Here is a 72,089-nt window from a genome sequence, read left to right on the forward strand (position 1 = left end):
TGTGTTGTTATATTTAGTTTGCACATATTTTCTTGAGAATATTTGTATGAATATTTATCAGAGATATTGGCCTGCAAGTTCTTTTTTGGGTGGCTCTCTTTGGTTTTGGCATTAGGGTAATAGTGGCCTCAGAGAATTAGTTTGGAAGTATTCCCTCCTCCGTTTTGGGGAATAGTTTGAGTAGAATTGTTAATAGTTTTTCTTTAAATGTTTGGTAAAATTCAGCAGTGAAGCCATCAGGTTACAGTCTTTTCTTTGCTGGGACACTTTGTATTATAGCTCTGATGTCATTACTTGTTATTGGTCTGTTCAGGGTTTGCATTGCTTCATGGTTCAGTTTTGGTTGTATTCTAGGAATTTATTTCTTCTAGGTTTTCCAATTTATTTGCATACAGTTGCTCATACTAGTTTCCATTTTTTGTTTGTTTCATATGATTCTTTGATTTTTTGTGGTATCAATTATAGTGTTTCCATTTTCATCTCTGATTTCAAGTCACCTGTTTTTCTTAGCTTTGGAAAAGGTTTGTCAACTTTGCTTATCTTTTCAAAAACCTGGCAAGCGTGGTGGCTTATGCTTGTAATCTCAGCACTTTGGGAGGTCAAGGTGGGTATATCGCTTGAGTCCAGGAGTTCAAGACCAGTCTTGGCAACATAGCAAAACCCTGTCTCTACTAAAAATATAAAAAATTAGCTGGGCATGTTGGTGCACACCCATAGTCCCAGCTACTCACAGGCTGAGGTGTAAGAATCATCTGAGCTGGGAATACTGAGGCTGCAGTGAGCCAAGATTGTGCCACTGCATGGCAGCCTGGGCAACTGAACTGAGACCCTGTCTTGAAAACAAAAAACAAAACCCCCAAAACACCTTTTTGTTATTTCCTTGATCTTTTATGTATATATTTTTGTTGTTTCAATTTTATTTCTCTTCTACTGATTTTGGGTTTGGTCTGCTCTTGCTTTTCTAGTTCTTTAACATGCATATTGTTTATTTTAAATTTTTCTGTGTTTTGATGTAGGGACTTATTGCTATGAACTTTCCTCTTAGTACTGAGTTTGCTGTATCCCAGAGGTTTTGGTATGTTACATTTTCATTTTCATTTGTTTGAAGAAGTTTTTTTTTAATTTCCTTCTTAATTTCTTCATTGACCCATTGGTCATTCATAAGCATATTGTTTAATTCTTATGTGTTTGTATCATTTCCAAAGTTCCTGTTATTAATTTCCAGGTTTTTTTATTATACTTTAAGTTCTAGGGTATATGTGCACAACGTGTAGGTTTGTTACATATTTGTACAGTGCCATGTTGGTGTGCTGCACCCATTAACTCATCATTTACATTAGGTATATCTCCTAATGCTATCCCTCCCCCATCCCCCCACCCTGTGACAGGTCCTGGTGTGTGATGTTCCCTGCCCTGTGTCCAAGTGTTCTCATTGTTCAGTTCCCACCTGTGAGTGAGAACATGTGGTGTTTGGTTTTTTGTCCTTGTGATAGTTTGCTCAGAATGATGGTTTCCAGCTTCATCCGTGTCCTCACAAAGGACATGAACTCATCCTTTTTTATAGCTGCATAGTATTCCGTGGTGTATGTGTGCCACATTTTCTTAATCCAGTCTATCATTGATGGACATTCAGGTTGGTTCCAAGTCTTTGCTCTTGTGAATAGTGCCACAATAAACATACATGTGCATGTGTCTTTATAGAAGCATGATTTATAATCCTTTGGGCACATACCCAGTAATGGGATGACTGGGTCAAATGGTATTTCTAGTTCTAGATCCTTGAGGAATCGCCACACTGTCTTCCACAATGGTTGAACTAGTTTATGGTCCCACCAGCAGTGTAAAAGTGTTCCTATTTCTCCACATCCTCTCCAGAACCTGTTGTTTTCTGACGTTTTAATGATTGCCATTCTAATTGGTGTGAGATGGTATCTCATTGTGGTTCTGATTTGTATTTCTCTGATGGCCAGTGATGACGAGCATTTTTTTTCATGTGTCTGTTGGCTTCATAAATGTGTTCTTTTGAGAAGAGTCTGTTCATATCCTTTGCCCGCTTTTTGATGGGGTTGTCTACAAATAACTCAAATTAATTTCCAGTTTTATTCCATCATGCTCAAAGAAGATACTTGATGTCAATTTATTATTTTTAAAGACTTATTTTGTGGTCTAACATATGGTCTGTCCTTCAGAATGATCCCTGTGCTGAGGAGAGTCATATGTATTCTACAGCCATTGGATTAAATATTCTGTAAATATTTATGAGGTCCATTTGGTCCACAGTGCATATTAGGTATAACATTTCTCTGTTGATTTTCTGTCTGGATGGTTTATCCAGTGCTGAAAGTGAGGTGTTAAATTCTCCAACTATTATTTTATGAGGACTTAGCTCTCCATTTAGCTCTAATAATATCTGTTTCATATACCTGAGTGCTACAGTATTGGGTGGATATACACATATTTACAATCGTTACATCCTTTTGCTAAATTGAACCCTTGTCATTATATAATGACTGTCATTGTCTCTTTTTATAGTTTTTATCTTGAAATCTATTGTATCTGATGTAAGTTTAACTACTCATGCTCTTTTATAGTTTCCATTTTCACAAAATATCTACTTTCATCCCTTTATTTTCAGTCTATGTATATCTTTATAGGTAAAGTATGTTTTGTGTAGGCAACAGATCATTAGGTCTTGTTTTTTAATCCATTCAGCTAATCAATGTCTTTTGACTGGAGAGTTTAGTTTATTTCCAGTCAATGTTATTATTGATAGGTAAGAACTTATTACTGCCATTTTAAAATTTGTTTTGTTGTTTTGTGGATTTCTCTTTTTTTACTGCCTTTCTTCCTCTTTTCTTTTTGTGAAAGTGATTTCCTTTGTATAGTTTAATTTCTTGCTCTGTATTTTTTTGTATGTCTCTTGTAGGCTTTGATTTGAGGTTACCATGAGGCTTGCAAATAACATAATTCATTATTTTAAACTGATGACAACTTAACTCTGCAAAAACAATCTAACAAATAAGAAAAGCAAAAACTAATAAAAACTCTACACTTTAACTTTATATCCCCATTCTTAAACTTTAACTTTATATCCCCACTTTTAAACATTTTGCTGTTTCTATTTGTATCTTATACTGTCTATGTCTTAAAAAGCTGATATAGCTATCATTTTTGATGAATTCACCTTTTAGTCCTCCTACTCAAGATGTGAGTAGTTTATACACCACAATTACTGTATTATAATATTCCTTGTCTGTGTACTTACTCTTACTAGTGAATTTTGTACCTACAGATTATTTTTTACAACGGATTAACATCCTTTTCAGACTGAATAATTCCCTTTAGCATTTCTCGTAGGACAGGTCTGGTGTTGACAAAATCCTTCAGCTCTTGTTTGTCTGGGAACGTCTATGTTTCTCCTTCACTTTTGAAGGATATTTCCACTGGATATAATATTCAAGGATAAAAGTATTGCATTTTTTTTTCTTCATCACTTTAGATGTATCATACCACTCTCCCCTAGCCTGTAACGTTTCCACTGAGAAATCTGCTTCCAGAAACATTGGAGGTTCTTATATGTTATTTTTTTCTCTTCTTGCTTTTAGGAACCATTCTTTATCCTTGATCTTTAGCAGTTTGATTTTAAAAAGTCTTGAGGTGGTCTTATTTGGATTAAATGTGCTTAGTGTTCTATAATCTTATTGTACTTGAATATTGACATCTTCCTCTACATTTGAGAAGTTCTCTGTTATTACATATTTGAGTAAACTTTCTACCCCTATCGTTTTCTCTACTTCCTCTTTAAGGCCCATAACTCTTAGATTTGGCCTCCTGAGACTAGTTTCTAGATTCTGATGGCATGCTTTATTATTTTTCCTTTTGACTCCTCTGTGTATTTTCAGATAGGCTGTCTTTGAGCTCACTAATTCTTTCTTCTGCTTGATCAATTCTGCTATTGAGAGAGTCTTATGCATTCTTCAGATTGTCAGTTGAATTTTTCAGCTCTAGAATTTCTGCTTGATTCTTTTTACTCATTATAATCTGTTAAATTTATTTGATAGGATTCTGAATTCCTTCTCTGTGTTATGTTGGATTCTATTGGGCTGTTTCCCCAAAACAGCAATTTTGAAATATCTGTCTGAAAGCTCACATATCTCTATTACTACACAATTGATCACTGTTGCCTTTTTTATTTCACTGATGAGGTCATGTTTTCCTGGATAGTCTTGATGCTTCTGGATGTTCACCAATGTCTAGGCATTGAGAAGTTAGATATTTCTTCTAGTCTTTTCAGTCTGGGCTTGTTTATACCTGTCCTTCTTAAGAAAACTTTCCATACTGCATTGTGACCTAAGTCTTTGGTCACTACAGCCGTATGTGCATTAGGAGGCACCTCAATTGCAGTAATGCTATGACTCTTGCAGACTCATAGAGGTACCACCTTAATGGCTTTGGGTAAGATCTGGGAGAACTCCCTGGATTATCAAGCAGAGTCCCTTGTTCTCTTTCCTTACTTCTTCCCAAGCAAATGGAGTCACACCCTCCATGCTGAGCTGCCTGGAATTGCGGGGAGGGGGATGCAATTGCTTCCATGGCTGCCACTGCTGGGATTGCACTGGGTCAAACCTAAGGCCTGTGGAGACTATTTCCTGGCTACTGCTGATGTTTATTCAAGGTCCAATCACTCTTTAATAAACAGGTGATGAATCCTGGCAGTACTGAGTCTTTCTCTTCAGTTCCACAGGTTCCTTTCTGCCCCTGGATGGTAGAAGTGCTGTCCAGGGGCTAGGACCTTGATTAGAGGCTCTAGGAATCTGTTTGGTGCTTTATTATACTGGGGCTGAGCTGGAACCCAGGTTGCAAGACAAAGTCCTCTTTCTCTCCTTTCCATAAGGAAAAAGAGACTCTCCCCATGGCCACCACCCCAGGCTGGTGGTGGCTACTGCCTGGTTATCTCTGATGCTTATTCAGGGCCCAAGGGCTCTTTAGTTAGTAGGTGGTGAATTCTGCCAGGACTGAGTTCTTCCCTTCAGGGCAGTAGGTTCCCTTTTGGCCCAGGGTGGGTCTAGCAGTGTCATCCAGGAGCTAGGGCCTAGTATAGGGACTTCAGGACTCTAATGCTTTATTTTACTATGGCTGAGCTGATACACAAGATGCAACACAAAGTCCTCTTTACTCTCCTTTCTCCTCCTGGAGCTGTGAGCTGCACTGCTTCCTGTTGCAGGGACGGAGGGTGATGTGAGCACTCCCTAGGCTGCCCCAGCTGGTGTCTTACTGTGTCACACGCACTCCAAATCCACTGGCTGCAAGCGCAGCATAGCACCCAAACTTGTCCAGGGATTGCAGTCACTGTGGCGTGGAATGCCTTTTGTTTATTTAGGACCCTAGGGTACTTTAGCCGACAGTAGTGGAGCTAGCTGGAACTCAGGCTCCGCTTGCTGGGATCAATAATTCCCTCATGGCTAGGGCTAGTCTAAATGCCCCCTCCATGGATACTTGCCAAATCCTGCTGTGTTGCTTTCCACTGTGATAGGGCAGCACTGCATTCTAATGCAAAGTCCCACAATCACTTTGCTATCCCTCCCCGAAGCACACAGATTCTGTCTTCATGCCATGCTGCCCCTGCTGGGGGATGGAAGAGTGGTGGTGTCAGCAATTCACAACTGTCTTAACTGTAGTTTTCAGTGTCTCTTTCCTTGATGTGATTTTAAAATCAGGTCCTATGATCATTCATCTGATTTTTGGTTCTTATGAAGTTTCTTTCTTGTGTGATGGTTGTTCAATTTGGTGTTCCTGCAGGGCGGATGATGATCACAGGAGAGTTACATTTGTCCATTCATCTTGCTCTGATTCCTCTCCATTTATCATTCCTATTCAAATTCAAAAAGAGTTAAGTTTGCTAATAGTAATATTTTTACAAAGGGCTGTTAAGATTTAAAAAATGATTTTAAAAAAAGCCCTATATAAGAAGAGATCATTTCACTTACCTTTTTGTCAATGTATTCAGCCTCCATCCTATTTCTCTTATCTTGGATGTTAATATGAATGCTACAAGTGGATATCTTTACCTTATTTTCCCTAATTTTTTTATCTCAAGAACTGGCATCCCATTGTACTTTATTCCTGTTCACGTCTATTTTCCTCTCTACTTACTCCCTTTCAAAAACTTTAGGTCTCCATTCTTCCATGAGTGTGTGGATTATATGTCATTACTCTCCGAAGATACTGCATCTCTTAAATTTTCTACCACTCGAAGTCACTGAAACTCATGAAGTCAGAAAGAGTTTAATATTCTTAAGGTGGAACCTAAGGTCTTATCTTTACAGAACTTCATGCACTCTACTTATGGCAACTTCCTTTGTTCTGAAATCACTGACCTACCTGCCAGAGAACGATTCAATTCTTCTTCCTCACTGATTTCAACACCTACTTCACAGTTTATTTCTTTTTTCTCCTGTAGTTTGGCTTTGTATTTCAGATTGCCAATTTTATTCCAATTATTTAGAATCCCAATCTACAGTCTTCATTTCTTCTTTTTAATAAAGAATTCCATTAGTTTTATTAGCAAGAGACTATGTATCTCAACCTTCCTTGCAACTATTCCTTTTTTTCATTTTATTCACATGTGCCATGTGACTAAATTCTAGCCAGTGGGCTATGAACATAAGAGCTGCACTACTGTTTGCTTCCTGATCAGCTACTTGCTGTAAACTTCCTCTTCGCTGCTTCTTGCAGACACATTCGTGGACATGGTGATGAAATGAGAGTTTGGACCATTTGGAGGGGAAGATCACCCCAGGGATAGTGGAGAGACAAGATACAGACAACCTGAGTTTCTGGGTTACTTTGTGGAGCTCAGTTGCTACCAACACCTGTATGCATTTTGACTGTAAAATTAGAGAGCAGTATACTTGTTTTAATGAGTGTAAATCATGGTCTGCTTGTAAAAGCAGCTTTACCTGTCAGTTTTGCCAGCCTTACAAATAATCTTGATGACACTTCTCAAATCTCTGAGAACATACTTCCTTCATCCAAAGATAACTTTTTTTTTTTAATCTTAGCCCCCTATATACTATAGTAATTTCTGCAATTCAGTAAGTCAAATATCAAAATCCCTCCCTGGTTATAATCTTCTGTGCATGTTAATCACTACATACATCTTAAACTGTCTCCTAAGCACTGTAATTCTAGACTGACTTGCCTCTCTAACTGACTGACTTCCAATTTAGAAGGGATATTAAGAGATAGTCATGGAGGAAAAAGTAAGCAAATCCCCTAAAATAAGGAAGGAGTATTTACCAGTGACACATGCTACTGAAAAGTTAAAAAGATGAGAGTGAATATGTTAAGAAGACTGTAGATGGATGTAGAAATTCAGTGGTGTGGTATGTATAGTACTTGGATGACTATAAGTAAATATAAATCGTGACTAATTCTAGAGAGTTATGAATGTAGGGGAAGAAAAAAGATAATAAATCTTATTCTATTTCACATTTCAGTCAAAGAATTATTTCACTCCTTTAACTCCCTAACTTCACTTTCATTTCCTCTGCCTTTCTCCGACACATAATTTTATCTTATGCTCTTACCTGACTCAGAAAATTTGAATGTCCTGATTGATCAGATCACTGCTCATTTTTTTTCCTTCTTCACGTCCACATTTTTATATATATATGTGTAAGCACACTCTTTATTTCCTTTTGTTTTGAAGAAGCATCTCTCTCTGGTTAACATTACAATCCACATCTGAAACCATGATTTGTCATTGTCTACATTCTTAGACTTTGAACAACTATCCTCTGTTCATCCACACACTAGCTGTCCTTCTGTACTGACCATTTTCCTTTGTCTATAATAGTAAATTCATGTCTCTTCCATTTAAATAAAATTTCTTACCCGAATCTTGATTACTTTCAAGCTACTTTCCTCTATCACCTTTCTTCAGTCATCTAATGTTTTGTAGGAAGAGCTGTGAGTTTCTTCTTCTTTTTCTCTATTTTATAGTACCATGTGATCTGGCACCTTTCTCAACATTCTCAGTAACTCACAAGTGATTTCCTAATCACCACACATTACAATCTGTATAGTTTCCATCTGCCTTACTCTTCTTTTTGCATTTTTGTTCAATTTTTAAATGTCTAAGCTTAATTTATAAGTAGAAGTAATATTAACTGTAAAATTTTGGGGTGTACATAAAGAGATTAGAGTGACTCGTAACCTCAGATGTAACCACTGATGAGGTTAGGGTTAGTTGGGAAGGTTTTCTTTCCATTGTCTCAAATGAGCCATTAAAAAATGTTTCCATGGTTATACAAAAATTACCATGGTTTTAGTGTCAAAACACATAAATTTAATCCTGTCAAGTATGTATTAAAATACTCTATTTAATATAAAATAAATAATAACATACATTAAGTTGCCCAATGTTATGGAGCATTTGTCAGTTGCCCTCGAATTACTACACGTATCACTGTAAGCATTCTGATGCTGTTTTAATGAGGGAATAATATTTTTTTTCTATTTCCTTCAATGAAGATGCCTTTCTTTTATAAAATGCTGCTTTGTACATTTATACACTGCCTATTCCTAATGTTGCTACTCTTGATGCTTTAAAATCCTATTTGCCTGTGTAAATTTGTCCATTATTTTAATTCTAACATTTTTGATAGTCACTATTTCCTATTATTTATTCATTCATTCCCACAAGCAATATGAATGTCTCCCGATTCCTACTTTATTTACTATCCTTAGTGTAAGAATATGTCAACCTTGATGTTATTGCACAAATTATAGGCTATGATGCATATAGCATTCTTGTCTGTTCTGGAGGATTGCCTTTAATTGTCTTGTACAGGGCACTTACACATTTTCCCTATGGTATATAAGCCCTAGTTTTGGGTTAGCAGGTAAAAGATCTACCTGTCTCACAACCATCCAAGAACATGCTTCTGCCTGTAAGTTCCACCAATAAAACACCTTTTACCAACAAACTAGATTTGTCTGCCTCTTTCTTGGGCATTTATGGCTACTTTGCATATATGGCCTTTTCACAGAATTGTATGTTATAGATGTTATAATTTTTAATTTTTGCCCTTTCTGTATTTAATATTTTGATGTTTTCTTTTATTTTTTATTCCTTCAAATATTTTTGCTTGCTTTGTGATGACTGATTTGTTTTTATATTATGAGCATATTTTGTAATTACCATCATCCTTCAGATTTCAAAAATCTTAATTCTATCTTATTTTTCACTTTGAAAGAATGAAGATTCGGTAGTGCTTTGGAGTAGAAAAAATTTAAAGTTTCTATTTAGGTCTACACCAACCCCTGCCTGGTTTCAAATGATATAGCTATCTATCAAAAATGTTAAAAATCTCTTTCAATAAAAAGTATGCACATATAATATTTTGCAAACACATTTGCCACACATTTTAAAATATATTCTCTGTATAACTCTTTTCAATGTCCATTACTAGTCTTTCCATCCACAATTTACCATCCTTGATTGTGTTTGTTTCGTCTGACAATCATTTATGAATCCTTTCAGAAAGAACTTTTTCAAAATAATGGTCAGTTTTACTAGATTGGTCCAGCTATTGCCTTCACATTTGAACAACAGCTTTGCTGAATATATAAATCATGAGTCATCATCTTTCCTCTCAACCCCTATGGATATGGTTTCCTCGTGTTCTGGCATTTGGTGTTTGAAGAGAGTTTGGGGGCATTCTACATCTTGCTTTTTCTGTGTTTGAAGTATTCTTTGTTTAAACTTTCCCACTGTCACCGAGCAATTTTTTATTCTGTGGCTTTTGTTATTAATTTGCTTGGAACATGACTGGTCTCTCAATCTCAAAATATAATATTTTAAAACTGGATAATTTTCTAGAATTATTTATTTGGTTATTATTTACATTCCATTTGCTCTACTTCCTTTTGGGGGTATCTCTTATAAGCCTGCTTTTCATTTTGCTTGACATTTTTTTTCATTTACTCTGTTAGTGTACTCTCTGCCCTTTGTCTTTGGATTTTTCTATTTCTTCCCAGTTTTGTCCTGTAAATCATTAATTAAATTTTCTGCAATGTCAAGTCTGCTAATTATTGATTCAGACTTAACTGTTTGTTTTTTTAATTCAATATGTGTTCTCTTTATCAAGAGTTGTTCCTCATCTTTGTCATCTGTTCCTATTTCATGCTGGCAATGTTTCACTGATTTTTTCTTAATTCCTTAGAATGGAGAATCTACTGAGTTAGACCCTGTTTTTCTTTTCTTGAATTAAAATTCTTCCTCATATGCTTTTTATTGTTCTTTTGGTAATTTTTTTTAAACAATCAATGTACATTTTATGTCGTTTTATAAAAACTTCTGGGTTTTGTCATAAATTGTTGCAATTCTTTATCCACATCCTTCATAAAGAAATCCATCAAGTTACCAGCGCTTCAGTGTGCCTCCTGAATATCTTAAGAGTGTTTCACTTTTCCCATAGAATTAACATGTCCAAACTAGACTACGAATCATCTTCCCCTTCTGAACTCCCACAACAGTTGTACTATCACTCTGCCAATCATCCAGCATCAGTCAGAGTATCTTTTACTCTTCCATTCTTTAATCATTTTATAAAGTTACAGTTCTCAGCTCCACAATTCATGTGATGTTTCATTTACATTTGTGCTTTTCCTTCTCATGTTACCCTTTTATTACTTTAATAACCATTCTCTTGGCATTGTCCTATTTCAAAGCAACCTATGTATTATTGTCAGGTTATTCTTAAATCTAAGTGCCAACAATGGATTTCTTCAGAAACTTTTAAGTATGTCTCTTTTATGTGTTGAATTAACTATATACTCTTCACAGCATTCATGGCTTGTCACAATAATGCAATATTTAGCCAATTCACATTTAAAGTCTTATCTTCCACTACCCAGAGCATGGTATAGATTGGCCCGCTTCTCTGCAAGCATGTCTGTGGGTGCCAACTTATAGACATGCCCTAGAAGGCACTTCCTTCCCAGTTCATTATAATACTACAAATATATATTGAGCTTATGAGCCAAGAATACCTGGTTATTTGAAATTTTAAAAAATATATATGTATCTCATTAACTTGCAGGCAACTCAGGTATATAGCCCATAATACATATATAGCATTTGTGATGGTTAATTTTGAGTGTCAACTTGGTGGGATTGAAAGATTCAAAGTATTGTTTCTGGGTGTGTCTGTGAGGGTGTTGCCAAAGGAGATTAACATTTGAGTCAGTGGACTGGGAGAGGCAGACCCACCCTCAACCTGTATGGGCACAATCTAATCAGCTGCAAGCATGACCAGAATAAAAGCAGGCAGAAGAAAGTGAAAAAAGAATAGACTGTTTTAGTCTTCGGACCTACATCTTTCTCCTGTGCTGGATGCTTCCTACCATCAAACATTGGACTCCAAGTTCTTCAGCTTTGGGACTTGCACTGGCTTCCTTGCTCCTCAGCTTGCAGATGGTCTATTTTAGGACCTCACCTTGTGGTCGTGTGAGTCAATACTCCTTAATGAACTCTGCTTTATATATACATCTATCCTATTAGTTCTGTCCCTCTAGATAACCCTAATACAGCATTCTTACCTGTTTAGTTAAAACCCATAGTATGCAGCACACCAACATGGCACAGGTACACATATGTAACAAACCTGCACGTTGTGCACATGTACTCTAGAACTTAAAGTATAATAATATAAAGAAAAAACCCATAGTAATAATATTCTGGCCAAAATCAATAAAAGCACAGATTAAAAAGTTGGGAATTCTGTCCAAAGAACTTAACGTAGGCTCCTTGGAGAAGATGGCATCAGAACAGTAATGTAAAAGATGAATTTGAGTTTCCCATCCAGAGAAGAGTAAAATGGTATTCTATAGAGTAGAGACAACATACTTTAAAAGCATAACAATTTTGTATATATTTGGGAAAACAAATACTCTGTCATATTCATCTATGCTGTACACATAGCAAATTCTAGAACATGGCCTGGAACAGAGATATTTCTACTATGATATTAGTAGATATTTCTTGGATAAATGAATTAAAGACTATCAGACTTGGAAATATTAAAGTTGCATGATGGAAAACAAAGTTGGAAAGCAAAAAGGCTATATTGTAAATGTATGATTGTTAGTTCAGGAGATTGGACTTTAATTTATGCACCATGGAGAAGCACAGAAAATTTTTACAAAGGGAATTGGATGTTAAAATGAAACTTTTGGTCAGAATTTAAGAAAATAGATATCAAAGCAGATAAGATACTGAAGTAAACAGTGAGACAGGTCATCTTATAGAACCTTACAAATAGGAATTGCCCACAGATTAGGTTTGCAGCTCTTAAACTGGTTAAAAAAAATCATCAATCTGTCTTTCTTTTCCTCTTGTGCTCAGCTGCTTTGTTCTTGAGGTCTCTTTTCTCTATACCATGGTTCTCAACCTATTTTTTTGGGAAAAATACCTTGAGCAGAATACTATGGGAAAACAGTCTTTACTCCTTTCTGTTCCAAATTCATGTTTTATCCCTTCCTGTCTGAACAAAAACGGTATGGAATCAACACCACTGAGCTCTGTGGGGAAAATAGAAAAACCTGCTCCCTTCAATCTGCTGGAAGCTGGAGGGTGCTAGGCCTCTATGTGGTAGCACAGAGAGTTACAGCTTTTTTCCTCCTTTCTCTGCATTTTGGGCTCGCAGTGCACCGTGTCTCTATGAGAATATAGACTTCAGCATTTACCAACATGTATCTGTCTACCTTGTCTTATTTTAAAAAAGAAAAAGACTTAGAGAAGGTCAGCAGAGGGTGGGTTGGAGACGTTTAGGTGAATTAAGTGGACACTTTGATAAGCTGGCTTCTCCCTTGGAATGTTTAATTGTGATGTTTAATGGACATCCTTGTAGTAATCCTTGTAGATGACACTTTAAAAATAAATTCTCTCCTAATGATGAAAATAAAAAATTATCACGAGTAGATAAAGTTCATTTGGTGAATATTGAGAGAGTGCTGAAAAGCTACGTAATCTCAGCTCCGCCTATGATAGAGTTGGAGTGCTTTTTCTTCATTTCAAGAAGGAAGGACTTAAGATCACTTAAATATTTTAATAGACACTTTCTGCAACGGGGGAGGGTTAAACAGAGAGCAGATAGTTGGCTTCCACTTTAAAAATTCTGAAAGCAGAAAAATGGCTAGATAGCTAGTCCAATAGCTAGAGCTACAAAAGAAGCTGCTTTTGTTGTGTCAAAGAATGCTTGAATGCTTGAGTGTTTTCTTTGGCCCACACGTAGATCAGGAATTAGAATAAATCTAGGAGTATTATCTTAGGACTTAGGTAAAGGGCTACCTGCAGGAGCAAACAGACCTTACTTTCTCGTATCTAGTATATGTGGGTTGAGGAAGGAGTAATTGACTGTTCATAATAGAAATTATTTTGCTTGGGATTAGGGACTAGAGGCTGAAGGATCACCAGTGATTGAGCAATCTCTTGAGAGCCCATAGAAGCATTAATGAAGGAAAGAGTATACTTTAGACAGCTGTCAGACCCACTGAATACCAACTTGGGACACCATGAGTTAAATAAGGTCTGCCCTGACCTCCATTCTCCCGGGCTCCAACTCAAGAGTGGTAAGATATTTGTGATGATGGAAAGAGAACGAAGCCCAATCATTCCTTCCCCAGCTGATTTTTTTATACTGTGAGCTCTCTCCTCCTCCTCCTCCTCCCTGTCCCTAATCTTCCACCTTCTGGTGGATTTGACGGGTGGGTGGAAATGATAAATCTTAGTATTAAATTAAGTTGAACTTAAATTTTTCTTTCAAAATTTAGGTGGTAACTTTGATTTAAAGTGACCATTTTCTGAGAATGACCAATAGAACCATGATATTGTCTGAGTTGTCAGCCCATGAAAATAAAACAACTAAATACGTTTAAAGGACAAAGGGAGACTAAAATAAATTTGCTTTATGATCACATCCCATGAGTCACACTTATCCAATGTACTGGTTACATAAAGAAATTTTTCGAACTTATCTGTGTTTGAGAAATGTCCTTCACATGCTGAAAAAGTAATCATCTGAAATGAGCTAGATGATTTAGGAAGATCATCCCTTCTTGTCAAAATTCTTATTTATCTTCCAGGCACTGCCTCATACATTAAGCCATTCCTGATTTTCTTCCACTTCCTTTATCTCCAATTGATTATTTCATAAGTAAATATTTATTGAGCACTTACTTTGTATCAGAATTTTTATGATGTTTGCAACACACCAGGAAATGAAATAGGTAAAATGCATTATCTGCATGGGGTTTAATATTCTAGTTGGCGGAGATTAACAATAAACCACACACGTGACACCTGAGTAGCATTTACAGTACACTCAAGAGATAACAATAAAATAAATAAATATAGCAGGCTAAGGGGGTCATAATAAGCCTTCTTTAAAGGGAGATTTGAGAAGAATCTGGAAGACAGTCATATGGTTAGCCATGTGAATATCTGGAGGAAAAGCCAATTCCAAAGTTTGAATGTGGAATGGTGTTCGGTGCTTTGTGAAAGTGCAAGCAATTCAATCTGGCTGAAGAGAGGGAGCTAGGGGGAATGGTCGTGGGAGACAGGGTCAAAGATGTAATAGCAGCCAAATTGTGTAGAGCCCTGAAGGTCATTGCAAAGATTTTGACATTTATATTGAGTGAGGCAGGAAGCCATTAGAAGGTTTGAGCAGAGGAATGACATAATATATTTTTGTTGAAAAACAATTTCTGTGATCTACTGTGGCTTTTCTTACTGTTCGTATATTTATCACAGCCTATTTTTTGTAATTATTTGTGTATAAGTATCCTTTTATAAATTATAGTTTCACAAAGAGTCTATGTCTTACTCAGTTTTGTATCACCTATATTGAATAACCAGCACTTTATATAAATGATAGTCAACCTACATTTGTAAGAATATAGTTTCATATTCCTTTAGGAAAATAACATTGATACTGTTTGATATTCAAAGAATTATTTTATTAATTTGAAAATCTGCTTATCTCAGGCACATTATTATTTTATGCCAAATAGTATTAAATTAATTGGACAATTACTTTTCCTATATGTTTGAGTATAGCATAGAAATTGGCTCATCCTTCTATACTCTATTCCTCTCCATAATAGAAAATTGCTTCTTTTAGACCTCTAATCAAAACTGGATCTGATTTTTTAAAATGTGTTTGCTTCCTCCTTTATAGATCCTGAACTCCCTATCTTGTTCACCTTTGAGTCCCTGGTATCCAATGTACTGTTTGACACATAGTAGTAATCCTAGACATTTGTTGAATGCATGCATACAAGAGTGAAATGTCCCCCATTATTGTAACACTTTTTACAACTATGAACTATTTGATCATCCTACTAAATGAGAATCATCCAGGCTTATCTTTGTGTCTCATGGTTAGAGTCAGGTTTCTAGTAACCATAGCCATTTCCATTACTGTGAAAGTAAGCAAGAAAGAAAAGGGAAGGAAGGAAGAAAGGAAGAGGAAAGGGTAGAAGAGAGAAAGGAGAGAAAGAAGAAAGGATAGAAGAAAGGAATTAAGAAGAAAGGAAGGAGACAGAAAGGAAAAAGAAGAGGAGGGAGAAAGGAGAGAAAAAGGAAAATTCATCATGGCTACGAAAACTACTCTTCTCTCATATCCTTCTAGAATCTCTACCTTATCCTCTCCACACAATTTGTTCCATATTCCTTTGCACCTCACCATTTTCAATGTTTAAGAAAGTGAAATCCATATTATAAAATAATACTTCCTGACATGCTTGACATTGAGTGATCAAAAAATTCATATCTCAGATTTTTATTCTGTAATAAAGAACAAAAACTTACTTGCTTGTCAAGGAACTGGTGAGATTTACCTAGCCTCTTTTACATATTGGACAGCAAGCATGTAGAACATAACAGCCGAGAACCGAGTGATTAATGCAGCAGACTGTGGACATCAACTCCAGTGAACCCACTTTATTGTAGAATGCTTCTAGACTAAAACTTAATAGGCACTTTCCGTGTTTTCTTTCAGTCAGCCTGCTGAGTACAAGAAGCGTACAGGTTTAGATAGATTCATTGTATCATTTGGAGTGTTCTAATCCAGAGTTTCAAATTTAAGATTTGAACAGTTCAGATCCATGCGACTTTATAGACAAAGATGGGAAGGCAATATTTCTGGGGAGATAATAGGCATACTTCACAAAATCTGGTATTCAAAGATCTGACTATTAAAACTTCTTATATAAAAGCAACACATTATGGCCATTATTTCCATGCAATGGAAAATGCAGGATTTCCAAAAATTAAAGAACTGAAATCTTATCCTGCTGACATCTCACACAATGTAAGGTGCCAAAAAACGTTATCTGTGGTTCTTTTCAGAATCTCGCATGATAAATATAGCATCAGCTTTGTCCAGGAGGTAAGAAAAGAATCCTGCCACAAGGCAAAAGAGAGTAGTAATATAAAAGTCAACAGACCTGATTTTCCCCAATAAAGGCGCAATCAGCCACCATCAACTAAATAATCCAGACATGGATCACTTGCGCCGTTATGTGTATATTGAAAGTAAAAAAATGAAAATAACAAAATGAACCTCTTACTGAGGCTTTCTCAACAATTCTGTTGGTGTGAATCAAGAATTACTTTACATGATATTATTGAGTTATTTTCAGAAATTGGCTTAATTATTTTGTTGGTATGTTGCACAAACTCTATTACTGGCAACAATTTACCTGACTATATTGGCTTTATTGTGACATTAGCTTCTTTTTATTGCTTGTCATTGTATCAGGCATGGAGTAGAAAAGTTCTCATCATTTAGAGCACTTTTCCTGGAATCAAGCATCCCGAGTTCCAGGACTGAGTTCAAATCCTGTCATTTACTATCATGTTCTGTTGGTTTGACTTTGATGAATCACCAATTTTCTTAACATCCACTAATTGTTCTTAGCATCCACTTTGTCATCTGTAAAATGAGAATAAGAGTAAAACTATCTTTAAGGCGTGTGGTAAATATTGAAGACAGTGAATCTGAAAGCCCTCTGTAAACTCTTAAAAAAATAAAAACCTACATATGTACAGCATGATATTACTATTACCACATGGTCAAAACTTAAGCCCAGAGGTTACCATTTTTTTTTCCTGTTTACTCCTAAGATAAAATTCTATTTGCGGTGGGTTGAATCATCGCTTATTTAATCAACAATGGTTGAATTATGTTGAATCAAAAAGATATGTACAAGTTATATTCCCTAGGACTTGCCAATGTGACTTTATTTGAAATAACACGTTTGTAGATGTAATTAAGGATCTTGAGATGAATGATTCCAGATTTAAGTTGAACACCAAATCCAAGGATTGGTGTCCTTATGAGAGTAAGGCAGGCAGAGAAAGAAGACACAGAGAAACAAAAAGCAGAGACCGGAGTTATGCATCCCTAAACCAAAGAACAGCAAGCACTGAGGCAGCCACCAGAGGTCAAAGAAAAACATAGGGTGGATTTTCCTTCGGAGTCTCACAAGGAACTAACTTTAAAAACACCTTGATTTTAAACTTCTAGTCTCCAGAACAGAGGAAGAATCAGTTTCTGTTGTTTTAAGCTACCTAGTGTGTGGTAATTTGTTATGGCAGCCCTAGGAAACTAACAGAATGGCAACTGGGATGTTGTGTGAAAAACTAGTTTACTGAATGTACTCTGCATTCAAAGTTAATAATTAAGAAAAAAATGGCTCCAAAATGCTTTCGAAGTACTTTCACTTTTTTTTTTTTTTTTTTGAGACGGAGTCTCGCTCTGTCGCCCAGGCTAGAGTGCAGTGGCCGGATCTCAGCTCACTGCAAGCTCCGCCTCCCGGGTTTACGCCATTCTCCTGCCTCAGCCTCCCGAGTAGCTGGGACTACAGGCGCCCGCCACCTCGCCCGGCTAGTTTTTTGTATTTTTTTTAGTAGAGACGAGGTTTCACCGTGTTAACCAGGATGGTCTCGATCTTCTGACCTCGTGATCCGCCCGTCTCGGCCTCCCAAAGTGCTGGGATTACAGGCTTGAGCCACCGCGCCCTGCCGTACTTTCACATTTAAATAGAAGGATGTAAACCTGTTTGGCATGATTTCACTGAGGAGAAATAATACAATTTGAATATTAAAATTTGTTCCCCTTTCAAAATATCAAGTAGGATGAGCTTCACTTCTAAAAGTTACATTTCATGTTTGAAATACTAAGTTATATTCCATTGTTGAAGTTTAGGCAAAAATGATTTAGAGAAATTTAAGTTTCTTTTCAACTCCTTCTGGGGTAAACAATATGTATGTTCATAGGTACATTTTGGTATGCATATATATCCCAAATGTTACATTTGTTTTACTTATTTGGCACTGTATTATTTACAAAAAGAATTTTGAAAGCTATATCTTTAGATTATACTATTTTAACAATATATTCATTAATATATGTTAAATATTTAAAATACTTTATACATATTTATGAGCATAAAATATGACCTACTAATGTTTCTTAATATAAAACTTAATTTTTCTGATAAAATGAATCAGAAAAATACTTCTTACATCTTCCATAGTAAGTCGTGGTCCTGATTCTGTCTTCAATCTTGAAAGAACTGACACACCAATTAGATGGCAAAAGTAAAGAGAGATCAGCTCTTTCATAGTTTACTCTTTCTTATCTTTTCTTTTTAACTTGGATTGGCAGTTCTTGCCAACCTCATCTCATTTAGTTTTACCTGCTTACTAAATTAGGGAGAGTGGGGGTAAGAGTGGTCCAGAAAGATAGTCTGCAATCATTCAGCTAAAAGCACTACAAAAGTTTTCTATTCTTCTGGATAGAGGAGGAATTGTGACCTGAACCATTATACACATAAGGAAACAAAGATACTCAAAAATTCCTGGAAATGGATTTGTTTGAAAATCTTGTCAACTCAAAGTAGTTTTCTGGAAGATATCCAGGCCTGTGATTGAGCCTCACCTCTGCTTTTGATTACCAAGAGGAATTAGGCCAGGGGTTCTTAATCTTTTTTGTTCCATGTACTTCTTTGGCAGTTTAAGGAGGTCTTTGGATCCTGTTAATGAAATATGATGGGTTTTTTTTTCTCTCTTTGCTTGTTTTTAATGTTTTATTTTGAAATAATTATAGACGTACAGAAAATTGCAAAAACAATTCATAGGGTATACCTGTCTGTCACCCAGCTTCCCTCTGTGTTGTCATTTTATGTAACTGTGGCAATTAGTATTGATACAATACTGTTAACTATAGAACTTATTCAGTTGTCATCTTTTACATGTAATTATTTGCTTGTATGTGCCTCTTTCAGTATTGGTGATATTGACTTGGAATTTTCTGTCTCCTTCTACATTTCTCATATGAGATCTATATTTATCATGTAGCTATGTCTTATGACTTATATTATCATAATATCTTCCTAACATCATCTCTGTAGTTACTTCAGATCTGTAAACACTGATAAAAATTTATTAACAAAATGATGGCAGAAAGTAAAAAAATGAAAGCACAGATCAAATATTCAGTGTATCTGTATTTTTGGAATACTTGGTAGGTACAAAGAGCTTTTTGCTAGGAAAAGGAGATTCTCTGCCAAAGAAGGAAAATGCAGTTCTCATGGCAAAATGCATTAGAAATAACTTACCCCCAAAAGAGGATAATATCATAAGTTTATTGCAAGAATCTATCATTCTTTTCATGATACTTAGAAGTTTTGAAGTAAAACAATATTGTGATTGAAGACTTGAATTTCAGTTCAAATTTTGGCTCTATGGCCTTAGGTAAATCACTTAACCTTTTGAAGTCTCAGTGCATACGACTCTAAAAGAGGAAATCAGGCATTCTTCAGGGTATTTTCAAGTATAAAATGCTATGAACACAAAATAATTTTTTCATAGTCTATGACAAGAGTCTTTCAAAACTATTAAAGAAGTAACTTTTTCTTTGGACTCTCCAGTCCTTTTGTATTGTGTCACCTTAAATTAGGTCTCACTGGATTTCTAGTTGGTTCTGCATCCATTCTTTAAATGGCCCACCATTTTATCCTATTATCTCATTTGCCTCTTTTTTTTTTTTTTTCATTTTGAGATGTAGTCTCACTTTGTCACCCAGGCTGGAGTGCAGTGGCCTGATCTCTGCTCACTGCAAGCTCCGCCATTCTCCTGGTTTACGCCATTCTCCTGCCTCAGCCTCCCGAGTAGCTAGGATTACAGGTGCCCGTCATGACGCCTAATTTTTTGTATTTTCAGTAGAGACAGAGTTTCCCCGTGTTAGCCAGGATGGTCTCGATCTCCTGACCTCATGATCCACCCGCCTCGGCCTCCCAAACTGCTGGGATTACAGGTGTGAGCCATCACGCCCAGCCTCATTTGCCTATTTTTGAACCACGATGTGCTTTTAACAAGTATTTCCCAAATATATTTGATTACAGAACCTCCCACCTACTTCTAACCAAAACCTCTAAGCAAGCCACTTTGGGGAACACTGCCCTCCGTCTTTATCCTCCAGCATCAAAACATTTTTATTTTATATCTCTATCCCACTCAGTCTCCTTTTACAGAAGATATTTGATATAGGTTTCTTTCTTTTAGTCTGATATGGGAAAGAGGTGCCAATACTTCTACTTACAGTTAACTTGATTTAAAAAATTATATGCTCCCTAAAGAAAGTATAATAGAGCAACTTGTTTTTCATTGTTGGTATTCTATGTAATGTGATCTGCAGGATTTTTTTTTTTTCAATTTTATAACTTTATTTGATGTATTTGATGATCAGCGATTAGTTCTCATCCATATTGTCTGTAGATTTTTGAAAGTGGTAACAGGTACATAGGTAACCAAAGTATAGCGCTTATTTGGTGAATCTTCATCCTCATTACGTTTTCTGGACAGCTGCACACGGATTCGGTATGGGACATTCCTTATTCCTTTGGCCCAGACAGCTTTGTTGAGCCTGGTATCAATGCGCACATCTGGAGTTCCCATCTCCTTCATGGCAAATTTCCGAATCTCTTTGAGTGCCCGAGGGGCACGCTTCTTGAAGCCCACTCCATGGACGCGCTTGTGAATGTTGATGGTGTATTCTCGGGTCACCACCTCGTTGATGGCAGAACGGCCCTTTTTCTTCTCGCCACCCTTCTTTGCGGGAGCCATTCTGCTGGGTCCAAGTTGGAAAGGAATGATCTGCAGGATTTTGATTAGGTAAGTTCCAGCTTCCTTCACATCACATAAAAGGGTCTGTTGGTAGATCATCTACATTATCCTACCATTTTTATTTTTCATATTGATATTTTTGTTATGTAGCTTTTACTTTCACTTTTGACATTTTAAAAATCTGATTCCATTACATTTTATTAAGTAACAATCTGTTCTTTTGTCTTTGTAGAACAAATTAGACATTTTTATAAAGACAATTCTCATTTGCTTTCTTTGCTTTTCCAATAACTATGTTTGTCACTTAACACTGGTGACGTGCCTGACTTGGGCTTGAGTTTCTCCTTCCACATTTTGCATAATACTTTTGAGTTTTCCATCTGGTAGATTTATCTGACATCTATCATAGTGGCCTCCTGACAGCACCTTTACAATACTATTACTGTAAAACTCGATTATATATACTTTATATCCTATTATTCTCACAACTACAACAATCTTCTAAAAATTTGACTTTCTAGCCTCAGCATAGATACTCTGGCTCCTGATGGAAAACACTATAATTGTTGTGTCAACTAGAACATACATAAGATTGTCATCAACTCTGTAGCTATAAGACAACTCATATTGATCGGACATTTTCTTTCCTCTACCATCTCCCTAGTTTCTCAAATCTTTCTGAAACCTACACACGGTGACTAGCATTATTGTTTACAACCTCTTGGAGGCATAGAAAGAGTAAGGGGCTCACGAATCACTCAGCAAACCTGGAACTCATCAATTCTCCTGTGTTCTAAACAAAAAGTCTTAACTGTACTATCTTTATACTACCACACCTCATATGAGACAAGTCATGCTTCATGTATGAGAATAAATTTCAGTTCCTAAGACACTCATACCTTCTCAAAACTATATGCCCTACAATTACAACTCCAGCAAAGCAATATCTTTAAGTCTCTGCTCAAAGTCTGCCAACGGGGCCACGTTTATTTTTCAGATTATTACTTTAACTCCTTACATCATCTTCCTACCTCTACCTTAACTTGTTTGTTGACTACTTTTACCCTCACACAATCTGTCACTCCACTGGCTTCCTTGATGTTCCTTAAACATGCCAGGCATAGTCCAACCTCAAGGCCATTGTACGGGCTGTTTTCTCTGGATCATTTGTTTTCAAGATTTTTTGTCTTAAGATATTCAAATGTCACCTTCTCAATGAAGCCAACCTTGACTATTTCCTTTAAAATCATAACTCTTCTCCCACTTCAATTCTCCATACGTTCCTTTTGTTCATAGCACATGTCATATTTAATATGCTGTTATTTGCTTATTTCTTATGCTTGTTACGCATCATCTGTTTCTTTCAACTAGAAGGTAAGCTTCTCAATTGTAGGAATTGTCTGTTTTGTTTGTTGCTATATCCACAGCACAATAAATATCAGTTGAATTAATGAATATACATTCTGCCAGTCTCTCTATAGGTTTGCAGACACCAACTATCCCTTCAAATTAGGCATTAGGATGTTGTCTGTCTTTCCTAACGGAGAAGGTTAATAATCCTGGGGCTCCCTCAAAGAAAAGGTGGCAGAACAATAGGCTCACTTTTGCAACTGGAGGGAAATCCAATTTAAAAACCCACCATATTCCAGAATAGAATATAGTTTGATTTAAAAAAAATTGAAAATAATTTAAAAGCCTCCTGGTCAGCATTACTTTGATCAGCTGATATGTCTATATAATGTAGCTCTTCTTTTCAGCTTTGAAATTGTAAAATATTCTTCCCTGGCTACAAGTCTGAGAAAAATAGTATCTAATTGCTATTTCTCTTTAGAGTGATCAAGCTACAGGGAAATTCACTTGTAGCATTCTACTTTTACATTTCTCTATAACTAGAAATGTTTTTAACTTATAGGGCTATTTTACAAATGTCTTAACATTCTATCATTAGATATATTAATATATATGTCTATTCATTTGGTATATGTGCATGCGTGTCTGTGTGTTTTTGGTGAATTTGTGATTTAAAACTCTAGTGTTTGTTTCAGTGCCTGGGAGAATGTTTTAATTGTTTTCCTCCTAAAAGGATGCAAACTGTGTTCAGAGAGGTGGTGCCTCACTTCTTGTACAAGATGCAGTGTTCAGGGTCTACCAACCATTATAGAATAAGATTTCTAATCAACCTGGAGAGTGATTACTTCACAGCAGGTGGGATATATTTTAAGGCCTCTTTGCTTCTTTTTTTTTTTTGGAGTTGAATAAGAGTGGGTAAAAAAAGATGGTCCCTTAGGTGTTATCTGAACAAGCTCAATCTAATAGAGTTCTCCCTTTTATCATTTTATTTCCTTAAAATGTTGGCTGGACACAAAGGGAACTTCATTTGGTGTAGATTGCCTAGAGAAGATGCTAATTGAAGACAGTGGTATTGTGTAACAATTCACTGGCTCTGTCAGCGGTTCAATTGTTGCTTTACTTGGAAAATTAGAAATGGGAAGGTTGGTTTTTGGATAAGCACTGGAACTTTTCAGGATTTGTGTTGAGCACTGAAAATGAAAGCAAGGAAGTCAAAGAATAAGAAGAGGACGAAAGACACAGACATATCTCAGGAAAACAATCTGGTTACAAGAAGTGACTTGCTAATTTTCTGAGTACTACCTTTGTGTTCTTCCTGAAGTCTATTATCAAGTAAACAAAATGGGAACTGACTCATTCTGGTGTTTCATAAAGCTTAAAAACAAATCTCTCTCTTCCCTTCTCTCTCTCTTCCTCCTGTTACAGACCACAGGCTCTTGGTCACACTCCTTCTCTTTTTCTTTTGTAAGCTAACAAGAAAATTGACTTTATTTCAAGATGTAGAGTCAAGTGGAGTAACAGCACTCTCTGAGATAAGCATTAGGTGTTCTTTCAAGCTCTTTCACAGTACATCTCATTTTCTTGAAAAGTCAGGTTAAATTAGCTAAATAACAATAAGAGGAATGCCCTCAGTTTGAAAGTCAATTGTAGTGATTCTGAAGCATTTTTACAATGGTAGTGAATTAGGAGAGATGTTGGATTTACTCCCTAAAACATGACACTGTTTTTACAAAGTAAACTTTGTAAAAGTCTCGTGTGCTGGGCTAACAAATACGCCTTCTTGTGAGTTTCTACATGAGCAATGTGAGATGACCATACTCAGGGGTTAGGTGGAGGGAGGGCATTAGAAAGGCTTGAGAGAGGGCAATCTTTTCCCTATGGTGCCTGAAAACAAACACGATTCTTTGTTTTTGAGTAAGGACTGACAGAGCTGTTTTGTAGAGTTTCAGATAGTAGACATTTTAGGCTTTACTGGTCTTATTACTAGAGGTGGTGAATATCTGAGTTACTAGCAGCGAATCTGTAAGGGTCTGCAGCAACCTCAATTCTTGCCTCCTCAGAAGAAAGAATTTGACTGTGGGGTATAAGGCAGAAAAAGAGATGGAGACAAGTTTTAGAGTCGAAGTGAAAGTTTATTAAAAAGCTTTAGAGCAGGAATGAAAAGAAACTAGAGTACACTTGGAAGAGGGCCAAGCAGGCATCTCAGAGTACAAGTGTGGGGTTTGACCTTTGACTTGGGGTTTGATATGCTGGCATACTTCCAGAGTCTTGCATCCCATTTCCCTTGATTATTCCCTTAGCGTGAACTGCTCGCATGTGTGGTGGTGGGCTAGCCCTTGGGAGGTGAGCATGCACAGTGTGTTTAATGGAGTCGTATGCATGCTCACCTGAGCCATTCTCCTCTTTTCCAGTGGAATGCCCCTAGAAGCTCATATACCAGTTAAACTTTGCCATTTTGCTGCTTAATGGCATGCTCGAGCCCACTTGCCCAATTCCTGAGATCTTACTGGTGAGAGAAAGGACTAGCTGGATTTCCTAGGCCAACTAAGTATCCCCAAGTCTACCTGGGAAGGTGGCTACATCCACCTTTAAATAAGGGGCTTGCAACTTAGCTCACACCCGACCAATCAGGTAGGAAGGATAGCTCGCTAAAATGCCAATTTGGCAAAAACAGGAAGTAAAGAAATAGCCAATCATCTATTGCCTGAGAACACAGCGGGAGGGACAATGATCAGGATATAAACCCAGGCATTCGAGCCAACAGCGGCAAACCCCTTTGGGTCCCCTCCCTTTGTATGGGGGCTGTGTTTTCACTCTATTAAATCTTGCAACTGTACTCTTCTGGTCGGTGTTTGTTAGGGCTCTAGCTGAGCTTTCGCTCCCCGTCCACCACTGCTGTTTGCCTCTGTGGCAGACCGTCGCTGACTTCCATCCCTCTGTATCTGGCAGGGTGTCCACTGTGCTCCTGACCCAGTAAGGCACCTGTTGCTGCTTCCGATTGGGCTAAAGGCTCGCCATTGTTCCTGCATGCCTAAGTGCCCGGGTTTGTCCTAATGAAGCTGAACACTAGTCACTGGGTTCCACAGTTCTCGTCCGTGATCCATGGCTTCTAATAGAGCTATAACACTCACTGGCATGGCCCAAGATTCCATTCCTTGGAATCCGTGAGGCCAAGAACCTTGGGTCAGAGAACAGGAGGCTTGCCACCATCTTGGAAGTGGCCTGCCGCCATCTTGGGAGCTCTGTGAGCAAAGACCCCCGTAACACTGGGAAGTTGTTGATCACCAGTTTCAGGTGTTTTGATCCATTGGGGAGACTGCCATTCCTTGATGGTGGCTGTGACCAAATTTATTTGAAATATCAATCTGAAAAAAGAAACAAAAATTAATATAGTACTTTGTTAATGTAAGTAGAGAGTTTATTTGGGCCAAGTTTGAGGACTGCAACCCATGAGACATAGATTCAAGTTGCCCTGAATATATATGCTTGATAGTGTAGTTACAAGTGACTTTTTAGGGAAAAACGTTTTAAAGTTGATGTAAGCTTTTGACTGTTGTATTGGCTTGTGAACCCAAAAGTATCTGAGACAGGTCTCAATCAATTTTGAAAGTTTATTTTGCCAATGTTAACAATGTGCCCATAACACAGTCTCAGAAGGACCTAATGTCATATGCCCAAGGTGGTCAGGGTACAGCTTGCCTTTTTTTTGTTTTTTGAGACAGAGTCTCACTCTGTCACCCAGGCTGGAGTGCAGTGGTGCAATCTCAGCTCACTGCAACCTCCGTCTCCCAGGTTCAAGCGATTCTCCTGCCTCAGCTTCCCAAGTAGCTGGGACTACAGGCACGCACCACCACACCCTTTAGTAGAGATGAGGTTTCACCATGTTGACCGGGATGGTCTCGATCTCTTGACCTTGTGATCCACCCACGTTGGCCTCCCAAAGTGCCGGGAGTAAAGGTGTGAGCTACCGCACCCAGCCAGCTTGGTTTTATACATTTTAGGGAGCCAGAATACATCAATACATGTAAGATTTACATTGGTTACATATGGAAAGGCAAGACAACTTGAAATGAAGGGGCTTCCTGTTCATAGGTAGATTTCAAAATTTTCTCATTGGCAATTGGTTGAAGTCAATAGAAAGGAACATCTGGGTTATGATGATAATGGGTTGCGGTAGTTTTATCATGCAGATGAAGCCTCCGGGTAGCAGGCTTCAGAGAGAATTGATTGTACGTATTTCTTATCAGACTTAAGATCTGTGTTGATGTTAATGCTGGTCGGCTTTTCCTGGATTCCAAAAAGAAAGACGGTATAATGAGGCAATACAGCAATAGGTTTGGATAAAAGGGATATGATTTAATGGTAATGAACGGGGATTCTTAAGAAGCCCCGTTTGTTTCGATTATTCTGTTTCCCTACATCTTCAGAGATGAGGATGCTCCTTTCCTACAGATGTAGAACAGGTACCTCTAAGGGTCTTACTATCTGTTTCAAGTGAAGGTCAGAAAATCCTTCCTAGATTTTGTGACCTGCTTCAGAGGTCCCCTTCTTCCCTTGAAGGTGAGAGTAATCTTTCTGCTTCTGCTATTTTCTCAAATGTCACAGTGCCATAGTTTGGGATAGTACATCCTGAAACTCATCACTTTCAATAGAACATTTGATGTTCACTTGATTTTTTGTTTCATGTAATTCTCATATATCATGAAATACTCATTTTTAAAAAATTATTCAAAAATGCACAAACCATTCTTAGCTTGTGGACTCTATAAAACCCAAAATTTAGACAACACACCATGGTTTGCTGACCCTTGTTTTAAAGCTACAAACTGATATATGCCAAGGCTAGTGAATTTTATCAACACACTTTTACACTCTGTCTAAAGTGGATTTTAAGTTTTAGAAACATCAAATTTATTAAAATATTTGATTTATACTATGTGTAACAGGCATTATGGCTAGACTATAAGTAAATGTGATCCTAATCCCAAAGGATTTATCAGTCTCTAGTAGGAGACATATACCTAAACAATTAAATATAATTCTAAACTGTAACAAAAGTAAGTATAAAGTATATGTAGAAACTTAGATTCAAGAGTGATTAATTTTACCTGAGAAGAATGGAGGACTTGGGAGACACTTCAGAGTTAATTGAGCAGGACCTTGTAGGACTGGAGTATGAATGAATGATTTCTGCCCACTAGACTGATTTGTTTACAGCTGTAGTTTCTAATATTCCATAGTTAAGGCAGTATTTGGAGCTTTAATATTAGTTTCAATTTATCTTCAATAATTAGATTGTTTTTCTTGGTGTAGATTTTATAGAATAAGCTATATTTTCCTGCCCAAATAGGATACAACACCAAAACCTTCCTGAAACCAGATCAAATGTTAACTCTCCTTGAGAGAAATCAATCAGAACATCAGATGGGTAATTGTTTATATTCTGAAAAACAGCATAAACTATAATGGAAAGAATACAAAAGCTATAAACGAAATTGCAGAGGCAGTTTCTTCATTCAGTCATTTATTCATTCAAATATTTACTGTGATAAATGCCTAATAGGTGCCAGTGATGATTCTGGATGATGGAGATACAGTAATGAATATAAAAATTTATTGGGTATTTTCTAGGATAAGACCAATAATATTATCAAAATACTAAGAAAGAATAAAAGGTGCTCTGAGAATTAATAAATAATAATAACCACCATGGAAACGGGATAGAGATGAGCTAGAAGCAGAACATCTTTGATAAGAGAGCCAGAGAAGCCTTTGTTGAGATGATATTTCATCTGAGACTTCAATGGATTTAACAACTCAGCTATGAGCAAACTTGGGGCCAGAGAATTGAGCCAAGATAATATTAGATTGAAGGGAAGGTGCTTGATAGTATTTTCCATAAACAGGAAGAGGACCTGATTAGAGAAATACATTTACTGAAAGATGGTTATAAACTGAAGTGGAAGATAATATTAATCTTTAATGGTATATTAGGTAGTTTTGATGTTATTCTCATTGCTTTGGGAATCTATTGAAGTGTTTCATGCAGTAAAGTGGTATCTGATTTATAATTTTAAAAATCTGCCATTGTGTAGAAAATGAAATGTAGTGGAACAAAAGCAAAAGTCTCTTGCAGGTGACAGTTACTTCCCATTACAGTGAAAATGCCTTATACCAATTGTCTGCAGTAAGAATGGTAATAATTTATATGCTTGTAAATCATTCTAAGTGTTTTCTTGAATTTTTGAATAGACAGAATTGGCCAACTTACAAAGAATAAATGTGCTTATTGGCAAATGGACCAATTTGTACATATGGGCCATTAACATTTATAAGAAGATGGGCTTACATCTATCATAACTAAAACCTCACTGCAATGTTTATTGAAGTATGTTACCAAGATTCTGGTCAGTGTCTGATTTTTAAGATATTTGTTGTATATCTTCTTTCAAAAGCAATTTTGCTAAAGAGCGATATATTCCCACCCTTAAGAGTGTGGTCTGCTTTTTTTAAAAAACCATCTTAAAGAATTAAGTTTTCACAAATTTAGTGTAATCTATCTGAATGTTCTGCTTTTGTCCATGTTGCTGGCTAATGCCCTGATTCTTTTCTTGATGAATGAAACATTTAGCTGGCCAGCTGGTCCATTTACAGTAGCATCTTTCGCTATGATGGGTGTCATTTCCATGCTCTCTCACCACAATTAAAGTTGTTTCGACAGTCCTCTTTAGCCATGTTCAGGTTTTTTCATAAGCCCTGCTCTTACAATCTCTACTAGCTTTTCAGTGCGTTGTGTGGTCAGTAAATGCTTGAATCAATGATTCCAGAAATTATCTAATAATAGCTAATATGTGTGGTATGCTTATTAAAAGTCTAACAACAACCTCTTGAGGGAATTACTCTTATTTTCCATCCTTATGGATGAGGAAACTGAGGCTCAGAAATGTAAATAACTTTCCCAAAGTCTCACAACTAGTAAACTGATGGAACAGATACCTGCCCCTGTCTACCTCTTTGGCCACACCTTCAGTTATATTCCCTTTAGACTTGAGGCTTCCTCAGAACTAGGCCATGCGAAGTTCCCTGAACACACCTCTGGTTCACACTTCTGTACCTTAGAACCAAGACACATTTTATGTGCATGCAACCTGTGCAGTTGCACAGATCTCACATATATGAGAGCCTTGTGCTTGACTGAATGCTGTGCTATAGTGATCTGGAAGTACTTAATAGTTTTATCTTTGAACATATGTTTTAATAATGAAGTTCAAAAGAACAAAGGTCATGAGCAGGGAGGATAAATATGTATGTCCAACTTTGCTTGCAACTCTATTTGTCTACAGGGCAAATAAATACTTTCCTATATTAGCTAACCACATTGGCTAAAAATTATGATGCAGAAGAAAAGGGAAATATAGGGCCCCATAATTCCTTTTTCTTTCTATCTTTTCATTTAGCCTGAATACAGTGTTGGTAGAATGTGTGTGTATCAAGAAGTAAAATAAAAACAGACGAGTTAGGTTTTTGCAACCTTTCCATTCTTCTGATAAGAGTACAGAAGGTATATGCACATATGATTTAAGAAATACAAATTTTGTAATTCAGGGACCCCCTACATGAGTTAAATGCTCTTACATGTACATTTAAAACCGGTATTGCCATAAAGGTGAGTGATATAACTCATAATTTAAAAATTTTTTTTTGCTTAGAACAACATTAAATAACAAATAAACCCCCTGGCAAGTTGAGGGAAGGACCCTGAAAGAAAAAAAAAGCTCTGTGCTTTATGTAATGTTCCTATATTGTGTTTGCCTTTCTATCTTTCCTACTAACTATAATGTGCTTATAGATAATGTGTTTCCCAGTCGTCAATTATTTATTCATTTAAAAATACAACTGAGTGTCTGCTCTGTGCCAGTCAGTAAGCTTTATTTATTTATTTTCATTCCCAGGAATAAGCAATGTGAAAAGAAACAGACGATAAATAAATATTTTGCAGGCAACCAAATGGATGAAGTAAATAGGAGTCATAAATGTAGCTGAGTGAAATCTAATCATTATCATGGCCTTGAGTGGAAAGAATACACTTAAAATACAGAAATATATTCATCCATAATGATTTTTATCAGTTTATCTGTACTTTTCAATTCACTGTCAGAGACTTCAAAGAGGTTTCTGGATGAGTTACCTCAGAGTTACCCATGAGTCATCAAGTGGCAAACTTGGAAGAGTGATGGTAGAATCTTGGATGACAATGTCTGCTAGCAGAGAGGGAAGCACTTTGTCTTTCACCTCCACTGAGCTCGATATGGGCAAAGGGCTAATGAGAGCAAAACACCCAAAAAGTTATTAATGAGTAAGAAGGGGAGCAAAATTGTTATTTTAAAATGTCCTTAAAAAATCCCGGAGCAAAACATCAGGCAGTGGAACACGGCTTGAAATGCTGTGATGGAGAACAACAGTAGATGTAGTAAGCCATATGCATGATCAGAACAGGGACATTTTGTTTTTGTTTTTCAGATCAAAGTGTCTAACAGTGGATGTAAAATAGATGTAATGTCTGTGTCCAACAGACATGATGTGGTTTTGAATTTAGGCACTGTAATTATAACCCAGATGACTCTCTAAGAGTCTTCACGGGAAAATCATCACAGGAAGAAGAGAACAAGTTGCAGCAAAAGTTATAGTGGGGTAGCTGGTGAGTCTACAGTGATGCCGATGCCTGACTGGGGAATCTCTCGTGTGTATTGCTAAAATGTTTACCTGTATCCTGATGTCAAAGGAGTTAACAAAGAGCTTTGAATGGGATAATTAAAGGATTATCTGAGCAAAATGACAGAATTATGAGGTACAGTTTTAGAACTGAAGGAATTGAGATGAGCCAAGTAGATATTTTAGGAGGAACATTTTAATCAGAGGGAACAGTAACTGCAAAGTGGACCAAGTGGTTGAAATGGGGTGAGTGAAGGTGAGATTTGTAGGCGATAAAAATCATGAAGGTAAATCCAGAGGAATCTGATCTGAGAGGGGCTCATAAATTGGGGGTGGAACTTTGATTTTTATTCTAATTGCAATGGGAAACCATTGAAGTGCTTTGAATGAATTAAAGAAGGATAGATTTGGTTGCTTGGTATAGACTTAAAAGTAGAAGCAGAGAGTTCGGTGAGATGGTGGGACGTAACCCAACAGAGATGTCATCTAGTCCATTGTACATGATTTGAATTGGAGATGAAACTATGGGCAAAAGGAGACCAATTAGAGAATTTTACAAGAAAAGAATGCACACAAACATCCAACAGAAAGATAATGTATTATGAATCTCTTAGATACAAGACTGGATTCAGTACTAAAATTATAATCTCCATCGTAATCCTACAGGGGAAGTTAAGTAGTCCCCTATTACAGAATAGGAACATTGTGATGTAGGGAGGTTAAAGACTGTAACATGGTGGATTTGTTATTCTAAAACCTTCTATCATGACACCTAATTACTGCATCAACAATCAAAGAAAGTGGCAATTATGCTCCTCCAGCTGGGAATAAATTGACAACCAAAAAGTACGAACACCTCAAAAGTTTTGGAAATTCTCATCCATTCTCATGGGAATATCGTCGGGGGTGAGGGGTATAAATCTATGCATGGGTACATGGAACAAAGATACTCCTGGATTTCCCTATAAATTTCCCCTGACTGAAGTTGGCACTTTTCAACTTCTTAATAGCTCTATGCTTTCAAGAATAGATTAATTATGGGTTTAGACAACAAACAAACAAATATAAAGGGCATAGCATGGATTATGTGGCTCCAAATTAGGTCTTTTATCTCTTTATAGAACTCTTCCCATTTTATAATTGGATATTTATTGTACTACTTGCTTAAGTTCTTTAAGGACAGGGACTTTGCTTTAACTACAGTTACAACCCTAATTTGTAGTACAGTATTTGATATATTTTCAGTACTAATGTGATATTCATTGAATGAAGTAACAGAAGACTATGACAAAATTCACTTGGGTTTCATGAGGTAGCCTGACTTTACCTTTCTTTGGTATTGTCCTTCCTTGTGAAAGAAATTCACATATGGATCCCTTCCCAATATTTTACTATTAAACTCAGACCAACGACAAGAAGAAAACTGAAAGTGCATTTTGAGGACTATGAAGGATAATCTTTCTAGAAACAAATGTAATAAGCTCTTTATGCATATTCCTTTTTATTCTTTAAGTAAATATTAAATTGGCACCATAAGCTTGAGCTCATTTCTATATTCCCCCTACATAAAAGAAGTGAAGCACCATGAGCTTGACCTCTCCATTTCTCTATCCTCTTACATGAAAGAGGGCTTGGTTCATAGCCTCACAGGATATTCTTGGTAAATATTTTGTTAAATGAATGAGTAAATCCTGTTAGGATTATGTATTGATTCAAAGCTCTGAAAAATACAAAAGTTGTAAGGTGATAATAGGTTTAAAAAATGCAGCTGCTGTCAGGGGACAAATGTTAGTTTTTATATTGTTCCTTGCCTTCTAATGACAATCGTAGCACTTAAATATTTAGGTACTACTTTGGACCTGCGTGAACTTTGATATGTGAAATTCTCCTAGTTATAAGCAAAAGTTTGAATGTAAGTTATTCAGAGAAAGAATATAGCTGCAATAGAACAGTGTGGGCCTTGCAGAATTTTTTAGTAAAGTGAAAAAAAAAAAAAAAAAAGCCTTTTCAAAGCCCAGCACTGGCTACTATGTATTTGACCCACTGTTTCAGCCCACAATTTCAGATGTTGTGCAAACTCTAATAGAATATAACACCACCAAAAGAATAGTGTTCACTTGCTGAACCTTGCCTCTTGCTGATAGCAAAAAAAAATTTAGGCTGAGACTTCAGCTTCAAAAGACAAAACATGTGGGTTGCTTCTTAGCAGGAGTGAATCATACACATTTCAATGGAAAAATGGGAAGTCAGAGGTCATAATTGCTGTGGAATACATCTTAAGGAAGAATCAATATCAAAATGATCATTAAAGGTACCATGGAGTTCACAGGGGCCAGAGCAATAACACTTCAGGATGCTGAAAAAGAGGTGAGAGAGAAAAAGTTTTCCTGTGTGCTGGGTAAATGTGCTTTTATTTTTACCTTTGAATATAAAGCACAGTATTCTAAAATGGCAAAAAGTTATTAATAAAAATTAAAAGGGGTATAAAGATACAAATGTTCTCTTATTAAGATGGTCTTAATAAGTACTCATTACATAATATTCTGTTCTGAAGAACACACTTTCATGATTGAAGTGGATTTTATATGGAGTATTGGATAGTAAATGGGAGGAACTGGATATATCAGTTGAAACTCATGCTTGGTTGGTTGGTGCTACCATTCACTGAGTTAAGGAAAGACAGGAAAATGAATTGATTCCTGTGAAAGATAAGAGGTTTTGGGGGCATGTTCTGGTTGGGGTATATTGTTTTGTTCATTACCCAATAACCAATGCCCAGCAATGACATGACATCTAGAAGTTTCTAAGTATCTATTTGTTAAATAAATGAATGAATGATGTAAACAGAGCTGTTAAAGGCATAGTTTGAGAGGTTTGGGCTGAAAATGTAGATTTGGGAATCGTTAGTACTGAGGTGATAATTCATGGGAATTTAAAAAGAACACATATAGAGAGAGATTATAAGAGCCGATGATAAACTTTTGAATTTCTCTGTTGCAGGCAACAATTTTTTTCTCTGTAGTCCCTAGAGTTGAACAGACACATTTCAAACCTCATCCAAGTTTAGGACTTTTTGAAAACGTTGGCATTGCAAGTAAGAGAATGTGCTTGGATAAAAATGTTGCCATTAAGAATGGGAGAAGGTGTTTGGAATCTTAGTCTTGTGCATTGAAGAAGGATAAGAAAGAGGAAGAAGTAGAACCATAAGGTAAATATTTTGAGTCTCTATTGATAATGTGTGATTATAGCTTTCACAGCTATCTCATTTAATTGCTGTATCAACAAAGGAAAGTAAGGCAGACATTAAGCTGGTAATCACCATCGAAGACTGTTCTAGGCCGGGCGCGGTGGCTCAAGCCTGTAATCCCAGCACTTTGGGAGGCCGAGACGGGCGGATCACGAGGTCAGGAGATCGAGACCATCCTGGCTAACACGGTGAAACCCCGTCTCTACTGAAAAATACAGCAAAAAACTGGCCGGGCGAGGTGGCGGGCGACTGTAGTCCCAGCTACTCGGGAGGCTGAGGCAGGAGAATGGCATAAACCCGGGAGGCGGAGCTTGCAGTGAGCTGAGATCCGGCCACTGCACTCCAGCCTGGGCGGCAGAACGAGACTCCGTCTCAAAAAAAAAAAAAAAAAAAAACAAAAACTGGCTTCCTTGTAGTTGCCCTCCAATAGTTATCAAATACATTTTAAACACAGAACTTTCTCACAAATTTATTTTATGTAACCAATATCTACAAAGCTGACTTTTGTTGTCTATCCCCTTTGAAGTCTAGAATTAATAAGTTTTAAATGTGTAGATAATCATGAAAGTAGTGTGTCAGCAAAATGCTGAATAGCATAGTTAAATGGGATCTGGAATTACTCTGATGGGGAATGTTCAGAGACAGAGATGACAGCTACTTAAAGGGACTCATTTAGGTAATTTAAATTGCTTGCATATTGTGTATAAAACATTCTATCTTCTTTAATAATGAGCAACAAGTTGAAAGCCTAATGGAGCAGGCAAGACTAAAGTCCCATTTCTGATGAATCTTTTGATAAATTGGCCCTAAAATTTACATTTTATGTTTCATATTCTTAAAAGTAGATAAGCAGACATTTTTTTGGAATTAGTTTTAACAAAACCATTTTGATTAAAATTTTCTTTGTTGAAACTTAATCTGTAATTAAAGATTTTTTAATAGTTAAAATCAAATAACAGAACACCAGATTTAGAGTCATTTTTCTTTGCAAGAGCTCATAGAGATACCCTTTTAAAAATATTTCACCTGAAAAATCAGCTATAATGGCAATAACAGTATCACAAACACAATTTTAATTAACATAGTATTAATTAACAGCACATAGATTAGAATCTAAGAAAATGTATGCCCATGAGTTTATTTGCAGGTATATTACTGCAAGTTTATCAATATTTTGGTAGTTTTAATTATTTCAGAGATTTAGAATCTACTCATTAGAGTCTGATGAGCACAGGGACTATTTGGAGAAAGTGTGAGTTATATCCTGAAAATATCTCTAACATCAGTTCCAGTTGTGGCCTATAAATAGTATCAACCTATCTCCCTCCCCTTCCACATGTGATTATTCTGAGGACCAATATATTTTACTAAGTAAATGATTTTATATTTTCTTTCTCCTCTTGAACTTCATCGGTTTAATCCAAGGTCTTATGTTCTCACTCTGCTATCAGAATTACTTCTTTTGCAAATATATTCTGTTTGTTTCTGACACTCAGCATTACATTTCCCATTTTTTTGGCCTTTTTAACAAGGGCACCAAATTCCCCTAGCTACAATGATTTTTTTTTCCAGTGGATATTTAGCCAGTCCTGGCCAATCAAAGTCTCCCTGCTCCCCACTCCCATCGCTCAGCGCAGCAATTTGTTCAGGGATGAGACTGTCACTGAAATTGGTGCAATCAGACTGAACCTTGGGTTGTGTAGTCTAGTTACAGAGAAGAGGCACTCCCATCCTGCACACAGTAGAACTTGGGAGGATGTGGCCCTGGAGCAGCTGGTAGCTGTCTATCCACTTGAAAGAGCTACGGAAAATGGACACTTTCCTTTTGGATTAGAACTTGAATATAGCTAGAGGTCTCGGCAGCTTTCTTGCCACCAGGTGGAGCCTGAGCTAAAACCATCATGAAGGATAGCAGAGATGTCAGATAGAACGAGTCCTGGGAACCCAGTGTGAACTCAGTAACTGTTTCATGAAGTTACCCTCATGAAACAATTTTACTTGAGATTTCTGTAGCTTGTGACCAATGGATACTAACTGATCCATCTTTAGTCAAAAGTGCAGACTCCATATCACAATGTTCAAGTTGCTTCACAATGAGCATTTGATTACTCTCTTCAGTGTCATCAGTCACTGTTGCACAGCCATAAGGGTTCACTGCCAGACAGGCTGAACGTCTCACCATTTGCCCATCCTTTCATATTTTGCCTTTGTGTACGTGGTAAATTGCCACTCATTTTTTGACCAGCTCAAATATACCTTTTCCAATAATATTTCCTCTAACTCTCCAAGGAGGAATTATCTGTTCTCTTGATTCTCTAAGGATTTTGCTCATATTTTGGTTACTCTATATAATAAGAAAAATTGTTTCTTTATTACTCACTCTCACAACTTTTCCGATACCAAATATGGGTAGGGATTCCCACACCAACCAATTCTCAGCTGACACCTGTAGTGGCCTGCAATTTAACTCACTTCTTACACTAACTACCTGGAGTTATTAGCACAGACCCCACATAAAACTACACTCATTTCTCTCACTAGTCACAAGTCCGGAGCCTCCCGTACTGACAAGCTATTAAACAGGGGTTCTCACAATCCTCTCTTTGGGTTTGATAATTTGCTAGAATGGTTCACAGAACTCAGGAAAACAGTGACTTAATGAAACTGCCATAAAAAAAGCTTAAACAACAGGGTTAAGAGAGCTCCTAAGCTGTTGAACACATAGAGGTACTGTGAGGGTGGCATGCCCAGAGAGGGTATGGAAGCTCCATGCACTCTCCCTACCACATCTTACCCTATGCATCTCTGTCATTTGCCTGTGTCCTTTATAACACAATAGGATATGCATTGTATTATATTTATGAACTGGAAACTGTGTGTGATTAAAGACACTGGAAGTTACAGGAATGCTATCAGAGTAGCAAGAAGAAAAGTCACTGAGTCTCTAATAATCTGTTGACAGTTTTAGACCTGAGAACATTTTGTGAATTAGGTTAAATGTGCTAACATTTTGAAGAAACTGGAGGATTAACTTTTAAGCTCATTAGATCTGCAAATGGCTAAGAAATAATGCCTAGCTACTAAAAATAGATCAATTTCTTTTTCCCGAAGACTTCAAATGGCATGTTTATTAAGTCTGCACTTAGATTTTTTTCCTTCAATTTTCATTTATGTTTATCTGGTTTTTGCCTTCTTTAAAACATTTCTGAAGTTGCCTGAACACAATGCAGAAATGTTGGCAAATGCACACTCACACCTGTAATTTCCTACCTTTGAAACAAATTTTAAAATGGTGTTCATGTTTGATTGAGATACCTCTGGCTGGGGCTCAGAGTATGGCTATTCTCTCCAAATTGTTTCAATTTTTCATAACTAGGAATTTGGAGAAGTTAACAGACCTAAATTTAGGTAATAAGTTGTACTGTTAGGAATGGTAGTAGATTATGTGAATGATGACTTACAAAGGTCACAAGTGAAAATTAAGGGGCCTGTGAAATGAACTTAAACTGAAAGCAGTTTCACAGGGAAATAGATACTGTACATACCACACATTTCTATTTATACTTACAGTTCTACTCATTTAAAATCAATGCCTTCTTTAAAAAAAATAATTGAAAATAGTGTTTATCTAACAAGGTTGCTGGCACAGTACTTTCTAAAGCAAGAATTATTGATTTGTATTATGTATTTAAGTAGTAGGAAAACCTTTAAACTGCAGATTAAGACAGTTTTAACCCAGAATTCTTTTCTCCTGAATTGTACTATTTAGAATAAATTTTAGCTATATTCTCTACGTGTTATGTGAAACAATACTCCACTGGACTAATTCTTTCTTTGGGGGTAGGGGATAGCAAAGGATGTTTAGGCTTGTTTTTTTGGTATCAGCCATATGGGTGCAAATACATAAATTAAAGTCAGGTGTGGTTGGCTGTGGTGACTGATGCCAGTAATCCCAGTGCTTTGGGAGGCTGAGGCAGAAGGATTGCTAGAGGCCAGAAGTTTGAGATATGCCTAGGCAACAAAACTAGACCCTCTGTCTTTACAAAAAAGAAAAAAAAAAATAGCTGGTGGCTATGGTATGTGTATGTAGTCCCAGCTACACGGGAGCTAGAGGCTGCAGTGAGTTATTAATATGATTGTGCTACTGTGCTCCAGCTTGGGTGGCAGAGCAAGACTCTGTCTCTAAAATTTATAATAATTTTTTTAAAGTCAGGAACATAATAAGCAGGTTGTTGTGACATCCCTTTTTCCCTTTGGCACAGCTTTCCCACGGACACCCTTCCCTGCTGCTTCCGTCAAAATCTTGGAGTGTGGGAGTCAGGAGTCACTTCTTGGCAGCTTCTCCCTGGGCTGCCAAATCTGCCTCTTTCTGATCAGCCGGAAATGTGGCTTGCTCCTTCTGGAAAGCTGCCAGTATTAATGAAATCGTGTTTGACTTTTATGGCTTTGTTCCTTTACTTGAGACTCAAGACAAATGTGAGGTAGTGATCTCCTCTCTTTTTTCCCCTACACATTTCCCATGCTACACCCATGCCTGTATAATCCAGTTTAGTTTGAAGAGAGAGCATATACCTTTATAATAAAATAGCATATGCATTGTTTTTCCAACAAAAAGGAAAATAAAGGACACAGGCAAATGATGTATACATGTTTATTTTCTTGTTAAATGGATAGGATTTCTAGTTAAGTAGATAAATAAATGATTGCATAAATGTATGAATGAAATAAAGGTTACACAACAATGAAAGTTATGTCAGTAAAAGAACTGCAGTACTGATAAATGGTTCTCCCCAATTGCTCTTTTGGTAAGGGAAAAATTTAACCCTAACTGACTGCAGATGTCTCCCTGGAACTCAGCCTTTGACATAGATCCTGAATGAACCACATGATGAGCTTTAAATAGTCTGCTTAAATTGATTAAGATGGTAAGTGTTTGCTGGCTTTTCCGAGAAGATTATAAATTATTTTTAGAAAAACACAGAAATTAGGTTGAGAAAGAGAGAGATGCTTCAGTTGGGCAAAGCTCTTTGGAGAAGTACATTAGAAAAATATATGTGATGAGGCCCATCTTCCCTGTGTGACTACAACAGTGGTTATATCTGGATAGCATAATTTCATATAGGTTTATTTTCTTCCTTTTTGTTTTCATATTTGAAATAAATATCTGCTGTTTGGTAAATAGTTATGAACAAAGATCTCATGGTTAAGAAATCCTTAGTTTCAACTACAGAAATGACAATAGACAGGGTTAAGAAGAAAAAAATTTGGAGTATTTGACTTGAATAAGTAACATTTACTTTTGATATAAATTAAGTATAAATTACTAAAGTAAATCATTTCCCATTTAGTTATGACTGTAGGAGATAAAGGTTTAGGGCAGAGTTTCCCAAATTATGTTCAATAGATTATTAATATTCTGAAAGTTTGCTAGTAGGCATTCCTTAAAACCAGGATTCTATAATCAAAAAACCAGGATTCTATAATCAAACAAGTTTTAGAAACTGGAACTTAATTGAACTTAAACAAAACCAAACAGGCTTATTTTACAGCTAGTTTCTGAGAGCCATTTCATGTAATAATATGCCATATGATTCTCCAGGAGGAGATATGATGTGTAAATGTTCCCTAAAGCTCTTTCACTAAGAACTTGTCTTACCCAGAATTTTCATTAACACATGGCAAAATACAAGTTGTGGAAAAAAATATAATGGAAGGTTTCTGCTGCTGCATTTAAGTAGGACCTAATCCTGTGCAATGGTTGCTTGTTTCCAATTTTGCTTTCACATGGTTTTGGTTCACTTTTTACCATTTCTTCACATACTCAAGCATAAAATTATTTTTCCTGTTTTCCATTTATATCTGGGAGGGAGAAACAAGATACTTTTTAACTTTTTTACAGATAGGGTATGTTGTTATGAATTGTACTTTCTCATAAGACGACACACCCAGATAATTTGTTTTTTTCTTTTTTTTCTGAGATGGAGTTTTGCTCTTGTTGCCCAGGCTGGAGTGCAATGGTGCAATCTCGGCTTACTCCAGCCTCTGCCTCCCGGGTTCAAGCAACCTCCTACCTTAGCTTCCTATGTAGCTGGGATTACAGGCATGCACCACCACACACGGCTAATTTTTTTGTATTTTAAGTAGACACGGGGTTGCTCCATGTTGGTCAGTCTGGTCTCAAACTTCTGACCTCAGGTGATCTGCCCACCTTGGCCTCCACAAGTACTGGGATTACAGGCATAAGCCACTGCACCTGGCCCACTTATTACCATGATAACCATAAAGAAGATTTTAATGGATACCTGTGTAAGCACCAGATCTTAGAAACAAAACATTACAGTTGAGGTGAATTCTCTAGTCCTCTCCTGATTCCCACCCATTAACTCCAAAAGTTGGCATCTGTTGAATTTGAATACTTTAAATACATATCTTTATATTTCTATAATGACATGTCTTATAAATTATAATGACTTATAAATTATTTATTATCAATATTCCATTGGTTCCTGAGAAACATCTCTTTTCCAATGTTTGAATGTTCTTCTATACATGTTTATGATATATGAATATATGCTTTTATCCTATTCATTGTTTCCACAGACCTATCAACTACTGAATGTTTTAAAATCCATGTCCATGTGCAGAAACTTTCTTCATTTTGAATTAGTGTTGTCAGCTGCTTCTTGTAATTCTTACTTTTTTGTCATTTAAAATCGATATTAAGTGTAATCTGTATGATTTAAAATTTTAAATTAGCTGTGTTTCCATTTATCTTCAGTAATTTTTTTCAAGTCTATTATGTTTGATAGTAGACTATATATAGCTATATCTGATTGTTACAGATCTTAATTTTTAATATTTCTGATTCTTTGTTTAAAACGTCTCTTACAGAGTATAGTGAAAATATTTTTAACCCAATATGAAAATACCTATTTTTAACTGATAAATTTACTTAATATTTACTGTGTTTATCAATATACTTGCATTTAATACTACTAAACCTAGCTTTCAATATATATACTGCTTTTTCTTCTTCCTTTTTAATATTAGAGTACCTTATTTGAAATGCTTGAGATATTTATATATGTGTTGTTATACTGGTTTGTAAGTTATACCTTGATTTTTAATCAATAGCCATAAATATTTAACATGCATATTTAACTGTCTAAAGTAAATTAATATTCCTAAGCTGCTTCTGAGCAATTTAGTAATTTTTTTCACCCCCAACAACTTTTTCAGTTTACATATTACTGTTTCCCAGTCTTTTCATTGTACCAGAACAATTTTGGTTTTAGCCCCCAAATTATACAGTTATCACTTGTTTAGATTCATCCACATATTTATGATTTTCTTAGGTCATCAATCTAGGTTGTCTTCTGTATTTTATTATTTCTGTTGACAGGCTACTTAAATTTATTTGTTTCTGTGATGGGTCTAGAGATTGACAGAGTAAAAACTAATTATTGGGTTTCTAAGTCATCTTACACTCAGGAAACTTCAGCTTAGTGCTCAAGCCTCCTCCTATCACAGACAAATCACTGCCATGCCATCCTCTAAAACTCTAAGAATTTAAAAGTGATTTAATCCCAAAAGTAGTGGATAATTTTGTTACTAGCTCTTCCCACCTTCACCTCCACCTCTTGCCTCCCATTCATGACTCCCCCATTCCTTCATTGACAATGTCAGATACAAAAGAAGTTCCTCTTCAAAGATTTTGCTTGTTCAGCACCCTTGTTCTTTGTTCCCTACTTCTAAGGCCAAACAAACTTCCTTATCCTTTGTGCCTGTCTTAGTTTCAGTAAACAACCTTCCCTCTGGTTCTTATCTACAGAGATGACATCTGCTACCCACTGTATAAATTACTCCTACTGTTGCAACAGCTCTTCCCACCAAAAATGCCTTTCCCGCCAGTGTAACCACCTTCCTGCACCTTTCAAGTTAGCCAATGGAGTTCAGCTTAGATTGTGCAGTTCAACTCCAGCCAGTGGAGGCAGGACAGAGGGACAAGCTGCATTAGGGATAAAAATCCCTTCCCTCCTTTGTTCGGTGTGCTCTCATCATGACCAGACTTGTGAGCAGCACTCTTCTGCAGCAGTAAATTTTGCCTTGCTAAGAAATCCTTTAACTGCTCGTTCTTTCTGTGACTCCAAGCTTTACTTCCAACAATTCTAGGGGTTTGTCTGGTCACCCCTTGGGAGATGACACATCACACTGCCTCACTGCTTTGGCCTCAGGGGCTGAAGATCAAGACCTACTCATTGTGATGAATAAATCTGGGCTCTCAGCAATGCAGCGAGAAAAAGGTTTGCCTATCAACACTGTGGCAACCAGGTAATTCTGTGCACAGGCCAAGGTAAGAAACTTTGCAGGGGCAAAAAAGTATCTCCTTGGTGGTTGGGGTATCTTGGAGGTTGAAAGTGCGTGAATGGTAACAAGCACTACTGCTGTGCAAAGTGAGTGAGTCCAATCTGCAGTTCCATGGTCACCTTATACGGCTTAGTGTAGCCCTTCAGGGGTCCTGTCAGGGGTTTATACTGGCCTGCTAATGCTAAGAGGAGCCTGAAATATTCCCTCTGGGGAAGTGACCAGAGAGGATGAAGCAAAAGAAGAATGCAAGGAACCTGCAGCAGGTGGGGTTAAACCTCTAGAGAAGGGAAGGCAAGAAATCTCTTGTATGAGGGATTGACCTTAACCAGTACCCAAGATTGGAAATACCCCAAGTAAGGCAGGGAGTAAGAAGGATAGAGCTAACAACAATCATATTCCTCTTGATAGTCCCCTAGGTCTCATGTTAAAATATCAGAAAGGGGGGTGTGCCCAAGATGGCCGAATAGGAAGAGCTCCAGCCTCCAGCTCCCAGCGTGAGTGACACAGAGGACGGGTGATTTCTGCATTTTCAACTGAGGTACTGGGTTCCTCTCACTGGGGCATGTCGGACAGTTGGTGCTGGTCCGAGGGTGCAGCCTGACCAGCAAGAGCTGAAGCAGGGCAAAGCATTGCCTCACCTGGAAAGCACAAGGGGGAAGGGAATTCCTTTTCCTAGCCAAAGGAAAGTGAGACACACAACACCTAGAAAATCGGGTAACTCCCACCCTAATACTGCACTTTACCAAGGGTCTTAGCAAATGACATACCAGGAGATTATATCCCACACCTGGCCCAGAGGGTCCCACACCCAAGGAGCCTCCCTCATTGCTAGCACAGCAGTCTGAGATCTAACTGCAAGGCAGCAGTGAGGCTGGGGGAGGGGCGCCCGCCATTGCTGAGGCTTAAGTAGGTAAACAAAGCCGCTGGGAAGCTCGAATTGGGTGGAGCCCACCACAGCTCAAGGAGGCCTGCCTGCCTCTATAGACTCCACCTCTGGGGACAGGGCATAGCTAAACAAAAAGCAGCAGAAACTTCGGCAGAGGTAAATGTCCCTGTCTGATAGCTCTGAAAAGAGCAGTGGATCCCCCAGCATGGAGATTGAGATCTGAGAATGGACAGACTGCCTGCTCAAGTGGGTCCCTGACCCCTGAGTAGCCTAACTGGGAGACATCCCCCACTAGGGGCATACCGACACCCCACCCCTCACATGGCTGGGTACACCCCTGAGACGAAGCTTCCAGAGCAAGAATCAGACAGCAACACTCACTGTTCAGCAATATTCTATCTTCTGCAGCCTCTGCTGCTGATACCCAGGCAAACAAGGTCAGGAGTGGACCTCAAGCAAATTCCAACAGACCTACAGCTGAGGGTCCTGACTGTTAGAAGGAAAACTAACAAACAGAGAGGACACCCACAACAAAACCCCATTAGTACATCACCATCATCAAAGACCAAAGGCAGATAAAACCACAAAGATGGGGAAAAAAGCAATGCAGAAAAGCTGGAAATTCAAAAAATCAGAGCACATCTCCCCCTCCAAAGGAACACAGCTCATCAGCAGCAACGGAACAAAGTTGGATGGAGAATGACTGACGAGTTGAGAGAAGAAGGCTTTTCAGTCCATCTAACTTCTCAGAGCTAAAGGAGGAACTACGTACCCAGCGCAAAGAAACTAAAAACCTTGAAAAAAGAATGGATGAATGGATAACTAGAATAATCAATGCAGAGAAGACCTTAAAAGAACTGATAGAGATGAAAACCATGACATGAGAACTACGTGACAAATGCACAAGCTTCAGTAACCGACTAGATCAACTGGAAGAAAGATTATCAATGATTGAACATCAAATGAATGAAATGAAGTAAGAAGAGAAGTGTAGAGAAAAAAGAGTAAAAAGACATGAACAAAGCCTCCAAGAAATATGGGATTATGTGAAAAGACCAAATCTACGTCTGATTGGGGTGCCTGAAAGTGATGGGGAAAAAGGAACCAAGTTGGAAAACACTCTGCAGGATATCATCCAGGAGAACTTCCCCAACCTAGTAAGGCAGGCCAACATTCAAATTCAGGAAACACAGAGAACGCCAGAGACACTCCTCGAGAAGAGCAACTCCAAGTTACACAATTGTCAAATTCACCAAAGTTGAAATGAAGGAAAAACTGTTAAGGATAGCCAGAGAGAAAGGTTGGGTTACCCACAAAGGGAAGCCCATCAGACTAACAGCAGATCTCTTGGCAGAAACTCTACAAGCCAGAAGAGAGTGGGGGCCAATATTCAACATTCTTAAAGAAAAGAATTTTCAACCCAGAATTTCATATCCAGCCAAACTAAGTTTCATAAGTGAAAGACAAATAAAATCCTTTACAGACAAGCAAATGCTTAGAGATTTTGTCAACACCCGGGCCTGCCCTACAAGAGATCCTGAAGGAAGCACTAAACATGGAAAGGAACAACAGGTACCAGCCATTACAAAAGCATGCCAAAATGTAAAGACCACTGATGCTAGGAAGAAACTGCATCAACTAACGTGCAAAATAAACAGCTAATATCATAATGACAGGATCAAGTTCACACATAACAATATTAACCTTAAATGTAAATGGACTAAATGGTCCAATTAAAAGACACAGACTGGCAAATTGGATAGAGTCAAGACCTATCAGTTTGCTGTATTCAGGAGACCCATCTCACAGGCAGAGACACACATAGGCTCAAAATAAAGGGATGGAGGAAGATCTACCAAGCAAATAGAAAACAAAAAAAGGAGGGGTTGCATTCCTAGTCTCTGATAAAACAGACTTCAAACCATCAAAGATCAAAAGAGACAAAGAAGGCCATTACATAATGGTAAAGGAATCAATTCATCAGAAAGAGCTAACTATCCTAAATATATATGCACCCAATACAGGAGCACCCAGATTCATAAAGCATGTCCTTAGAGACTTACAAAGAGACTTAGACTCCCATATGATAATAATGGGAGACTTCAACACCCCACTGTCAACATTAGACAGATCAACGAGACAGAAAGTTAACAAGGATATCCAGGACTTGAACTCAACTCTGCACCAAGCAGACCTAATAGACATCTACAGAACTCTCCACCCCAAAGCAACAGAATATACATTCTTCTCAGTACCACATATTTGAAGAATCAAATAGATGCAATAAAAAATGATAAAGGGGATATCACCACCGACCCAACAGATATACAAACTACCATCAGAGAATAAACACCTCTACACAAACAAACTAGAAAACCTAGAAGAAATGGATAATTTCCTGGACACTTATACTCTCCCAAGACGAAACCAGGAAGAAGTTGAATCCCTGAATAGATGAATAGCAGGCTCTGATATTGAGGCAATAATTAATAGCCTACCAACTAAAAAAAAGTCCAGGACCAGACGAATTCACAGCCAAATTCTACCAGAGGTAAAAGGAGGAGCTGGTATCATTCCTTCTGAAACTATTCTACTCAATAGAAAAAGAGGGAATCCTCCCTAACTCATTTTATGAGGCCAACATCATCCTGATACCAAAGCCTGGCAGAGACATAACAAAAAAATTTTAGACCAATATCCCTGATGAACATCGATGCAAAAATCCTCAAAAAAATACTGGCAAACTGAATCCAGCAGCACATCAAAAAGCTTATCCACCATGATCAAGTGGGCTTCATCCCTGGGAGGTAAGACTGGTTCAGCATATGCAATTCAATAAACATAATCCAGCATATAAACAGAACCAAAGACAAAAACCACATGATTATCTCAATAGATGCAGAAAAGGCCTTTGACAAAATTCAACAGCCCTTCATGCTAACAACTCTCAATAAATTCAGTATTGATGGGACATATCTCAAAAATAATAAGAGCTATTTATGACAAACCCACAATCAGTATCATACTGAATGGGCAAAAACTGGAAGCATTCCCTTTGAAAACTGGCACAAGACAGGGATGCCCTCTCTCACCACTCCTATTCAACATAGTGTTGGAACTTCTGATCAGGGCAATCAGGCAGGAAAAGATATAAAGGGTATTTAGTTAGGAAAAGAGGAAGTCAATTGTCCCTGTTTGCAGATGACATGATTGTATATTTAGAAAACCCCATTGTCACAGCCCAAAACCTCCTTAAGCTGATAAGCAACTTCAGCAAAGTGTCAGGATACAAAATCAATGTGCAATAATCACAAGCATTCTTATACACCAGTCACAGACAAACAAAGAGCCAAATCATGAATGAACTCCCATTCACAATAGCTTCAAGGAGAATACCTAGGAATCCAACTTACAAGGGATGTGAAGGACCTCTTCAAGGAGAACAACAAACCACTGCTCAGTGAAATAAAAGAGGACACAAACAAATGGAAGAGCATACCATGCTCATGGATAGGAAGAATCAATATCATGAAAATGGCCATACTGCCCTAGGTAATTTATAGATTCAATGCCATCCCCATTAAGCTACCAATGACTTTCTTCACAGAATTGGAAACAACTACTTTAAAGTTCATATGGAACCAAAAAAGACCCAGCATTGCCAAGACAATCATAAGCCAAAAGAACAAAGCTGGAGGCATCACGCTGCCTGACTTCAAACTATACTACAAGGCTACAGTACCAAAACAGCATGGTACTGGTACCAAAAAAGAGATATAGACCAATGGAACAGAACAGAGCCCTCAGAAATAATACTACACATCTACAACCATCTGATCTTTGACAAACCTGACAAAAACAAGAAATGGGGAAAGGATTCCCTATTTAATAAATGGTGCTGGGAAAACTGGCTAGCCATAAGTAGAAAGCTGAAACTGGATCCCTTCCTTACAAATTATACAAAAATTAATTCAAGATGGATTAAAGACTTAAATGTTAGACCTAAAACCATAAAAACCCTAGAAGAAAACCTAGGCAATACCATTCTGCACATAGGCATGGGCAAGGACTTCATGACTAAAACACCAAAAGCAATGGTAACAAAAGCCAAAATTGACAAATGGGATCTAATTAAACTAAAGAGCTTCTGCACAGCAAAAGAAACTACCATCAGAGTGAACAGGCAACCTACAGAATGGGAGAAAATTTTTGCAATCTACCCATCTAACAAAGGGCTATTATCCAGAATCTACAAGTAACTTAAACAAATTTACAAGAAAAAATCAAACAACCCCATCAAAAAGTGGGCAAAGGATATGAACAGACACTTCTCAAAAGACATTTATGCAGTCAACAGACACATGAAAAAATGATCATAATCACTCACCATCAGAGAAATGCAAATCAAAACCACAGTGAGATACCATATCACATGAGTTAGAATGGCAATCATTAAAAAGTCAGAAAACAACAGGTGCTTGAGAGGATATGGAGAAATAGGAACACGTTTATACTGTTGGTGGGATTGTAAACTAGTTCAACCATTGTAGAAAACAGTGTGGCGATTCCTCAAGGATCTAGAACTAGAAATACCATTTGACCCAGGCATCCCATTACTGAGTATATACCCAAAGGATTATAAGTCATGCTGCTATAAAGACACATGCGCACGTATGTTTATTGCGACACTATTCGCAATAGCAAAGACTTGGAATCAACCCAAATGTCCATCAGTGACAGACTGGATTAAGAAAATGTGGCACATATACACCATGGAATACTATGCAGCCAAAAAAAGGATGAGTTAGTGTCCTTTGTAGGAACATGGATGCAGCTGGAAACCATCATTCTCAGTAAACTATCGCAAGGACAAAAAACCAAACACTGCATGTTCTCACTCATAGGTGGGAATTGAACAATGAGAACACTTGGACACGGGAAGGGGAACATCACACACCGGGTCCTATTGTGTGGAGGGGGTCGGGGAGAGGGATAGCATTAGGAGATATACCTAATGTAAATGATGAGTTAATGGGTGCAGCACACCAACATGGCACATGTATACATATGTAACAAACCTGCATGTTGTGTACATGTACCCTAGAACTTAAAGTACTAAACATAAGAAAAAGCAAAAAATGATAAATTGTTGCTGTTTTATTGGGACTCAAGGACCCATCCTCAAACCCTCTATTTTCTGGCCAAACTTTGGGTCAAATGAGGATGTAATGTGTCAGCTTTTAGTTCAATATTTAAATAATAAAATTCGGTTTATCAAGAAGAACTGGACAATGTGCTTTGTTGGAAACAGGGACTTGTCCTCCTTTATCCCTTAAAAACAAGGGAAAATTTCAGTTTAACACCTCAAAAGGGAAAGTGAGACAAGCTAGTCCCCATACCTAAAGACCCTAATGCATGGGATCCCATAGACCATATTCCTCTGCTCAGTACCCCACAACCCTTCCCCCCAGGAAGATGCTGCTGCCATAAATCCCATTCCAGATCCTTCCACTGCTCACATTGTCCCTCCTCCTTACAACCCCGACTCTTGGGAATTATCTCATGAGGCTGTCCTTTACCCCTCCCTAAGAGGACTGTAATGTGAGACCGAGCAATATAAAAAGGATATTCAAAACTTCCCTTGCCCCGGCCACCCAAGAATCAACTTCAACTTTCATTCCCCTTAAGAGAGGTGCCACAGGGAGGAGGAGCCACTGGCTTCATAAATGCTCCCCTCACCAGTTCAGAAGTTTGAAGTTTAAAAAATCTGAAACCACTGTTAGATGACCCTTAGTTAGATGACCCTTAGTTAGATGACCCTTATGGAGTGGCAAAATCAAATTGATCAATTTTTAGGACCTCAGCTATACACTTGGGTCGAATTAATGTCCATCCTAGGCATCCTCTTTTTGGGGGAGAAAAGAAGTATGATCGGTAGGGCTGCTATGGTAGTCTGGGAATGTGAACATCTTCCTGGTCAAAGTGTTCCTACCACGGACCAAAAGTTCCCTGCCCAAGACCCCCAGTGGGACAATAACAATGTGGCCCACTGGGAAAATATGCAAGATTTAAGGGAAATAACAAGAATTCGGGAATCAGAATGTCTTCTATTGTTTACAAAATGTGTGTTAGGGGACAAAGGTGACTTGAGTTCTATAACAACTTCCATCTACTTTCTGCCTGTCCTTTAGGATCTCTGGTTCTCAACTGGCTAAAGTGATGTTCCCTAGTCTTTCTCAGCTCGTGTGTGAACCAGGGAATCCACATAGTATCTGAAATATATAGGTGCTATCATTATCACTACAACTACCCTTAGGCTCAAGATGACACTACCTCATAGAGAAGACTCTCTTCCTCGAGAAAAGAGAAGACACTGAAAAGGAGCCTCAACAGACTGGCAAACTTCATGCCATGACTGGGAACAGTCTGCTCCTTGCTGCTGCCATAAGCCTAGTACTCTCTCCCCCTTCATGGAAGTAGTAGCTCTGGTCCAGTTTACTGCATACGGGTCACACCATCCTAACAAGGCCTTTCCTGAGCATCACCTATCCCTGGCTAGCCACTGTCTCTTACAGTCTTGTCTTCTCCCCTCACTGGCACACACAAAAAAATACCAACTTTATCTACCTGGCTGGGGCTTTCTCCTGTTTGGGGGTTTCCTGTATGTTGCTTCCCTTTTGCTTCAGTCTTTGTCTAAACTGAGCACGTGTTCTCTTTCCATTCCCTGGACCAGATTTTCTTTTCATTAATTGGTAGGTCTCTTCTCTTCCTCCAGGGCATCAGGTGTTTGTACCTATCCGTTCACTTTTCCAATCTCCATCTGCTCACTTTGAAATAAATTGCTTGCTTTTTTCTTATTTATTGAATTATTTGGGTGAGGGGTGAGAAAAATTCAATAATTTCTATAATCAATTTTTTTTTTGTTTTCCATTATGTTTGCCAATGGATTATTGTTATCTGAGTCTTTTTTCTCCTGTAAATAAATAGCATCATCCTGTGAGTCAAAGACATCTTTAATACTAAGCTGCATGAAATGATATTGACAAATGACCTGCCCCTGAGTAGGGCAAATGCATGAGAGCTTTATTATGGACACCAAGAAAGAGGAATGGAATATAGGTCTAAAGTCAAATCAGTGTCAAAGTAAACCAAAGCAACCGATTAAATGGAGGCACTTTGTAGGACCTATATCAATTAATGATTTAAGAAATCTTAAATAAAATGCTCTGAGAATTAAAAATACTTCTTAAAGCATTTCTTCTCTCTCTCCCAGAGGCTAGGGAACACTCAATTGGAATTCTGTGGCACATGTGTAAAGTAAAAATGGAATGTCCATGAATTATGCACAAAGTTCTTAATTGCACACTGTCACTGGAGCCATTGTCACCCACCACCAAATCTTGTGTCTCCAAAAAAAAAAAAAAAAAGGAAGTTCACATTGTTAGACATGCCATGTCGAATTAAGGTGAGAAATATGCAGAATACCCAGCCCCATAATGGGAAACTGAAGAACTAAAATTGCACATTGAATATGTTGTTCAGACAAAAAAACCCACTAAATTCCCTTTGAATTTTACAGTAATTTACACTGAAAAAATTACGGGCTGGCATTTCAAAGTAACATTTTAGAAGAAGAAAATGGGTACTTTAGAAAAATTTTCTTTCTGCATACACTGTCAGAATAGATTTTTTTTTTTCAGATGGGGAAAATCCCTGTATGCTGGATTCTATCTTTGAAGGTAGAAGAGAAAGGATGGAAAATATCACGTGCCTTAAATACATCTTTCTGTATCTTACCTCCCAATTTTTTTTTCTAGCATGGCCTCAGAAAGATTGATCTTACCACTGCTGAAAACTGAAGATGAGAAGCAGTTTCAGTAAGAACAACAGAGTAAACAAAGCTAAGATAACAACAGTGAATGCCACGAATTCTGAATAGAACATGACATGGATAAACTGATTTGTTCTACTTCATTAAGTTACATTGAAGTTGGAGAAGTTTGCAGAACTTTGGCATACATAGAGGTCACAATAGTATATGTTTTTATCAAACTGAATTCTAACTGTTAGAAGGTAAGACAGTGAATAATGGCAATACTGCAGAGTGGTTAGGAGAATGTGAGCTTTGTGGTCAGACAGAAAACTGCTTCAAATCTCAACCGTGTCATTTAGGAGTTGGGTGCGGGCAAGTTATTTAACCTGGGTCTGGTCTTACTTCTCACATCTGTGTATATCATAGGGTAATTGTTTATTATCTAGTGAGAATTAAAAAAATTTTCAAAATTAAATAAAATGGAAGGATTCAATATGATGCCTGGCAGGCATGTATATATTAAGGTCTCAATAAATGCTATTTGTTTTTATTTATTATTATTACAATAAAAAAGTCATAGTGGAAAAAGCCAAATTCTCATTTTGGTTTAAAACTTTTCCATATTATTATCACTTAATGTTTTAGAGACAAGATCTCCCTCTTTCACTCAGGCTTGGGTGCAGTGGTGAAATCATACATAGCCCACTGCAACCTCAAACTACTGAGCCCAAGGGATCCTACTGCTTAAGCTGGGACTACTGGTGTGTGCCACCGTGTTTGGCTAACGTTTTTTATTTTTTGTAGAGATGGGGGTCTTGCTGTTGCCTAGGATTTATTTCAGTATTTTTTACTATTAATTAATACTATTATTTACTATTAATACTATTACTATTAATACTATTGAGCTTAACAGATGAAAGTTATTCACCATAAACTTTAAAGAACTGTGGAAAAATTATGTTGAAACTTTTTACGTTATCTCAATTCTGCTTCATCCACTTCCCTGGTTATTCATCAGCTTTGAACACTTCTTCTAAAAGTTAAATACTTGTCAGTCCTCCTAATGGCCTCCAAGGAGAGAGATGTCAAGAATTTCATTTGAAGCCTATTTTGGTGTTTAATCCTGCTGAGCCTGTGTCTCTACAATTTAGCATTCAGTGAAAGCAATAAATGGTGATCATCTCATCAAGAAATTGGATCCATTCCTCAAAAACATTCCAGTGATCCATTCCGAAATGCCTATGTGAAATGATTTGTACTCAGAACAGTTGTGTGTGTGCACAAGCATATGCAGCACAGTAAGAATGCCAAGTCTGAATTTTTCAGTGGTCTGAAGTGGAAACTTCTCATAGAGCAGCCATATGTTTGCTAGGATTGCATTAATCTTACCTTTTAGGCAAACAATATAGTGCATTTTGTCTGTTTTACCACATACAACACATACTGAATCCTTTCTTATTCCTGTATCTATGACTATGGAGAGACTTATCTGAAATGCATATCAAGGATTTTTTTTTTTTTTAATTAGCTTACTTGGCCAGGCGTGGTGGCTCACTTCTGTAATCCCAGCACTTTGGGAGGCTAAGGCAGGTGGATCACTTGAGGTCAGGAGTTCGAGACCAGCCTGGCCAACATGGCGAAACCCCGTCTCTACTAAAAAAAAAAAAAAAAAAAAAATTAGCCAGGTATGGTGGCAGGCACTTGTAATCCCATGTACTCAGGAGGCTGAGACATGAGAATCCCTAGAACCTTGGTGGGGGAGGTTGCAGTGAGCCGAAATCCTGACACTGTACTCCAGCCTGGGCTATAGAGTGAGATTCCATCTCAAAATAAATTAATTACAAATAAAATTAGCTTACCTTAAATGAGCATTTCTTATTTTTAAATTCCAGACTCTCAGAGGAGAAAAACCCAGGAGAGGGAAGCTTGGGTCAAGTGTACAATGAGGAGTTCAATAAAGTTGAACATAGGGCTAAAGTTATGTGGTATAAACATGAGTTTCTAGGAGCTTCTTGTTTGTGTTTGCATAGAGTTATTAATAAATTAAAGGGTACTAATGAGCTAGGCTGATACCTTAAAGGATGTCTACTATTCTCCCTTCACATCCAGAAGTTTAAAGAAAATCTCCATGTCTCAGAACATTACAGGAGGTCCAAAGTTTAATTTGCACCCACTTTCACCCCCTCCCCTAAGTTGTCCTCACCATATTTGTGCCTTGGTCTTTTGTCATAATCGTTCCTTCTGAAAAGTGTGCTGATATTTCTTATGTGATCTCCTTTCAGAATTAACTGTGATTGTTATGCTGAATCATGTTTCTGCATTCTATTGATTGTATATCTATAAGTGAATATGCTGTTATGCATAACTTTAGTAAGATAGTTATAGTACCTGTAACATTCATAAAGATTATCCCTGGGTCGGCTATTAGAATATTACTCAATATGTTGTGGAAAGTAGATATGCATATGTTAAGTTTTGAGTCACCAGGTGATAACTTTAAACTCATTAAAAGCTAAAACATAATAAAAAGTCAGTGTATGTGTTCATTGGTGGGAGATTAATGTGCCATGGTGGGAGCTATCAAACATTGAAGAAATTTAGTCTCTATCTTGAAATACATACACTGCTTACAGAAATAGAGAAAAGTGGATATATATTTCCTAGAATCGTGAGGATCCTGCATAGGTGTTTCAAACCACAGAATCAGCCAAAACGAACGTAATCATTGTCTATTGCCATGTTTATTATAGTATGAGTTCAAAATTTTCACCCTTAGATTGTTAATTTGCTTAGCACGCTATTTTCCTGGACCATACAAAGGTTCCTGCTGTTTACTTCAATCAGGTCCTTATTTAAGAGGAGCTAGCAGTCAACATGCAGCTTGAACTAGTGACTCTCAAGAGGACCTTCAAAAGGACATCTGTTGCTTATCCCCATTCTACTCAGTTTCCCAAGGGTTCACTGCCCTCCCCTACCTCTCTCACTCTTAGAAAATGATTCTACTTCTAGATCCTTGAGGAATCGCCATACTGTTTTCCATAATGGTTGAACTAGTTTACAATCCCACCAACAGTGTAAAAGTGTTCCTATTTCTCCACATCCTCTCCAGCACCTGTTGTTTCCTGACTTTTTAATGATTGCCATTCTAACTGGTGTGAGATGGTATCTCATTGTGGTTTTCATTTGCATTTCTCTGATGGCCAGTGATGATGAGCATTTTTTCATGTGTCTGTTGGCTGTATGAATGTCTTCTTTTGAGAAATGTCTGTTCATATCCTTTGCCCACTTTTTGATGGGGTTGTTTGTTTTTTTCTTGTAAATTTGTTTGAGTTCTTTGTAGGTTCTGGATAGTAGCCCTTTGTCAGATGAGTAGACTGCAAAAATTTTCTCCCATTCTGTAGGTTGCCTGTTCACTCTGATGGTAGTTTCTTTTGCTGTGCAGAAGCTCTTTAGTTTAATGAGATCCCATTTGTCAATTTTGGCTTTTGCTGCCATTGCTTTTGGTGTTTTAGACATGAAGTCTTTGCCCATGCCTATGTCCTGAATGGTACTACCTAGGTTTTCCTCTAGGATTTTTATGGTATTAAGTCTAACATTTAAGTCTCTAATCCATCTTGAATTAATTTTCGTATAAGGAGTAAGGAAAGGATCCAGTTTCAGCTTTCTACTTATGGCTAGCCAATTTTCCCAGCACCATGTATTAAATAGGGAATCCTTTCCCCATTTCTTGTTTTTGTCAGGTTTGTCAAAGATCAGATGGCTGTAGATGTGTGGTATTATTTCTGAGGACTCTGTTCTGGTCCATTGGTCTATATCTCTGTTTTGGTACCAGTACCATGCTGTTTTGGTTACTGTAGCCTTGTAGTATAGTTTGAAGTCAGGTAGCGTGATGCCTCCAGCATTGTTCTTTTGACTTAGGATTGTCCTGGAGATGCGGGCTCTTTTTTGGTTCCATATGAACTTTAAAGCAGTTTTCTCCAATTCTGTGAAGAAACTCATTGGTAGCTTGATGGGGATGGCATTGAATCTATAAATTACCAGATGTACCATATGACCCAGCCATCCCATTACTGGATATATACCCAAAGGATTATAAATTACACTGCTATAAAGACACATGCACACGTATGTTTATTGCAGCACTATTCACAATAGCAAAGACTTGGAATCAACCCAAATGTCCATCAGTGACAGATTGGATTAAGAAAATGTGGCACATATACACCATGGAATACTATGCAGCCATCAAAAAGGATGAGTTTGTGTCCTTTGTAGGGACATGGATGCAGCTGGAAACCATCATTCTTAGCAAACTATCACAAGAACAGAAAACCAAACACCGCATGTTCTCACTCATAGGTGGGAACTGAACAATGAGATCACTTGGACTCAGGAAGGGGAACATCACACACCTGGGCCTATCATGGGGAGGGGGCAGGGGGGAGGGGGGAGGGATTGCATTGGGAGTTATACCTGATGTAAATGACGAGTTGATGGGTACAGCACACCAACATGGCACAAGTATACATATGTAACAAACCTGCACGTTATGCACATGTACCCTACAACTTAAAGTATAATAATAATAAATTAATTTTAAAAAAAATGATTCTACTAACAGCCTTTCTAAGATGAAGCTCACCTGACATGGGTTCCATCAGTCTGTTCCTGCTCTCATCACTTCCAATATCTGCTGAGACACCACTCCATCAACTATTCTACCCTTCAACCTCTTTCCTTTGCCTAATTACAGGACTATACCCCTTTATTCTAAGAAACACTTCCATTTGACTCCTTAAGTTAATCTTTTTCTCTTCTCAGCCAGACATAAATGTCTATACTTACTGCACTTCCTCACTAAACACAGTTTACTTGAGTCCTTACAATCTGACTTCTACACACACACTACTTTTCATAATTTATTTTTACCAGGTGACTATTAACTGTCATAATTTTCCAGTGCTTTGGGCATATATAAGGTGCATATCAATTTTACAAGAATATTGTTTTAGAACAAAACTTGTTTCTTTCAAGGTGATTTTAAAATGTGTTTGGGATAAAATTATTTAATTACAGTATATTACAGAGCAAAACCCAGTAAGAGATTAGTTTCTACCTAAATAGTCTACTCACATATTAAGTGATTATAAACACAAATAGCTGAAAATAAGTATAATGTAAGCAATAAATATTGGTACTTGGTAGGAATATGACAATTAAATTGAAAGACACCTAGAAGGATTACCATTTTTCTACTGTGTCCATTGCATCCCCTTGGAACCTGCAGCTCTTTTTTCCTACCCACTCTTGAATTTGAACTTACCCACTAACTGTCCCTTCCACCCTCTCAATAAGCTCAAATTACCAAACCAGTGGCTATTAAACTACAAGAACCATCCCTCTCGTGTGAGAACCAATTTTACCAACTGTTCCTGAAACTTAGTTGAACTTCAGATGCCTTCTTTGCTAAAGATTATAAGAATTCTTCTCTTCCTCCCAAACACATCTTGGCCTTCTGAATAAAGGTTTATGCTTAATCGTGCTTCAGTTTTCTTCCAAAAAATCCAATGGATTTTATGTTATTACATACAGAGTGATGGCAGAGACAGATGAGAAGAAAGGCCCATGATTAGCCCTGGGAACCCCAATATTAAAAAGCAAGGTAGGGAGAAATATGGATAGGAGATTCAGAGAAGTGAAGTGGCAGGGAAACCAAGTTAAAATGGTATTTTATAAGCCTGGAGAGGAAGTAATGTCAAAAAGGAGATAATGGTTTACTCTTACATGCTGCATAGAAGTAAGAGGGGAATAAAGAAATATTCTTTGTGATTTTATTATTCTTTTGAATGTGCACTTGTATTGATGCATCTTCAATCCACAGTAACACTGTACATGGCCAAATTCATTCACTTAGCGTCTTGGAACCATAAAGTGCTAAGCAATGGTAGGAAATATCTTCTCCAACAACTATAGTTTCTCACTTGCAGCAGCAGAAACAAAGCTTTCAAATTTGCAATCCACAACCTTTGGCCTCAGACTGACAACAGTGATTCTAGGGGTTCAGATGTCCACTGATTTAAATGTAATTTAAAATTTAAATATAATTGTATTCGTAATATTGTATGAAATATTTTTAAATGTTCGTATATGTCACTGTGATTAATGAAGTATACATTTCTAGTAGTTGTGTATTGTATATTTTCTCAATCAAAATAAACTATCATGTATGAAGGGATCCTTATAATGTTGTGACCTTAAATAAGGTTTATATATAATTTTAAAGATACCAAATTCTATTTCTTTTCATTTTACTCTAATACTTGGTTTGGATTCTCAAGAGCATGAAGTATCCACATTTCCCTATGGAAATGGAATGTAATTTATTCTTAAATAATTTTTATGTAATATTTAATACATACAAAAGATAATATATGCCATAGAGATATTTATAAATGGGAAGAATGAAATGTGTGAATCCATTTTGATTCCAACCCATATATGTTAGTTCGTGAAATTTTTGGGGAGGGGCACCTACAAATCTAGATTCCAAGAATTAGACACATTGAACAATAAATTTCATGAATGTTGACCACTTTTGACACTCTAAATTATAAAACAAGTAAATGATTGTAATTTTATGTATCATTGAATTCATTTACTTTTTTGAATGTGACAAAACTAGCTATCAAACTATAACCCATGGTTTATTTTGTTTCATTTTGTTTTTGTTATTCAGCAGGCATTTTTTTTAATTCCTTTTGCCAAAGTGTTCTAAAAAACAGTCAGTGACCTTGTGGGCCACTGTGTATTGGAACAGGTTTTTGCCTGGACTTGTTTTTAACAGTCTTCAAGAGAGTCCCTTACATCCCAGAACTCAGAGGGATATTTTGTCAGTGTTCATGATGATAAAAGTAAACGTTGTTCCCTGTACACTATAAGAAGCGATAAGTTGGCCAAAAAATGTGGTTTCTTTCTTTATAGACACATTTTTAATTTAACTTCTTTGCTGATTTTTATTATACTTATGTACAATTTGGGGAGGGGGAATTTATTTCTAAATCCTTTTTCATACAATTAAAGCTAAGAAAATAAGTTTTAATATAGTTAACATTAAATATATTTGCGTACTCTGTAACATAAGTAAGTCTTGTATTGTAGAGTTACCCAAAGTCAATTCAGTAACACAAATATTTACCTAGATATCTGAAAAATCTCTATTTAATAAGATTGTCAATCTCACAAAATGGGGAAATATATGAATAGTGTCTTTATTCCACTGTTAACCTCCGTCATCAATTGGTTAGAGCAATGGGAACTTCTGGGGAAAACCTTACAGTCCCATAAGCTAGAGATGGCAGAAGAAAGGCAGGGGGACGTGAAATTTCTGACTTCCATCGTTTCTCTAACACTGGAACACCTAGCCCTATTATCTCCTGGCGGAAAAGGCATCAATTTTTTCAACTATAGGTTGAGGATAAAAGGGCACTGCCTACTGTTAAGCAGTTTATGGGTCTTACAACTAGTTGTTTTATTTTGCTTTGATTTCAGATAGTGCATGTACATAGTAGATATTAAATAGATAAATGTGGATGTGCTTTTGAGTGGGTTGAACTTGTTATTGTATCTTCCATGTAATCTTAAAATTTGGTGAAAAAGAAACTAGATATTTTCTTCTTTTGCTTCCCGAAGCAGCTTCCTTTCCTGTAGACCTTGGAACAACCTCTAGAAGCTCACCACTTTTGCTTCCCTACCATTTGTTTCTAGTTGAAGTGAAAACTTGCATTTTATTACGACTTGCTGCCTGGTTTAAATTTTGGGACAATCTGTCTATTCATGCCTTATTAGTCATTTTAAAAGAAGCAGCTCTCAGCCAGGTGCGGTGGTTCATGCCTGTAGTCCTAACACTTTGGGAGCCCTAGGTGGGCAGATCACTTGAGATTAGGAGTTTGAAACCAGCCTGGTCAACACGGTGAAACTAAAAATACAAAAAATTAGCCCGGCATGGTGGCATGCACCTGTAGTCCCAGCTACTCAAGAGGTGGAGGCATGAGGCTCCCTTGAACCCAGGAGGCGGAGGTTGCAGTGAGCCAAGATTGCACCACTTCACTCCAGCCTAGGTGACAGAGCAAGGCTTTGGGTCCTAAATAGTAAAATAAAATAAAAGAGCTCTCTTTCCAGTCAACTAGGATAATCAGTCGTTTTAAACCAATTGGATAAAATTAGGGTAAAATTTAAATATATGGCCAGGACCATGTATTTTAAAACTTGCCTCCAGGTTTGTAAACCATATACTTTACTTGTATCTGCTGGGAATAACTGTTTCATATAAATCTCTACAATTCAGACAGGACATAGAAAAGCTTGTTCTTAGTATAGAACTTCAAGAAGTTTTTGTTTCTCCAACAGGAAGGAAAGAGTCATTGACTTCATAATAAATTGGTTCAACTAAATTGACTAATACTGTTTACAATATAATGTCTACCCCAGTATAATCATAGAGCTCTAACCCCTACAAGAAAAAAATATAAATTTTTTATATGAAACATGAATTTTAACAAGTGACATTTTTTTTCTACATTCAAGCAATCAGTTTCCTAATTCAGATAAATGACAAGTCCTCCTATAGATCTTAAATAGAAAAAGTCATGGAATCACGCTTGATAGGAAATTTTCCAAATCGCTTTCTTATTTCATACAGAAACATCTTGTCTTTGAGATCCTAGTCTGAGTTCAAACAAATATTTTCCTTTTAAAAATGATATCTTTGAAATTTGGGGAATTATCCCTATCAGGAGAGATACCACTGATGTACAGAAAATTATAAGCAAATTTATATAATATAAAACATGAATGTTCCATTAGACTTTAACATTATGCACAAACTGTGTTGGCTTTTAGAAATATAAATAATAGGAAGCAGTCGAGTGAAAACAGTCCAATTGAGCATGTAGAGGCAGCTGTAACCCAAGGGGATATTAAATAGGGCACATGTACAAAGCTGTACATTCTTAGGTAAGAAGAGGATTCTTCCAGCACATAAACATGTTTGGCCCAGGGCAGAGCAAGAGAATGACACACTTGGTCTTTCTCTCATAAACAAAGGTCTTGCTATTTTACCTCCAAAGCAATTTTCTAGGCTATGTTTTTACTATTTTTGAAATGAGAAAGATAGATTTCTGATGTAACCCTGAAAGCAGGAGAACCATTTTTTGCTGCAAGCATAGTGTATTATCAATTTGGTGTGAAGCCTGGAGAGCACTGAAATGATCACTTCTTAGTGCGGAGGGGAGAAAGTTCTGAGTTTGCACAAAGTAGTACTGTTTTCATTGTTTACGGAAGATGATCAAAAATGCATACATTTCAGGAAAAACATGGAAACAGAAATCGATGTTTTATTTTATTCTATGTTACTTCAGCTGGATATTTTCAGCCATTTTCAGAATGGTTTATATTATTAATTTTATATTCATAGAATCATTGACCTTAAGAAGCTTTGCTCTAATAGAAACTTCATTCTGTTTTTCCATCCAATCAGGTAAAGAATCAATCTAGTGAGTCAGCAAGCAACTAGCAGGGGTCTGTGCTATCCCAGATAAACTCTAGGTATGATTCCTAAACAATGCAATTTTAATATACAAAGGAGGTAATACAAAAGAGCCTGAGGATATTGGCAAGCATGTAAGTCTATGCAAATTATGTAAGTTCCATCTATTTTAAAGTGCTGTATTGTGTGATGTATAACCATATGTTACAAAACCAAAATCAGGACTCATGTTCCAATAAATTATTTTTGTGCCATTATTGGATATGAGAAACTGTCTGGGAAAGGTAGTTTAAGTGCTGTAATGATGGAGTTTTTAGGATATTTTAATGGTTTATGGGGACAGCAAACAGATATTCGAAATTAGTTTTGTCTCCAAAAACCCGAGATAAAAACTTATTTGGAAACTCAGATATAAAAAAGAAAAATAAAAACCAGACTATTACTTAGATCTTTGTATTGATAGACTATTGGAAGAGATTTGTTCTTCTTCTTCTCTATGTTAGTAAAAAAAAATTACCCTGGATAAATATTTGAGAAACTGTATGTTGAAAATAATTTAACATGATTTTTTTGTATATATTAAGCTTGATTTTGCTAGCAGATTAAATTTTGGTAAACAGAAAATATAAGTTGTTTCAGGTTACAAAAGTGAAACGTTTAAATAAACAGAATCAATACAAATTTTGGCACATCTGTAGGATTATGAGAGGGTGAAACTATTTGAGCAAAAAGTACATATTATAGATGAGTGGGCATGAAGAACCATCAGCAAAATAAAGCCAGGATTATGGAAGGCTTGGAAAACCAGACAGTCTAGGCATGTTGGATTATTTGGATTATTTAGATACTCCTATTGCAGTAAGGCATAGAGTCAAATATAAAGTTGTCATGACTTTATATTTCTTTAAAGATGTACTAATGATGGATAGGTATACTTAGTTATGACTATACTTTGATACTGTTCTAAAATTTGATATCTTACTTTTCTAATGATTTAACTCATAGAAACTACTACTTTTCCTTCTCCTTCTCCTCCCTCTCTGTCGCTGCATCTGTATTTCCACACACACATGTATATACACACACATATATGGTGGTCAATTAAATTTGACTGAATATAAGAAAATGAATTAATGACCAAGTGCAGTAGCTCACTCCTGAAATCCCACCTCTTTCAGAGTCCAGGTGAGGTGATCACTTGAGGCCAGGAGTTTGAAACCAGCCTGGGCAACATAGTGAAACCTTGTCTTTACAAAGAGTTAAGAATTAGCTGGGTGTGGTGGCAATGCCTGTATTCAGGATGCTGAGGCAGGAGGATCGCTTGGGCCCAGGAGTTCAAGGCTGTAGTGAGCTGTGGTTGCCCTACTGCATTCCAGTCTAGGCGACAGAGCAGAGACTCTGTCTGAAAAAAAAAAAAAAAAAAAAAAGAAAGAAGAAAAAAAATGTTGTACTATTTTTTATTTTTCCTATGATACTATAATTTTCTGCTTTGCTGTTATCATCTGAAAATGTTTTTGAGTTATTGTACAGAAACAAATACCATCCTAAGAATTGGAAGATGGTGAAGGAAACTAGTATGTATGAAGCAAAAGCTACTTGACGATCACTGATCTGGATGACTTAAATGCACACATCAATTCAACCTTCTAACCAACTACGGGAATGAATATCCCCATTCTACAAATGAGAATATCGAAAACCAAAAGAGGTTCATCAACTTTCTCGAGAGCACACAGCAGGAAAATATCAGAGGCCAATTTGAATCCAGATCTGTCTGGCTCCAAAACCCATACTCTTCTATCTGTATAATTCTTTACTCAAGATACTGCCACCATAGGGTCAGTGGCCTAGAAGATTAAAACTGCATTGATCTTTTCAATCCCACATCTGTTTGAAAAAATTCAACGAAGTGTCTTTTTGTTTCACCTTTCAATTATGGACTATAAAACAGTCACTTGTCAATTGATTTACTGGGGAAAAAAAAACTATTAGAATCTTTCTTTGTACATAAAAAGCCATAAGATACATCAGAAATCTTAGATTCCATGACTACTGTTTGTAGTGAGCAGAGAATATAAACTACAGGCAGTTTTTCTGATAATAAAAGTGAAGGCAATGTTTCTGGAATTAAAAAAATAAGAAGAGTTAGCAAAATAGAATTGGTTTTCTTTTTTCTGTGCTTCTCTGTCATCCACATTTAGTGCTATTTCTATCTGAATAGTGGAAAGTACAAATGAAAAGTCACAATCTAATCACATGCTGGCCTTATAACATGTTACCCCAGCCAATTTCCTGTACAATATATGCTTCCCTCATTCACTTTGCCCTGTCTATGTATCAGCCACTCCTTTACCTGATAGTTTATCAAGGAAAAGTTAAGCTTTTCAGAGCTTCTGTTCTACGCAGTAATTATCCTTCTTACCTCATTCACTTACCCCAATTGCTTCTGTTCCTTTTGTTAGAGAAATAATATCAACTAGCTTGTCCTACATGGGAGGACCTGCTTGAAGCACATTGCAAGTTCTGACTTACATATTCCTCGTACTTAACCCTATGAGGCTAGTTCTCTCATCATCCCTTCTTTACCTATGTGGCTTCTGCAGCATGAAATGGTTATGGAGTAGGGATCTGAACCCATACACTGTGACTAGAGGCCACATACTTAACCCCTGCATTGTGCCATTCAATGCCAAGAAGGAATTTAAATTGTTCTGCCTTATTTTTATTAGTAAAATGTGGATATTTTCTAACTTTCAGAATCATCAGGATTAAATTACATCATTTATTAAGGGGATTATCATAGTATCTGACACAAAGTATTTTCTCAATAGTTATTATATATTCTATATAATTCTATATATTAAGTTTACTTATATATTTAATACAAGGAAACTATAACATATATTAATATAATTATTATCTTATTCATCATTGTGATTTACCTGTCTCCTATTATGGATATCTTTTGGACAGGATCTTACTTACTTTGTGCTCAAAATGCCCAGTACAGCATCTAAAACTTAACAGCTAGTTAACACATATTTGTTGAGCCAATAAGAAATATACAAATTACCTGAGTAGTGTCATGTGTTTCAAAAGCTTGTTTTGCAATTACTTTGTACTTTCCATGTCATAAATAAACCTTTGTGGAAAGAAAGAATTTTGACTCCCATTTAACTTTCTTAAAATGGAATATGCCATGTGTTCTATAATAAGGGATGAAGAATGGTAAATTTTGATCATGAAATTGAGAATTGCTGAAAGTCAGTGAACATATAAAAATGTTCCTGTTGACATTTTCTACAATAGATCTCCCTGACAGTACAACCTTTAGAGACTTTCACAAATATAAAGCCTGGATATTTATTTCACAATGACCGCCAGAAAATGTATATTTTGTCAAAATGAAATATAAACTGCAGTAATGTTTTTCCTGAGAGTATATTAATCCAAGGAAGCTACTATCACATGATTGACTATATTTTTAAAATCCTGATATACTGGTAGCTCAACATTTAGTACACATAAATTCAACTTCAAATAATCATGTACTATATTATAAATGGCATATATAACTGATAATTGTCTAAAGCAAAGGCAGTCTTATTAGTTTGTAAATCTACAGTGAAATCAATGAAAAGGGGCCTGCGAAAGAGATTGTTATGGTGGCACAATATTGAAATTAGCAAACAAATTTAAAACCACCTGATTTTTTTTTCCTATTCTGATTTTTCCCCTCAGTCACAGTCTCATTCAAGTCTAGAATTTCTCTTTAATATACTGTTTCATCCTATTACTCATCCAATTTCTTAATTATCTTGTTCTCTTCAGTGTTCTATAGTGGAAATAGCATGTATTAGTTTGTACAATAATTTAACAAATATTTGAGTGCCCACTAAGTAGCTGGACTTTGAAATAAGACATTCATGGACCACATAGCAGCAATGTTATTATAAGGGATTTTTCTTGGGTAAGACCTGTCTTTCTCTTTCTTCCCTCTCTTACCTCATTGCCCTCCCTCACTCACTCCCTCTCAAATATTCTTACATGAACAACAAACACGTACAATAAGCAATCATTTTACAGAGCATATTTGAACAATTTTAGTACTTTGAACAAAACAGCATGATGAATAATCATCTTTCCTAAAAGTGAACTTTAAAGAACCTATTGAAACCCAGGAAACACACATAAGAGACTCTATTTCACAGATAATGAACCGATATTTATAGTTAATCACATCTTTTAATGTGAATCTCTCTATTTGAATGTAAGGCATTAGAACATATAAAAAAAATGGGCCTACTAATAAACACTTGATGTCCTAAAATAAGTATTTTCTCCCTTTTTTTTTCCTAAGCAGTGTTCAGCTTGATAATGAATACATGATTGGTGCAACCTTAGCATCCTCTTCTTACCATCAGGGATATCTTTGAATATGTAGAGAAATATATACTGATTAAGAATACAACACAAAGTACATACTATTTTTAAAAAATAGGATTAGATGAACCGGGCAGGTGATTATAACTCTGCAACATGACTTGTTTTATAGCCTCTAGTACAAGGGCTGGTTTTTCTGCACAATCTAGGCCATTCAAAGAATGGATGTATAGGAATTTCAAAAGACTGCTACAGTAAAACGACAGATCAAATGACTTAATCTAAATATTAAAACACCATTAGAGATATAAGAATAGATCTTCTTATCAAGAAAGATCTGGAACTACCAAGTAAGGGGTTGAGGAAGGAGTAGGAGGAACAAATTGCCATAATACAAGCAGGTCTGCACAAGTGAAAGTGATGAAATATGGGATCCAAAGAATCAGTGGAAGAACATGGCATGCATCCTGCAATATGGTAACATGCAAAGAAAAAGTAAGATGTAGTACTCTTCCTATATGCTTAGTCTTTACCCCTCTATTTTACCATATGCTAACTACTGTTGAGGGCTTGCCTACTCACTCCTGTGGTCAGAGTCAGCACCACATAAGATGGGCTATAATATGAGTTTGAGGGATGGCTAGGAAAGATTCTCTGATTTAAAACATCTCTGCTGAGACCCTGTCTTCAGTGATTCAATTCTTTGGGTTATTAAGCAAACTGCATTAGCATACAATACAGTTGGAATGGTTAGCATGTAATAATGCAAACTAACATTTGTACAACTTTCCAATTACAAAGTACTTTCTCATTTTTCATATTAATACAGTAGATCTAGATTATTTTTCACTTTGTAGATGAGACAAGAGTCCAGAATAGTTATGTACCTTGTCCAAATTCATGTAAATAACACATCTTAGAACCAGCAAAACAATGTAGGTAAATAGAAATTCTCAAGAATTATATTTAAAAGGAATATACATTATGTTTTACTTTTGTTCAACTAAATGAACGACTGCATTTATTTTAATAAAGACTATCACATGGCTTTATACTTGATGTTGAATCACTGAAAACATTTTTCAATATGTTCAGCAATAAGGAAGAATATACTGTCACTAATATTATTCAATAGTATTCCAAAAGTTCCATAAAACGCATTAAAAAAGAAAACGTAGTAGAAATGAGATCACAAATTAACATTGCAGATAAAATAATTGTCTTCACTGGGAAACAAAAATAATCAACTGAAAAGCTATTCTATCGGTCTCCAAACTGGTTGATTACAAAGTATACATAGAAAAATCAATATATGTCACACTATTCAAGAGGATGATTAAAGACCTAAATATAAATAGCAAAACTGAAAAATTCGGTGAAAATATTGAAGAAAATCTAAATCTTTGACTTTCAGTAGATAAATTCCTTCTTAAATAAAACACTATGTAGACTGGTGTGTGATTAAGTCAAAATAGGCATATGTAATTAAATAGACTGATATGTGATTTAAATATATGACTAAGTTAAAACATAAATGATCTTCAAAAACAAATATACTGTGAAAAATATCTGTCATATAGAAAACAGAGAACATGCAGAATAGATTTAAAGAAAACTTTTGCATATAAGATAGTAGATGAGAGTACAGACTTTGGAGCCACCCACAGGAGTTTGAATCCCAGTTCAGCTACTTACCAGGTGTATAACCTTGAGAAAGTGTTTCAACTTCTCTAGGCTCAGTCTCTGCATTTTGCAGAATAGAAATAATAATAGTACCCACCTCATAGAGTTGTTATAAGGTTTATTAAGTTCATAATTTTCAAGCTGTTAGAACAGTACCTGGCATATAATAACCACAGTGTGTATTTGTTAAATAAACTAAACACTAAGAAAATGATGAAAAACCCACCAGAAAAATGGCAAACCACTCTTAGAAAAGGTCATGAGTAGCTAGTAACAATATAAAGATATGTCAACCTAAGCTAGTAATAAGAAAAAATCAAGGTAAAACTCCGTCAGACTGACAATAAATTTAAAATACTGATAATATTTTGATATATTAAATACTGTCTCAGGTGGAAGAAAGAATAATTTATAAGTGATTTGGCAGTTTCTATTAAAATTTAAAATAGAACAAAATTTTACTACCTTAGGGAAAAGCTGGCACATTAAAAAGTACAAAGATACAAATAGCAGTATAATTTGTACTAACAAAACAATGAAAGCAACTCAAATGTCTAAATGGCAAAATATAAAATGGTACATTCAGGATATTACATACTGTGCAATCTGGAGAGATGCTATTAACATCTATAACATTAGAATGGAACTTAATGAGAGCCCAGCACTTTGGGAGGCCAAGGCGGACTGATCACGAGGTCAGGAGTTTGAGACCAGCCTGACAAACATGATGAAACCCCGTCTCTACTAAAAATACAAAAATTAGCCAGGCATTGTGGCACATGCCTATAATCCCAGCTACTCAGGAGACAACCAGCAGCAACCTGAAGTTGAAACCTAGCTAAGAAGGAAAAAATCTTCATTCCTGCAACTACAAAAAACAGAATTTTACCAATGACTTGAATGAACCTGGAAGCAGATTCTTTCACAGACTCAGGAGTCTGAGGGCAGGAGAATCACTTGAACCCATGAGGCAGAGATTGCAGAGAGATGAGATTGCACCACTGGACTCTATCTCAAAAAAAAAAAAAAAAAAAAAAAAAGAAAAGTAATGTAACTTGAAAATATCAAGTAAAATTAAACTATAAAACCTCACTGATTAACATGAAGGAAGACTTGATTAAATGAAAACTATTCTATGAACATTCAACAGTAAAGACAGATTTTTCTCCTCTAAATTAATGCCATCTCAATTAAAATAGTCATGTTAATATTGACTTTCTAAAATATAAAGTTTATCTGTAAAAAATAGGAATAATTTCTTTTGCTGTGCAGAGTGAACAGGCAACCTACAGAATGGGAGAAAATTTTTGCAATCTATCCATTTAACAAAGAGCTAACATCCAGAATCTACAAAGAACTTAAACAAATTTACAAGAAAAAAAAAAAAGTGGGCAAAGGATATGAACAGATACTTCTCAAAAGAAGACATTTATGCATCCAAAACATGAAAAAAAGCTCATCATCACTGGTCATTACTGAAGTGCAAATCAAAACCACAATGAGACACCATCTCATGCCTAACTGGCTATCATTAACAGTCATTAATGGTGATCATTAAAAAGTCAGGAAACAACAGATGCTGGAGAGGATGTGGAGAAACAGGAACGCATTTACACTGTTGGTGGGAGTGTAAATTAGTTCAACCATTGTGGAACACAGTGTGGTGATTCCTCAAGGATCTAGAACCAGAAATACCATTTGACCCAGCAACCCCATTACTGGGTATATACCCAAAGGATCATAAATCATTCTACTATAAAGACACATGCACACGTATGTTTACTGTGGCACTATTCACAATAGCAAAGAGTTGGAACCAACCGAAATGTCCATCAATGATAGACTGGATAAATAAAATGTGGCATATATACACCACAGAATGCTATGCAGCCATGAAAAAGGATGAGTTCATGTCCTTTGCAGGGACATGGATGAAGCTGGAAATCCTCATTCTCAGCAAACTAACACAAGAACAGAAAAGCAAACACCAGACGTTCTCACTCATGGGTGGGAGGTGAACAATGAGAACACAAGGACCAGAGAAAAGCAAACACCAGACGTTCTCACTCATGGGTGGGAGGTGAACAATGAGAACACAAGGACACAGGGAAGGGAACATCACACACTGGGGCCTGTCAGGGGTTGGGGGCTAGGGGAGGGATAGCATTAGGAGAAATACCTAATGTAGATGATGGGTTGATGATTGCAGCAAACCACCATGGCATGTGTATACCTATGCAACAAACGTGCACGTTCTGCACATGTATCCCAGAACTTAAATTATAACTTAAAAATATAGGAATAAAAATTACTAAGATAAAACTTTTAAAGGAAAATGTTTAGAGGATGCACTCTCAGGTATTAAAATGTATAATAAACATACAACAATGGCAACAGAAGAGGTGAATGGTATTGTCAGTTAACTGAATTAGTTTCCTATTGATATTGTGACAAATTAACACACACTTAGTGACCTAAAACAACACAAATTTATTGTCTAATAGTTCTAGAGATGAGAAGTTCAAAATGGGTTTGCTGGACTAAAATCAAGTATTGGCATACTGAGTTCCTTCTGGAGGCTTTAGGAGATAATGTATTTCCTTCTTTTTTTGGCTCCTAGAGTCTCCCTACCTTCTTTGACTCTTGGATCCTTCTTACATCTTCCAAGCAAGCTTCTTCAAAGCTAGCATCTTCGAGTCTCCATGGTATCATTTTGTTGCTCTATATTTGTTCTCACAGCTTCTCCATTAAGGAACCTTGTGACTACACGGGGCCCATCTGGATAATCCAGGCTAACAGCCCATCTCAGTGTCCTCTCCTTTTCTTAATCACATCTACAAAGTCCTTTTAACCTTGTTCTGATGTTCCAGGGATTAGGGGTGAACATTTTTTTGGGTCATTATTCTAGCACCTGCCAAATTACACCCCAAAATTTGTGTTCTTAAAAACGTTTTTGTAAATAGCATATGACTGTAAATAAATTTAATGAAATATGAATATTAATTATAAATGTAATATGAAACATAAAATATGTAGTAGCCACCATCCCATCAAGATAAAGGGCATTCCTCTCATTTCAAGAGTTCTGTCATGCACCATGTGAGTCAACTTCTTCCACCATCCCTAGGCAAACACTGCTGTTCTGTCACTGTAGGTTAAATTTGTCTTAATTTGTCTTTCTAGCATTTCATAAAAATAGAATCACACAGCATGTACTCCTTTTTATGTCTTGTCTCTTTCATGGAGCAGACTGTTTTACAGTTTAAGCATTGTTATACGTATCAGTAGTCTGTTCTTTTTTATTACTGAATAGTATTTCAGCAACACAGATCTATCATTGCTTTACTCATTGTGATAGGCAGACTTCTAAGAATGGCTCCCAAAGATCCTCTCTTTTGTAAAAATTCCCTCCTCTTTGAGTGTAAGTGGAACCTGGGCATATGAGGAGATACCACTCTTACAATTATGTTGCATTCCATGGCAAAAGGGCATTATTTCAGAGAGTCAAATGGAAGCACAGGAGTCCTTCAAATGAAGGTTTTTAATGGCTGGTTTGCAGAAGTTAGAGATTTAAAACACAAGGGGGGTGTACTTACCATTGCTATCTTTAAAGGAGTAGACATATACCATGGACTTGGGGTAGCTTTTAGGAACCAACAGCAACCCAAAGTCAAAAGCTAGCTAGGAAGGAAAAACCTCATTCCTACAACTATAAAAAACAGAATTTTATCAACGACTTGAATGAGTTTGGGAGCAGATTCTTTCACAGACCCTTCAGATGACAGTCCATTCTTGATTTTGGCCTTGTCAGGCCTTAAGCAAATAATTTAGCTAAGTCTGTCTGGATTTTTGGCCTACAGAACAATAACATGATATATGGATAGATACTGCTTTACATCAGAGTTTGGGGTAACTTTTATGCAGCAATCGTAAACTAATATACTCATTAATCTGTTAATGAATATTTGAGTTGCTCTTAGTTTGGGCTACTCTAAATAAAGCTAACAATAAACTGTTGTTTAAATCTTGTTTTTGGTTTTCTCGGGTAAATGTGTAGAAATGGGATTGCTGCGTCACTCCGTAAGAGTATATTTTTCTCTATAAAAAATTGTCAATCAGTGGTTGCACTGTTTTGTATCCCCATCTGCGATGCAAGAGAGTTCCAGTTATTCCACATCCTAGATGACACTGTATTGTCAGTGTTTTCCATGTTAGACTTTTTTTGTGGGCATGTGGTAAGGATCATCATGACATTCTAAAGGAGGAAAATTTTACTTCCACCCTCTTAGGGTCTCCAAGTAGGGGAGAGGATTTAGTTGGCATAAAACAGATTAACAGGAAAAAAAAAACTCTCTGAAGAAAATCTATTAAAATGTACAGAATTTTACATCTATGTGGGAGTACCCATAGGAAACTGAAGACCCAAAGAAGCAGTTAAACCTGAATGTTTACATACTAAATTGGAAAAAGAGTAGCAAATTGTGAAAACCTGACAAAACACAGGGACATGGGCTAGGATATTCAATTATAGAGAAATTACTAGAGATATTGAGGGTTAATTTACCAAGGTTGCTTTGTGCAGATTTTCCTTGGCCTTGATTCCCCATCTTTGGTGATAAGCGTATCTTTCTTCCTCTTGATATAGGGATACTATCTTTTACATGGGATTTTCATCTCTTGCTTTCAAGAAGAAAAAGGAAGATCAGATTGCTCTTCTTGCATCTGCTATTTTCTTAAGTGCCCTTAACTCAAAAAGATTCTTATGCCAAAATGGAATATTTGGAGCTGGCATATTCAGTCACCTTTCAAAATGATTACTATAAATCTTCAATTTTAGCATCTTTTCATGTACTTATTGGACATCTGTATGTTTTATGTGAGTATAATTTCACATTCTTTTATTAT

At 36.8% G+C, this 72,089-nt stretch overlaps 1 long non-coding RNA gene and 1 pseudogene across 1 annotated transcript; one reads left to right on the forward strand and one right to left on the reverse strand.

Moving 5' to 3' along the window:
* Nucleotides 1-11,375: 11,375 nt before the first annotated feature.
* LOC107000947 (uncharacterized) lies at nucleotides 11,376-52,168 on the forward strand. The gene is made up of 4 exons (XR_013400681.1): nucleotides 11,376-11,515; nucleotides 42,681-43,413; nucleotides 51,037-51,226; nucleotides 51,579-52,168. It is a non-coding gene; the product is annotated as an uncharacterized LOC107000947 (long non-coding RNA).
* Nucleotides 20,784-21,238, reverse strand: LOC694937 (large ribosomal subunit protein eL31 pseudogene; annotated as a pseudogene).
* Nucleotides 52,169-72,089: the final 19,921 nt, after the last annotated feature.

Source organism: Macaca mulatta, chromosome 11, assembly GCF_049350105.2.
Source record: "Macaca mulatta isolate MMU2019108-1 chromosome 11, T2T-MMU8v2.0, whole genome shotgun sequence".
Taxonomy (NCBI): domain Eukaryota; kingdom Metazoa; phylum Chordata; class Mammalia; order Primates; family Cercopithecidae; genus Macaca; species Macaca mulatta.